This window comes from Nyctereutes procyonoides, unplaced genomic scaffold (genome assembly GCF_905146905.1).
Source record: "Nyctereutes procyonoides isolate TBG_1078 unplaced genomic scaffold, NYPRO_anot_genome, whole genome shotgun sequence".
Taxonomy (NCBI): domain Eukaryota; kingdom Metazoa; phylum Chordata; class Mammalia; order Carnivora; family Canidae; genus Nyctereutes; species Nyctereutes procyonoides.
In genome coordinates, this window is record NW_026575132.1 from 23876135 (window position 1) to 23948223 (window position 72089).

Here is a 72089-nt window from a genome sequence, read left to right on the forward strand (position 1 = left end):
CTTTTATTGTTATGAGGTGTCTCCACTTGTTTCTTACGATGTCCAGGTTAATGGAGAGACGGAGCCTGGTCCCTGGCACATGTGCAGATGAAACTAAGCCATCTGTTCTCTCTCAGGGCCCTGGAACACTCTAGTGCGGGAAGGGGCTTGCCTGAACGTGGCTTGGTCCACCCACCTCACATTATAAACGGGGAAGATGAGGCCTGCAGGTCATTTATAGTAACACCCTGGATTGTGGGGAGAGAGATGGCTGTCCTTCCTCTTGCTGGGGGCTTTCTTGTGTGCAGGGTCTCCTGTGATCTGTGTCTCCTAGGAGTAGTGTGGGAGGTGGTGAAGGGAGATGGACCTGAGGCTGTACGTTTCAACCACGGTTCTTGAAGTGTGGTTCTTGGCCCTGTGGCATCAGTCACCTGTGAACTTGGACATTCAAGTTCTCGGTCCCTCCCCAGCCTAGGGAATTAGGAACTCCCCAGTCATCTGTGTTTTAACAAGCCCTCTAGGTGACTCTGATGTTCCCCAGAGATGGAGAACCGCTGGCCTCAGGTCTTCAGGTGGCGCATGGAGGGAAGACCAGCATCTCCATCTTGACTGGAAAGTGCTGGGGACCCACAGAGGGGCCGCAGAGGAGGAACCTGCAAGCACTCTCTCTGCTCTTCCCTGCCCTCCCCATTGGCTACAGCGATCCTTAGATCTCCTTCCCACTGGGCACATCCCATAGTCACTCCTCTGGGCTCAAAGCCTTATCTACTGGTCCCAGATAAAGAGTGAATTGGCCTAATCAGTCTGACTCGACTGACTGGCTCCAGGGAGGTCTACTGGTGGTGCCACCGCCAGAAATGGAGCAGCTCACGTGGCTGACCCCCCCTCCCCATACACCATGGCCCCCTCGCCACCGCCATCTCTCCTCCAGGAAACGCCAGTCCTGGGCTGGGCTCTCCCTCCTTCCCAAACAGTCCTCAGCAACTTTATTCCCCAGAGAGATAAGGGTGCCTATCTAGAATTTCTGTGAAAATCATAGTGGCGAAAGCCTCTCTGTCAAGGTCAGGCTGTCTTATGGGTGGCTGCTGGGGGGAGAGAGAGGAACCCGGCTGAAATTATCTCAGCCTGCCACAGAGCAAAACAATGTGTCTTTGTAGCTCTCACCAGTATTGCAAGATAACTGACATTTTGAATTACTGCTAATTCTCTGCCTTTATTGAGGAAATGGACCATCTTTGAGGCCACTGCTTTGCTTATTATTATAATGCATACTTAAGTAAATTGATAGGGCAGGGTCTCCCCACATTGCAAAGAGGTGGGAACGGGGCTTGGAGACATTTGTTGACTCTCCTCGGGCACTGAGTAAGTCCTTGGCTCAAGCTGGGACCCAAAGCCCCATTCCTGGTATTGTGGCAGGAACCAGGGCTAATGCCCAGGAAGGCCCCATCTGCGAGGGAGGTCGGCTGATGGACCAGATGTCTTCCCAGATGTTCCTCCCAGGCTCAGCCTGTGTGGCATGATGGCTCAACTAAAGGGATTTTTAATCCTGGGGAAAATGGTTGTCATTCAGGGCTGGCTCAAAATTTGGCCAAGTCAGCTGTGAGTGAAACCAAGAAGTAGGGCCAAAAAGCAGAGAGGGGTTTCCATGAGATCATGGGCAGTAGCCCCGGGATGAGGTGGGGCTGTGGCTGGGAGCAAGGGAGTAGTGGGCAGGGGCTGTCAGATTGCAGAGAGACTGATGGTGCTCTTCTGGGGCATCCTCACTCTGCTGCTTCTTCCTGGACCTGAGTTTTCTCCACTTTCTGCCTTCCTGTTCCAGAACCTGCAGGTAGATGGATCCGAGTGTGGGAGGAGGGACATCTGGTCAACCACCTAATTTGTGCCAAAGGCTGTTGAATACCATTATTATTTAATTATTAAATTGTTATTTACTCATTAGTACTGAGCAAGATGAGTTTAGGAGGTGGCTGGCTGGCTAGTTGTAGGGATCAGCGGCAAACCCTGGAAATATGTCTTTCTTTCTAGCTTTTAGATCAGTTTTCTGCAGAGCCTCAGTGGAGCAGAAAGGTCTTCTGTGGTTGAGACAGGGAGGGGCTTGGAACCCCATCCCCTCAGCTTCTCCACTGAGTCACCCAGTGACTTCTAAGACACCTTGGAGAATCCTGAGGTTCCATGGAACACAGTTTACAAACCCCTGGGGAAGCCTAATTAATGCCACATTATTATGAGGTGAATTGAAGGCCTGTGTCTCAGTGGGAGCACTCAGGTGGCTCCAACCACTCCCTCAAGAGTCTGGCCAAGAACAAGTTGTTGAGAAGCCTGTTTATTTGCCATGCCAGGCCTGCTGCTCCATAGCCCAGGAGTGGGGCCCGCTACTAGAAGGACAGAGGTGGGAGCTCCTCCCTAAGGCAGGCCCCACCGGTGGCTGTGGATTCATTTCCAGTGGGGATGGGGAAGGGGAGGTGACAGTTGACGGGGCAAAGAAACAGGAGCTAAGCCAAGAAGAGCAGCTACTTTTCTGGATCAGCCTTTCCATGCCTCTGATTTTTTCTCCTTCTATCTCAATAATGCAGACTTAAATCTTATAAATAATAAATAATGCAGACTTATATCTCAATAATGCAGTCCACAGTTACAAAATGTCAGAACCTTTGGATCTTCACCCCAGGACTCCCATCTACTTTTTTACCCTTCCATCCATGAAGCCAAACTGGCAAATGCTGCAACTTGTAACCCCGAAGGGTGGCTCATAGCCCCAGGAGCACAGCCAAGGTTCTGAGAAGTCCCGCATGAAAGAGACCTCTTCTGCTTTGCATAACCATCCCTTACATTTCACGGGGAAACACCTGTGCAGTATTCCTAGGGATTAGCTTCTGTGTCAAGTTCTTACACCAAAGTCAAGTTTATTTACTCATAGCATCCTCCACCCCTAGGGTTCTATTTTGCTGTGTATTGAGTCTCTCCCTTAGTGAAATTCAATCTTCACAAGAGCAGGGACTCTAACAGAGGACAGTGCTTCGCACACAGCAGACAATTAATGATTGTCAAATGGAAGGGTCAGTGAGTGGTCTGGTACTGGGGGAAGGCAGCTGTTGATAGCATGCCTTTACCTGTGCTGTCCCTCCCCCCGGAGACACCCTCCCTGACCTCTGCTCTCCCCATTCCATGCCTATCACTTCTCTCTGGTCTCTGACTCACCCTGTCTATGGAGTCTTCTTGGCTACCCACCACCTGCCACCATCCGTCTTTGGCCACACTCCCCCAGGACACCTGTTCCTACTTTATCAGACTCTGCTTATTTGGCTTTCCTCTTTGGGTAAACTAAGGAGAGCAGGTTCAATTCAGGAAGCAGGCCGGTGGTTGCACCGTGATGACTGCTGGGCTAGGCTGGGGTCGCTGCGGTAGACAGAGGTGATCGCAGGCTCTACTCTCCGGGGCCTGCTGTGTGGCGTGGAGTCAGCTCCTACCGGATCTTGAGAGCCAAGTGTTAAATTGTCAGGGATTTTCCAAACATGGCTCTTTACGAAACCATGGTTGAACAGCCACCCCGGGCTTGCCGCAGATACAGGAGTCTGGCCACAATCTGCTAAAGAGTTCTATGAGACTCAATTAGCTGTGTGGAATTCACAATAAAGAGTATTGTATGCTTTTATTATTTGCAAATTGTCTGCTTCACATCAGCAAACTGTATTTCATGTGTATTTTCATTCCTGGAGAGCCGGTTGTGCACCCTTTACCCTGACCCTGAGTCAGGCAGGCTCCACAGCTCTGTACCCTGCGGGTCAGAACTCTGCATTGGGGCTGTTCTGTGTTCAGGTGCTTTCCTAGGGAAGAGCAGGTGCCTGTGATGAAGGGGAAGAGAGAGATTTGCTTGGTCCTGTGGGATCTGTAAACTCTTCCCAGCGTTGGCAAACTGAGTCTCCGACCTAGAAATGATCTTAGAGGATGGGCGCTGGGAGGCCCACAGATGTGCTCACAACCACAGACTTTGCTCGTGGCAAAGTAAAGTCTGGATCCCCATGCCTTGGCACATGTCACACTAGCACGCTGGCCTCCTTCGTGCGCTCCTAGTCCCCGGGATACCCTGCTCCCTTTCCCGGTTCTCATGAGCTGTGCAGATGTTCTTAGCTTCTTTGAGAGCCTTTCCCAGGAGGGGGAAGGGAGAGCGGAAGGGAAGGGGCCAGCGAAATCTGCGTGAGCCTCACTCAGAGGGCATCCTGAGGCGCCATCTGCCACAGCTGGGCTCCCGGCTGTCCAGACACACTTCACTCCCGCCCTGACAGATGCCTCCAAATAAATCAGCTCCCAGCAGGAAAGAGGTTGGAGAGTTCTAGGCCTAGTGAAACCGGATCTGGTCTGAAGGGACAGATAGAAACTATGTCTGAGCCAGGAGGTGCAGGCCCCAGGCCAGACCTGGGTGCTGGAGCTCCTCAGGGAGCCCGAGAGGCAGCTAGCTCCCCAATGGATGGCTTTCTGTATCTTCCCCCGGGGACTCCTCCCTTCCTCTCCTCTACCAACTGGACTTGAGTTGAAGGCTCCCTGTGTGTGAGCGCACAGCTGGCCGCTGACTGCCGGCTTCCTAGACCCACAGCCCTCAAGTCAGCACGGCTGCCACCCAAGGGCTACAGGGCAGGGTGAGTCCCTGGGTCAGCCTGGCTGAGGTGGACAGGCCTCGGTAAGTCTCACCTGTTGATGGGATGGACCAGTTGGAAGCCCACTGTCTTCCCATCAGTGAAGTCGGCCATAAGAAGATCTGCTTTGTTTGAAGGCGTCCCGGATGCTGTGGGTCCCAGCAGACACTGAGACGAGCTGCGGCTTATTTTCATGATGCAAAAAAAAAAAAAAAAAATCACACAGATTCCCTTCTCAGGAACTTTCCTTTTGGATCATTGCATCACTTTTCCTTCTAGGTCATGAAGTACAAGGGCACTTTGGACCTCCTCTAGTGACATGTCCCAGTATCTGCAGCCCACGTCCCCATACCATGAGGGCAGTGTGTGGGGTTCTTCCTGTGGTCACAGTCAAACTTCTTTGATGGTGACTCTACTATATACACTCTTATTGTGGACCAAAGAGACCTCGAGCCTGGGGTAGCTTGCTCTTGTTCATGCAAGTGCTCTTGGGTTCAGAGGAAAACCTAAGCCTCATTTCCCCTTTGTCTGGGATTTGCCACTTGCGTTGGTGGGGAGTGACAGCGGAGGACATTTGGGTCATTCAGACTCAGGGGGCATCTAAGATGGGGCAGCTGAGCCTTGGATTGAAAGGCAGGGCCCAGGGTCCAGGAGTCCAGGAGTTCAGAGACCTGACTAGAACAGCACTGGTTAGCCAGGTGGAGAGCACTCGCTCAGGGCCGGAGCCAGGTCTGTGTCTGCCCTCTCACTGATGTATGGAATCCAGGCCACTGCTTGGTAGCCAGGAGCTACATGAAACAAACCTGTCTTGCTACTCATGCCCTCGCCAGCCTGCTGGGAGATGATTGCCGCCAGAGAGAGGCCAGAAGCCAGCAGGTGAATGGTGCCCCCAATGGAGGCTTACCTCACCCTGCTGGCATCAGGGCTGACTCAGAGGACAGGGTCTCGTATCACTGCTGCCTCTCGTGCTCCCCTTGGCAGTTACCTCTCCAAGGATAGACCAGGCCAAGCTCTGTCGCACTTACATAACGAGGCCTGATTACGCCTGGTATGTGCGCGCTGGCAAAGGCCAAAAATAAATGCTATTGACCGATAAGGATTTGAAATGCAGTTTGTGTGGGTGGAAAATGGGTAGGTCTGATGGCAGCAGGTATTGCTAATGCCAGAGAGGGGCAAAAACTGTGCAAAGGCCATCTGAGGCCATTTCTTCCCTGACCCAGTGTGCCCTCACGGCAGCTTCCTCCCATCTCTTCCCATAAAGTAACAATAAATCCACTGCCCGGGGCCATATATTCTCTTGGGGGGATATGGGGGGGCCATGGTTCCAGCATATTGTCCCACAGAGGGATGTGCTGAGAAGGATCGTCCGAGAGGGTGAGAGGTGGCTGGGTGGGGATTGTCACTGACATTTTACGCACTGGGAAGCTAAGGCATGGAAGTTTAATGATGGGCCCTGCTTGTAAGAGGCAGATCTGCTTCTAGATCATGGTATTCTGATTCCAAATCTACAGCATCTTCTGTTGCATGTTTCCTCCTTCCACTCCTCTGACTTATCTCCTGTGCTTCATAAGCACCCACTGCTTGGGCTAATGCCTGGTAGACCCGATAAACCAATCTCTGACAAGGACTTCTTAGATATAAGTAATGTACATGGTCATAAAGAAGACACTTTGAGTGAGTTACATGGTGGCTGTAACTTTAATGCAGAGTTGCCAGATTTAGCAAATAAGAATATGGATGCCCGATTCATTTTGAATTTTGGATAAACAATGATGGTTTTAGTTTAAGTACATCCCAAATATTGCACAAGACACGTATCTCTTCACATTGGACAAAGGTCCTGTGTCTACAGGTACTAGGGTCACAGCAGAATTTGACCTCAGATCTCTCTAAGCTAAAGAGGTACCTCTAAATTCAAATTGAACTGGGTGCTCTGTATTTTATCTGGCAACCCTATTTTACTAGTCCCTGAGCCATGAGAACATGATTTTCTTTACTATAAAGACCAGCTCTATATTAGAATATTATAGCTTGTTAGCTAAGGAAAATGTGTTAGAAAAAGGTTGAGAGCTGATTTTCTGGGCAAATTTGAAGTTAATTCTGCAGAACTAGCTCAGAGATAGGTGGAGAGGGATTGAACCAAAAATCCAAGGATCTGCCAAGTTTATGTAACCACCGTATTTCCAGCCATTGGCATTATGGTCTCACAGCTCTTGGATACTCTACTCTGGTTTTGTTTCATTTTATTTCATTTTCCATCTTCTTTTTGCCTTTGTGTTTCAGTTTGTTTAATTTCCATTGAGCTATCTTCAAGTTCACTGATTCTTTCCTTGACTGTGTCAAGTCTATGAATCTGTCATTGGCTTTCAGCACCAAGAACTGGTTCTCCAGAAATGGACCGAGGATCTAGCTGGGAGGGACTGGCCAGGAGACAGACTCTCTAGTAGTGGTGGATGCAGCATCCTGGAAGAGAAGGTTGGAGGAATTTCATCTCCGAACACAGCTTATGTGAAGTCCTGGGGGAGGGGGAGGCAAGACTCTAAATGGGTTGAGTCTTTTCTATCCCAAACATTTCACCTACTGTGGCTTAGAAGTGAAGAAGGAGTGCTCCTGCTTTTTTCCTGAGATGCCAAGGCAAATCCTACATGGAAAACAGGGAAAGAAAGCCTTGAGTTCAATGAGATGTAAGTGAAAATGAATAACTTTAGAAAGAGAGTTCCACCCTGAGGGAAGAGTTAGACATGAAGAAGCACTAGACCTGCTGGATTGAGACCTCTAAGGACCTGGTTCTGTTGTGATTGCAGGGCTGGTTCAGGTAGCCTGGCAAAGTGAGAAGATGCTAGTTAGGTCCTGGAGATAATTGTTCATATTCTTTTTTTTTTTTTAAAGATTTTATTTATTTATTCATGAGAGACACAGAGACATACAGAGAGAGACACAGACACAGGCAGAAGGAGAAGCAGGCTCCACGCAGGGAGCCTGACGTGAGATCCGATCCCGGGTCTTCAGGATCACGCCCTGGGCCGAAGGCGGCGCTAAACCGTGAGCCACCCGGGCTGCCCCCTAATTGTTCATATTCTAAAGACCACAAGCAGTTTGTTTGGAACCATAGCTGATACATTTTGCTCCACATTTATCACCAGCCCTCATTTATTGCGGTAAGGCCCTGTGGTGGTCATTCTGGGGACTCTAATGGTAAATGGGACTCGGTTCTGGCTTTGTGGAGCTTTTAGTCAAGAAATACCCAGAATATGTATCCAGATTTGCATGAATAGTTTTTGGGTTTTGTTTCTGTCATTCAAGTTTCAGCTTAAGTGTTAACTATGATGACAGGCCTTTCTTCAATGTCTAACCTAACATAACCACTCCCTCATTTCACATAGTCTTATTGCAATCCCCGAGACCTAGTATTTTCTTGTTTATTTATTTGCTCACTGACCATCTTTTCCCTTTAGAATGTAAGCTCCTGCAAGGACTTGTAGTAGATTTCCTCCTCCTATTCCTGGCTGTATTTTCCTTGTCTGGCAGATAATAGATATTCAATAAAATGTATTTAATGAATAGAGAAAAATTCTTTGGTCATAGTTTTTCTGCTAGTCAATAACTTAACTTTTGACCTAAAATGGATTCCAGTACTCTTTTTAACATGCTGCTGTGTTTTTGTCCAATTTCTTGTTTAACAATCCAACAAACGCCACACAAAGACAGGAGGGCACAATAGCCTCAGGCTATGAGCTTTTATAGGACTGTATCTGTGGAATTTTTTTTTTTTTTACAGTGACTAATACAGCAAAGCTTAATGGATGCTTTTCAGACTGACTGATGAATTAAGGCTTGAGCTTGAAGAGGTTCTGACACAGTGGCACATTCCTTTGGGAGCCCCTATGCCTTCCCTCCTCCAGTTGTTCTGAACACCAGTTCTGTGTGGTAGACGAGTGTTTAGTTTCTGGAAACCTTAACGAAAAAAGAACATAAATTTACAAAATAAATATACACAGAAATGTAATTTATCTGATTGAAAAAGCTACAACTTGCTATTTAAGCAAATCATTTTATGGCGATGCTTTGTGGAGCGTATGCCTTACAGGAAATAACTATGATTTTAGACACCCAAACAAATAATAAAATCCAGCAATGGTTGTCAGTTCTGTTAAGTTTCTCTCTTGAGTGCCTAGCTGAGCTGCCGGAGAAAGTAGAGTCCTTTGCGGCTTTAGGGTCAAAGGTCCTGTGTCTACAGGTGTTAGGGTCACAGCAGAATTTGACCTCAGATCTCTCTAAGCTAAATAGACCTGACTTTGCCCCAAAGTAACAGGACAAAGGAGTGGGGTGGGGGGAGAAGGAGAGAAAGACTGTGTGTGTGCATGTGTGTGTATGATGTGTGTGTGTGTGTATGAGAGAGAGAGAGAGAAAGAGAGGGAGAAACAGAGAGAGGTGATTGATTAATTTATTCAGTGATTACGTCTACCACATTTATTAATCTCTTACAAGGGCCAGACATGTTTCTAAGCCTTGTAGGTCCTAACAAGGTGAATCAGATAAGGTCTCTGACCCCGAACAGTAGTGTTCACTAGGAAGGGACAGGAAGGGACACAGATGTTGGGTTGGGCTGGAGGAGCTATGGGCTTGGACTGAGCTATGTTGGATTTGAGAATGCAGCAGGACATTAAATTGGAGGCATCCGGATGTCAGTTTACCTATACACAAGGTTTTTTCTCTGGGCTCTAGGCTTACAAATCCAACTGCCTAGTGATATCACATCCTGGATATTTTTTTTTAAGATTTTATTTATTCGTGAGAGAGAAAGAGAGAGAGAGAGAGGCAGAGACGTAGGCAGAGGGAGAAACAGGCTCCATGCAAGGAGCCCGACACAGGACTTGATCCCGGGTCTCCAGGATACACCCTGGACCGAAGGCAGGCGCTAAACTGTTGAGCTACCCAGCTGCCCTCCTGGATATTTTACATTCAATGCATGTGAAGCTGATTTGCACCGCCCCCCCTCACCACTCCTCCTCCAGTGTCCCCATTCTCTGTGAATGGCACTGCCACTGACCTAGGCTTGGAACCCCAAAGCTTCTTCCTCATTCTCCATTTCAAATTCATCCAACCCCAAGTTGACTGCATCTCCAAAATGTTTCTCAAATCTTCATCTCCTTCCTCTGCCTCTCTAAGCCCCAGTCTGGATTTCTGTCACTTCCCACCTGCCTCCTGCAGGGCCTCCTCTCACTGGGCTACCTAACCCCACTTCGCCTCCATCCCATGCTCTCCCTGTCACACAGCAGCCAGAGTGGCCTTCCCAAATACCCATTCAGGGGCGCCCTGGTAGCTCAGTCAGTAAGGCATCTGCCTTCAGCTCAGGTCATGATCTCGGGGGCCTGTTCCTCCTTCTCCCTCTGTCCCTCTCCACTGCTTGTGCTCTCTCTCTCTCTCAAATAAATAAACTCTTAAAAAAAAATGTCCATCTGATCACTGCCGTGTACTCTGATGCCCCAGTGAGCATGCTTCAGTGACTTCCCCTTGCTCTCAGAAGATGACACAATTTCTGAAACAGTTTCCAAGGCACCCCAGGTGTGACGGAGCCAGCCTGGGTTCCTGTATGCTTCTTCATTTTTTCCGTTTTGACCATACAGGCTTTCTTTAGCCCCATACTTGCCTTTTTCTGAAGGGCTTTTGCACATGCTATCTGTAATAGGCAGAATAAGGACTCCCCAGAGATGTCCGTATCTAAGTCCCCAGAACCTGTGAATATACTACTTTACATGGCAAAGGAGAAGTAAGGTTGCAGATGGAATAAAGATTGTTAACGAGCTGACCTTAACTTGAGAGATTGTTGTGGATTATCTATACAGGCCGGATAGAGTCATAAAGGTCCTGAAAGGTGGAAGAGGGAGACAAAAAAGAAAGTTGGAGTGACTGGATGTGAGAAGAACTCAACCTATCACTGCAGCTTTGAAGATGGAAGGAAGCCACAAGCTAGAGAATGCAGGAAGCTTCTAGAAGCTAGAAAAGACAAGGAGCCTTCAGAAAGGAATGCAGCCCTGCCAATACTTTGTTTGAGCTCAGTAAGACCCGTGTCACTCTTCTAACCTATGGAAGTGTATGACAACGTATGTGTGTTGCTTTAAGCCACTGAATTTGTTTGATTTGTTACAACAGCCATAGGAAACTGATACACATACTGTTCTTTGCCTGGAATGCCCTTCTTTTCCTTTGCTGTCTAGTTAATTCTTTAGATTTTAGCCTGTCGTTTCTCCAAGATCCCCCTGACTAGGTTATAGCCACCTTTTATAATTGACACAAAAACAGTCCTTGTTGTTTTAAAACATGATCTGTTGTAATTCTAATTGTGTGTGTTTATATGAGGTGCGGCATAGTGTGCTGGTTAAAAGCACAGATGGACCCTGGAGCCTAGTGGTCTGGGTTTGAATCCTGCCTCCACACTTGCTATCTCTGTGACCTTGTGCAAGTCACTCAACTTCTCTATGTATGCCTTGGTTATCTCACTGATAAAACAGGAATCATAGTATCTACCTCATAGGACTGTTGTAAGAACTAAGTGAGTTCATAAAGTGCTTAGATTAGCATCTGCCCTGTAGTAAGACACTTTGAGTACAGTTGACCCTTGAACAACATGGAGGTTGGGGTGTCAACTTCCTGCAGAGTCAAAAATCCATAAATGGTTTCTGACTTCCCTAAAACTGAGCTGATAGCCTAGTGTTGACTAAAAAGCCTTATTGATAACAAGAGTCTATTAACACATATTTTGTATGTTATATGAATTATATATTATATATATATACAATATAATTCCAACAATGTAAGCTAAGGAAAAGAAAATATTATTAAGAAAATCATAAGGAAATGACAATACATTCACAGTACTGCATGTGTATTTACTGAAAAAGTCTGCATACGTAATGAACTGCACAGTTCAAACCCATGTTTTTCAAGAGACAACTATATACACTCTTAAGGTTGATCCCTCCCTGCGACACTGCATTCTCTTTGAGGGCCAGGACCTAAACTATTTCTGCTTGCCCTTTTATGTGGCACCTTCATAGAGGTTGGCATATTATAGTAGGTGCTTGCTATTTGCATCTAGAATGAATGAATAAATTAATGAGAGGATGAGTTCAGAATTGAAGCTTGGGAGAGCATGGGTCTGAAAATATATATCAGAAATGACTCTTTTCCCAAATGATGCTAATTTGGCATCACTTGATAACTTGAGCTGGATAATTCTTTGGTGTGGGGGCTGCCCCCTGTGTCAAAGGTTACTTAACAGCATTCCCAGCCAGTATCAGCTCACTAGATGCTGATAGCACTCCCCCCACCCATACCACTTGTGATAAACAAAAATGTATCTAGACATTGACACATGCAAAATCGGCCCCAGTTGAAAGCCTGCGCTCTAAGGGCAGACAACCACCACACCAGATAGCAAATGCAAGGGGTGAGTGCCATGCTGTCCTTTGCCATGACAACTCCTGGGGCACCTGCTGCATAGAACCCCCAGCAGCTTATCTGCAGCTGCTCAGCTGTACAAGGTCTCTGAAGGAGAGAGTGTGATTTGATGGGAGGAGGGTGGGATGCCCTTCTTAAAGCCACAACATCATCATTCGCTGAAAACAGGAAGGCTTTATCTCCAAGCAGATAGTTCTTGCACTTTTCAGAGGACAGATTTCCCTGCTAATCTAAATGCCAGAAAGATTGGAGCAAATGGGATCAAATTTTGGCTAAACAGCTGACCTTCCCCTTTGGCTTCCTCCATCATCAGCTTGAAAATTAAAGGAATACATGACACCCTCCCCTGCTTGCCCTGAATCATGATTCTCTTTACATTCTGTTTATGCTCTGGAAGGGGTTACTTGAGTAAAACCCAGCAGGTGAATATGAATTTCTTTTGCAGAGGGCAGAAGTGGGTGGCTGAAGGAGGTGGTGAGAATCTCCTGCCCAGAGAGTTTTATGGAAAGACTGCAGTATTGTCCCAATGGCCTGGGCTTGATAGAGTAGGAGACAGAGAGGAGGTAGCAACTGCAGGCGTGGAAAATCTTTTCCCAGCAGGAATAAGGTAAACAATTTCTCTTTTTATTGATTTTTATTCATTTTATTTCTTGAGTAAAGAAATACTCATGACAAAGAAAGAAAGAAAGAAAGAAAGAAAGAAAGAAAGAAAGAAAGAAAGAGAAAGAAAGAAGAAAGAAAGAAAGAAGAGAAGAAAGAAAGAAAGAAAGAAAGAAAGAAAGAAAGAAAGAAAAGAAAGAAAAGAAAGAAACTCCAGGCGTCCTTCAAACTGAGGAATCTGTGTTCTGTCTGTGAACTCCTGCCCACAGCACCCTAGCTGATCTTTAGGGGCTGAGGGCCCACATTCCTCTCCAAAACAGTTCTGATGCTGTGACCTGCAGGCTCTCACTGAACAGAAAAGACACCTGAAAACAGGACAGTTTAAGTGGGAAGTGAGAGAATTCTGACCTCCCTTCTACAAGAGGCCCTTGAGGAGGGCAATGAAGCAAGAGCAAAGTCAAAAGTGCCCCAAAGAATATCTGGAAAAACCTGTCTCTCCACTTTCGGAGGCAGCTGGAAGGATGGGAAAGATAAGCTGAGGTTGCCCAGGCAGCTTGGAAGAAAAGAAGGCCCTAAATAGGACTGAGTCTATTTTTCAAGTGGAGGCGGGGCCCCCTTAGCCCTCCAGGTCCTGTGCCCCTAAGAGAGGTCCAGTGACTGGCTGCTGTCCTCTGAGATGGCCTTTAACTGTCCCCGGAACTCCAGTGGAACTCAGCAGTACAGGAACTAATCTTATCCACGACTACAGATCAATGCTTTACATGTACTTTCATGGGACGAACCCCAGTTCTGGTCTGTTAGTGCAGTTTCTTTGTCCTTGCAAACTGGTGCATTGTAGGAGGCAAGGCTTCTGTGTGAGCCACAGGCCTGGTGCCAAGAAGAAAATTAAATGAAATAGCTGGATGCAGAGAGGGGGACCCCAGCAGGAGGGTGAATGTAATATCAAAGGTAGGACCAATGAGACAAAAGTGGCCAGGGGGTGCTTTGGGCAGAGAATTGGGAATGTGGCCTGGCTGAGGAACCCAGATATGGTAGTACTTGAGATCCTGGGGTCCAATAGGTGCCTTTACAGATGAGGAGAGGAGACCAGGGAGGGAGACGCCAAACATCCAAGTCAGTACAGAGATGGATGTCACAGAAGCCAATTGCTTTACTACAGCTGCCACATGCTGCCCTCTCCAGCTGCCTTGATATTTCACCCACTTCACAATGTCTGAGTAAACTATACAAGATACATACAGAGGAAATTATGGTAATGTTAGCTTTTACTCCTTGGGTACAACAATCAATCAAAAGAAGTCAACAAAAAAGTTAGGGAATTCTTTGCAATCAATAATTCACACATGATTTTCCCACATGGTTAGTTTTCTTTTCAAAGACAGAGAACGCCCTGTCTAAAACAATAGAGATATATTGATCTCTATAATTATATTATATTAATAAGATAATAAGATAATGTATTATTATTAGTAAGATCCTGCAGTTAGTTTGGTTTGGCTTGTGGAAAGGGGGCTTGGTTCAATCTGTGTGAAGAATTTTCTGTATGCAGTGTGCTGGGTCTAAGGCTCATTATTTCAGAATCTGCACTGTAATAAGGTCCCCAGGTGATTCCTATTCACATTACAATTCCAGGAGTGCTTCTGCTCGAGATCTGTAGCTTCCAAATGTTTTGGATTACTCACCCCTATCTGTAAAAAACAATTTGAGTATGTATCTTTACTATGTTTATGCAGTGTGTATGAATGCTTTTCTATCAATATTTAATATCAGTAAAGCTTCTTCTACACCACATGTAGTTGGGGTTTGTATTTCAATCCATTCTGACAGCTTCTGTCTTCTAAGTGGTAGATTTAAGCCATTTACATTTAAAGTGATTACTGACACAGTTGGGTTCATATTTACCTTGTTATAAATGTTTTCCATTCATTATCCTTACTTTATGTTCCTTTTTTGTCTCCTACTTTTTTCTGCCTTTTCTAGTTTTAATTGAGCATTTTATATGATTCTATTTTCTTGTTTCACCATATCGATTCTACTTTTAAAAGCCTTCTTTTGTAGTGGTTGCCTTAGAATTTGTGATCTACGTTTCTAACAAATTCAAATCCACTTTCAAGTGACACTAAACCATTTCATGGGTAGTGTAAATGCCTTATAATAACAGAATATTCCCAATTCCTCCTCCCATCCCTTATAACATCACTGTCATTTATTTTGCTTATTCAGAAACCATGATTACTGAATACATTGTGGGTACTATAATTTTGAACAAACGGCTACCTGGTGGATCAATTAAGAATAATAAAAATAAAAGATTTACTTTGCTTTCATTTACTCCTTCTCTAATGCTCTAATGCTTCTTTTCTTTATTATTATTAAAAATTTTTTAATTTCTTTTCTTTATGTAGCTCTGAGTTTCTGACCAAATAGTTTTCCTTCTCTCTGAAGAACTTTTAATGTTTCTTGCAAGACAGGCCACCTGGTGACAAACTCCTTAAACTCCTTTCATTCTTGTGTGCCTAGGAATGTCTAGTTTTTACTTCTTCCTTTTGAAGGATAATTTTGTTGGATACAGAATTCTAGATTGGTGATGTTTTCTTTCAACACATAAAGTATTTAATTCCATTCTCTCCTTGCTTGTATGGTTTCTCTAATGTAATTCTTTTTAAAAAGATTTTATTTATTTATTTGACACACATAGAGCATGTGTGCACACAGCAGGAGGAGGAGCAGAGGGAGAGGGAGAAGCAGGCTCCCCACTGAGCAGGGAACCTGATGTGGAGCTTGAACCCAGGACCTTGGGACCATGACCTGAGTCGAAGGTAGACGCTTAACTGACTGAGCCACACAGGCACCCCTCCAATGTAATTCTTATTCTTGTTTCTCTGTAGATAAGGCCTTGGCTTATTGCTTGCTTGTTTCTGTCTCTGACTTCTTTCCAGATTTCTGCTTTCCACAGTTTTCTATATGATGTGCCTACAAGTTTTTTGTTGTTGTTGTTTGTTTCTTTTTTCCTGTTTTTGTTTTGTTTTGTTTTGTTTTGTGTGTGTGTGTGTGTGTGTGTCTTTTTTGTTTGGTTTGGTTTGGTTTGGTTTGGTATTTTTCCTGCTTGATAGTACCAGCAGCAAGCTTCTATTTCTGGGCTTCTGCTCTCTTTAAGCTATGATTCTCCGTGTCTACCTGTCTCTCCAGAGTCAGGGCTGCAGCCACCCCGTGGTCTCAATTCTCTGATGGATCTGAGAAGAGTTGCTGATTTTCAATTTATTCTGTTTTTTCTTCTTGTGACAATGATTTCCAAGCTCTTTACATGTCAGACTGGAAATCTGAAGTCCAAAGTTTCTTTTCTCTTTTGTTTTTAAACTTAAAAAATATATTTTTATAGAAGTTTTAAGGTTTTCTTCTCATATCCCAGTGGATTTTCTTTCACACAGCCCTGGAGTGAGCACAGCACACTTTGTAGATGACTGCTCCTGGCCAGGCAGTCTTACCTTGACTGCACACTAGAGCATTTTGGAAATTAAAAGCAAAGGTAAAAATAAAAACAAAACAGATGACTATGTCCCACCCTAGACCAATTAAATCAGAATCTCTGGGAGCACATTTTAGATATCAAAATCTCCCTAGGTGATTGAACCATGCAGACAAGGATAAGAACCTCTGTTTTTCTAAACTGAACTTTTAGACTATCCACTGGGGACAAATTTCAGCTTCCTAGCATTCTAGTATTGGGCTACCTATGATGCCATAGGGAACTATTAAGGCAGAGCAGAGCCAGTGATTCTTTCTCTGGTCTAGGCTTGTGCTTTTTGTGACTGCATCTCCTATGGCCACAACCCAAGGGAGATAGTGTGGTAGACTAATTAATTCTAAGATGATGCCCATGATCCCTGACTCCAGATGTTCATATCTTATATAATTTCTTCCTCTAAAGTACAGATGAGACCTGTGAATTACTTCTAACAAATAGAATACAGCAGATGTAATTAAGGTCCTATTCTGTTGATTTTGAGTTAATTAAAAGGAAGATTATTTTAGGTGGGCATGACTTAGGCAAAATCTTTAATAGAGGGACTGGACCCTATCTAATGTGAGAGATGCTCTTTGCTGGTTTGACAAAGTTCTCCAGTCAAGCCCCTGGATAAGAACACAGCCCAGCTGATACCTTGCTTGCAGGTTGGTGAGGCCCTGAATAGAGGATCCAGCTAAGTTGTGCTCAGGTTCCTGACCCACAGAAACCAGGAGATAGTAAATATGTATTGTTTTAAGATGCCCAGTTTGTGGTCATTGGGTTCATAGGAATAGAAAACCAAGACAAGTCGTTGAGCATAATACAGAACAAACATCGTAGTTAGATATACTTGGGCCCAACTCCTACCTCTGCTGCTAGCTATGTGACTTCTGATGAATTGTGTAGGATCACTGAGCTTTGGCTTTCCCTTGTGTGTGGAGGAAAAAAAAATCCTGTCTTGCACCAGTAGGAAGGCATTGTGAAGAATTCAGATATATGCATAAAAGCTGGCTACTGATATGCTCAGTGTAGTAAGTTCTCAAGAGCTGGAAGCAATCACTCTTAAGGTCAGCATAGTTATTAGTGTAAAACGAGTAAGACCAGTGGAATTTTGAAGGTGCCTAGATCTGAAAATTTCCATTCTGCCTATCTCCTTTCCAAAGAGAAGGACCAGTTTTGCTTTACTACCTTAGAAGTGAGATGATCTCATGCAAAGGAAGTGCTCCTGCATGGCAGTTTTGATAACCTTCCTCCAACTAGTATTCTACTTTTCAGCAGCCTTATGGGGAGTAGGCAGGTGGGGGGTGGTGGTTCTGATGGCCTATTTGAATCTCTCTTGCTTACAGTAGACACTCATCCATTCATATTTGTTTTCTAATATAAATAGAAAGTCATTATCACTTTTCAGATTCCACACTGACAGAGGTTTGGGTTATAACCATTAGAATAATAACTGCTATGCAATTTATAGCTCACAAGCCACTTTCCATAAATATCATTTCGTTTAATCCTCACCACAGTGCCGTGAATTAAGCAGTATTTTCTTAACTTTGTAAGTGAAGGAATGAAAGCATAGAGAGTATAAAAAACTTATCCAAAGTTCCAAAGCTATGAAGGGCTAGATAGAAAATTGTTTTCAGACGTGAAGCTCCAGTATGCTGTGTTTTCAACAGTACCACACTGCCTGTTTTTCTAATCTCGTGAACTAATTTCCTTTCTTTTCTCCCTGAGATAACCAGTCCATTTGGGACTGAGGGGCTTAACACGCATCACTCCTACATCTTACAAACTGAAGAGCTAGTTAAAACTATTACCAGCCCATTAAACCAGCCACCTGGACACCATGTTGCTTGGATTTTTGCATCTTACTTCAGAACTGGGCATATGTGAGCCACCAGCATGAGGCCTTCACCATTCTTTAATTATACAGGTTTGTTACTGGTCCATCATATTCTTGATTTATCTTAGTGGTAGGTACGTATGTGTGTCTGAATGAACATGTCTATGTGTGCTTGTCTCCCATAAAAGGAAGGCAAGTTTTCTGAGGAAATAAACACAAAAAACAGAGTAATAAAATTTACTAATTTATGATCAAGGAGCTTAAGCACTTGAATGAAAATAAAGTGTGGGCTCTGAGGTTACACGACAATCCACAAAGGATTGGCTAATAACTAAGCATATTCTTTGAAATAAAACATGGCGCCCTGTCTTAATGTTCTTTCTTTGTTGAAGACATTTTACACATCTTCCTGGGACAGTATATCCACTTAATTTCCATTTCTTTTTGTCACTTGCTAGAACTTTTCAGGATTTCGCTCCCCTGCTGTTTTAATGACAGGCTTGACAATCATTTTGCTTTGCTGCTGATAATGAGCGTGCTAAAAGGCACATTTTCTGCATCTGCTCTCCACACAAATGGCCAATGTGATCTTACAACTGGGGATGCAAGCTCAATCTCTGGAAGCACAGAAGGCCCAGGCAGGCCTGGCAAATTGGAATGTGGGAGTGCTTCCGTTAACTTTTACTGAACTGGCTTAGAAAAACCAAGCAGATCTTTCTCAGTTTTCCTCAATACATGGAATTTCAAAGGCTTAGCTCTGTCCTCCCTCCACCCATCATCTCCCTTCCTCCTAACACTCACTACATGAGGGTTTGAGGAGAAGATTTAAAACTTCAATGGGCATAATGTTTCTGCTAAGCCAGAGAAGTGATTCCTAGAGATCTGTTTTACAACATTGTGCCTTATAGTTAATAGAACTGCATCCTACGCTAAAAAATCTGTGAAGAAAGATCTCATGTTAAGTGTTCTCACCATGATAAGATAAAAATGAAATGGAATCAGATAAACTCTGCCCTTAGCTTCTCTCTTCTATGATTTCAGTGCAAAATCCTCAATGTTCTCTAACAATTTTATTTCTTTATCTATTTCTCACAAAAAGTAAGCACTTTTCTTGATTATCCCCAACAGAGAAACTTATAATTCATGATCCCTAGAACTCTGAGATCTCATGAATGAGGAAAACATAGATCCTAAAACAGATCCACGTACCATGTATTCAAATGCTGCGTTAAAGGGAATTGGAGGTTTAGAAATAATTAGATGTTTTGAGCACTTATAAAGAAAATTCAGCATTTGGTAAAATATTATAATTTCCTTAGGCTTTTTTTCCCTCTAGATTTCTATACCTCTATAACTATTTTAAGTAGCATTGTGGCTGGAATATACCACATTACAAAATTTGGTATAGTTACTGGCAAAAATACAATATTTGAGATTTCTAAACGATCTAATGGTCTTTTTTTTTTTTTTAAGTGTGATACTTTGAATAGAGATGAAATGAATAAGCCCGTGGTTGACCTCATTCTGACATTTGTACATCTCAACGGTAAAAAGTAGAGAGGAGATCACAGTGCAGAACACTGGGCTGGGCGACTCAGGCCCTGCCAGCCAAACCGCTTGGGTCAGGTCCTTGGAACATCTCCGACGTCAGGTGGCTCGTTTATAGAATGAAAGTTGGGCACTCTGATCCCTTGAAACTGTAAGACTCCAAGATCTGGGTGTTTTTTTTTTTTTTTTTTTTTTTTTTTTTTTGTGAAGTTTAACAAAGCTTAACAATAGTTTCTGAACTCCTGTGCCCTTCCTGCTTCTCTCTCTCTCTCTCTCTCTCTCTCTCTCTCTCTCTCTCTCTCTCCACACCTGAGAGGCAGCATCATTAGGCAGCAGGATGGGGACTGGCTAAAGAGGCCAGGTGTTGTAGTTAGAATCTTTTCCACCTTTCTCTGCTTCTCTGCTGCTCATCTGTTTTCAGACCTGGGGTCCAGGCCTCCCTCTGTCCAGCCTCTGAGCCTCGAGCTGGGCCTGCTCTCCGGAACCAGCTCACACACCCCCTTGCGTCAGCACCGCTTTGGCTGAGGGCCGCTGGAGCAGCTGCCGTTCGGGCGGTCTCTGCTCATGCCCTAAGCTGACACATGACAACTTCTATTAGGCTGAGGTCCTCCATGGGAAGCCAATGGGCCCTACCAGCCATCTCCCTTCTGTTTCCCCATCTGCTGGCTCCCAGGGAGGCGGTGGCAGGGCTTAGGTGAAGAGTGCATCTGAAGTGAGGACAGGACCAAGAGCTGGGGTGCTCACACTCTCCTCTTTGTCACATGCCTCCTGGCAGGGGTGGAAACTGTCCCCTAGGAGAAGATGGGGTGACTCAGGCTCGCCTGACCCTTGCCAAGTGTGTCCCGTCTGCCTCCCATCCTCCTTGCCAGGAGTCTCACGAGGAAATCATCTTTTCGGCTAGGGTTAAACATGACCAGGTGTTTCACTGAAGGCAACGCCAGAGGATTCTTGGCATGTCCTTTGCACTTGTTTGAATGCTGCGGCCTTTAATATTTGTTCTGATTCTGGAGCATGTGTGTGTGTGTGTGTGTGTGTGTGTGTACGTGTGTGCTGCCGGCTTCCTCCCAGGTCTCCCAGCATGTTCCAGTACCCCATAGGAAGAGCCACAGCACGTGTCAGGTGGGGCTGGGGCAGCCTGGGTAAGGGCGGCCCGGGGTCCTGACAGGGCCAGGCCATGTGTTCTGCTGGTTAGTGCATTTGGCTGGCAAGGTGGGAGGCTGCTGTGCTGGGACCCCCTTTCTCACCAGAGGCCCCACAGACTCCTAGACGCTACAGCTTGAAGGGAGGGGTCTGAGAGGTGGCATCCTGCAAGTCTTTCATTTTCTGAAGATGAAAATGAGGCCCAGAGGGAGACCGTGGCCTGTGACAGCACACCTAGTTGGTAGTAGGAGCTGAACCATCAAATTCTAGGCTCTGTGTTAGTCCTTACCTATTTGTCACAGGTTTGGTGTCCAGTAGTGTCTACTGCTGGAATGAGCATGCCAGCTCAGGCCTTCTGCATCCTAGCTCCAGGCTTGCAGGATTATTCTTCTTCCAACAAGAAAGACCTGGAAATTTCTTACAGTCACCATGACCTTATGTCCCTATTTCTCCTGGCTTGTCCTTATGCCCCAAAAGTACTAGTTTGACCTATATCATAAGGTCTTTTTATTTAGAATCTTCTCATCTTTCTAGAGTGTCTTTTCTTTTTAAGATTTTATTTATTTATTCATGAGAGATACAGAGTGAGAGAGAGAGAGAGAGAGGCAGAGACACAGGCAGAGGGAGAAGCAGTCTCCATGCAGGGAGCCCGATGTGGGACTCGATCCCAGGTCTCCAGGATCATGCCCTGGACTGAAGGAGGCACTAAACCGTTGAGCCACCCTGGCTGCCCAAGAGTGTCTCTTCTTCAGACATGAACATTCCTGATTCAGAGATGCCGCTGGGGCTGCCAGCACAGAGCTTCACAGAAGGTTCCGATGAGTCTCTGGTTGCAGGTCATGGGAGACCTCGTGCACACAGGCATGAACCAGGTTAACCAGGACTGCTTTCAGCCTAAGAAAGGGTTTCTAAAGTAATTCTCTATAATTCCCTTTTCTTATCTGTAAAATGAAGGAACTCTACTGGCTGATTCCAAAGGCTACTAGTAGCTTAAAAATCTGCACCTCTAAGTGAATTTCCCTGGGTACCCTCCTCTCTGTGCTTGCCCCTTCTTCACTAGCTTCCACACTGATGTGAGTAGGGCCACATCTGATGGCACCTTTAAGCTTGTGCAGTCCGGATGGCCCATTAGGGAGACAGTAGCTTTACAGCCGGGAGTGCAGATGCCTGGCCCTCCCCTTTCTTTCGGGTTCCCGAAACTCACACTGAGTTTGAGGAGAGCCCACAGACCCATGGAGAGCCTGGAATCCCACTTCCCAGTAGGGAACTTCTTTCTTAGGCTTTGTCCCCATCACTCTGCCTGGCAAGAAAAACTGGAGGGTCCTTGGAAGGAAGGGTATAGGTTGTCCTGGAGAGTGGTTGACTTCCCAGTAGAAAGTTGTTCTCTAAATGGTGCTATCCCAGAAAGAAGGGTGCTGAAGGGGTCCCCATCTTTTATGCTCTTAGACTGATGTGATGTCTGATCTTGAGAGATCATGCTCTCCCTGGAGGAACTTGTTCTTAAAGACATCTGAGGGGTAAGTCGTGGCTTTGTCTTTCCAGACAGGGAGAAGCTGACTCCAGCTGCACTTAGGAGCTGAGTAACACCACCGGCCTCACGCATGGCCTTCGGGAGAGTTAGACCTCCTGAGTCCAAATCCTGGTTCAATCACTCCAGGGTGTCACTTTCAGCAAATTTCTTTCCTTACCTCCTTGACTCTTTGTGTTTTCATTTTTGAGGAGGAGAGGGTCAAAAACAGCAATCCTCGCAGGGCTATTTCAGGGATTAAATGAGGTAATCCCTACCACAAGCAGAATACAGTGCCCACAGTGATAGATGCTTTGTAATCATAGTGAAAACATTGGACTTTTGGTACTTAAAGGTCTTTGATCCATGGAAAGGAGCCCATGGCTTGATAGATGAGGTGTAAACCCATTCTATGCCCTTGAACAGGCAAGGTTTGGGCATCAAGTCAATGTGGCAGGATGAGAAAGAATTCTGCAGTTAGCTCTGAGATGGCTGCTCTCATCCCTGCATCACCACTAATGGGCTCTGGCATTCCTGGGCTGAGAAAGGGGAGTAGGTGCCTGAGTCTCTAGCAAACTTGGCCCTGGTGGGTGGTTCTTGGGCTCCCTTCTCAGTGCCAAAGGAGCGAGGCTGGGGGGACTATCAAGTTCTTATTATTGTAATGTGTTTATGGCAGTGTTAACCTTAAAAATAAATACTACCAGTTATTTTATCAGCAAATGATGGGTTTATTGGGGAAATAAAAAAGGATTGCAATCCAGGACAAATAAGCTGTGCAGCAAAACCATAGGTAAGTCCCAGGAACAAGAGACATACTTTTTTTAAGGAGAAAAAGGGGAAGGAATTTCGGAAGACTTGAAGAAACTAAATGTCCACTGCAGTAAACTAAGAGTTTGAAGCATGGTGGCTTTTCAGTGGTGAAGCTGCTGCTGGGAGATTAGGAAAGTCCCTCTCCCACTGGAACAGTAGAGTAGCATCCACCTTCAAGTCAAGTCTTTGTAAGGTCAAGTCCATCTCCTCCTGTTGGGTCTGCAATGGACTGCAAGTGGTAGATAGAGTGTGAGAGCATCCCCTGCCCAAACCTCATAACTCCATTTTAACGAGGCTTCCTGTTATTAATTTTCACACGAGTAAGTAAAACCTGTAGATCACTTAGGAGCTTTGCTTCCATTCCCACATAGCTGGTTCTCTTTGGCCAGGCTGTACGTAGTCCAGAAGGAATTTGGTCCAAGCAGAGGCTCTTCTCCTCTAGATCTAGGAGGCTCTGAGAGGAAGGCCAGAGAAGAAGCAGCAGGTGAGGATAATGGTCTACTGTCTCGGTGCCTGGCCGACCTTGATGAACTGACTACATTCTCCTTCAGGCCTCAGTCATGGGAGAGGAGGCCCAGGGTCAGAATTGAACTACTCAACTGGATGAGGTCCTGAGTCCAAGACCTCTGGGGTCTAAATGTTCTTACTTCTGGTGCATCCACAGTCCTGATGAAGTTGGTCTCCATCATGGAATTTTCAGTCCACTGAAGGCAGGGGGAGGATAACTGTCCACATGGGGTAGAGGAAGTCACCTCCAGTGGCCCTTGTCCATTCAACCCTTATAGGATTCTGACAGTGATTTCTTTTATTGGTGGAAGAAAGGATTTGTTTTACCCCAAACCAACCTGAGGAACCTGTGAAGCAAGGCTTAAGAATGGTTCAAGTTTCAATGTAAAACCTACCTAAGCCTGACCCTGACTCTGACACATAGCAGCTGTGGACACTGTGCCTGAGTCCTCTCTGCCACACAAGGAGGATAATGACCTTCGTGATTGTCGGCTAGGAAGAGTTGGTGAGTTCATGTGTTGTGTGCTCAGCACAGTGTCAAGTTCAATTTCAGATAACCTCCTCCTCTTCCTCTCTTCTTTTAATTCATTGTGGTTTTCTTTGTCTCTTTCAGGACCTTCAGCACTGATGATCCATGGTCACAAAGGGGTCAAAGGGCACGTCAGTACAAGAATGAGTGACCTGAGAGGGGGCCACCAAGCACAACCTCCTCACATCGGAAGTAGACACCACTGGTTTCCTGAGTAAAAGAAATTCATCTTCCCAGCTACTCAAGGGGCCAGGTCCTCCATGTCAAGCTACTTAAGGGTATTAGAGAAAGAAGCCTGAAAAAAAATTGTTCTCTGGTACCAGAGAGACCAGGCACAGATAAGAAGGGACAAGGATTTAATGGAAGAGAGGAAGGCTAGATTCCAGGAAGTTTTCCTGGCAGAGGAAAGGATGAAGTATTGCTGTGGATATGATTGGAGGAAGTGGTGTCCTCCTCAGGAGGGTTACAACGTATGGCTCACTTACATGGGCTGAGGACGGTTTTCCATAAGGAGATAGGGGCTGACTTTCCAAGGAACTTAGCCACCTGAGCAGTCTGTCAGCAACTCTTCAAAGACACAAAGTCGTGGCTCTTATCAACTAGGGAACCATCTTTAATTTAATCCCTTTGCAGATAGAATAAAGGTCCCAGAGGCCCTATGCCCTGAAAGAAGCACATTCCCTGATGTCTGGCTCCCAGTGCACCCTACCTCCGGGTATGCAAGCCTTGTGTAATCCACTCATCTCCAGCATGGATTTACCAACTCACTTCTGGTGAATAGAATACAGTAGAAGCAGTGCTGGGATGGGATGTCACTTCTAAGATTAGGTTGCAAAAAACACTGAGACTACAGTTTTAGAGCCCCGCCCCGCGCCCCCCCCCCCCCCCCCCCCCCCGTCTGTCTGTCTCTCTCTCTCAGCATTCAATAAAGATGTGGTGATTGACACGGGAATTGTTCTATCCATAAACTGACACTTGGGTATGAGAAGGAAAAATGATGCAGGGCTAGATGTCACCTTGCAGTGGGGGTAGATGAGATCCTCAGAAAGCAAGGGAACTTTCTGGATCTGGGACTTTGTAGGCAGCATTCACATACATGACTTCAGTTTCTCCACCCCCACCCAAGTACATAAAGTCATCTAGCGTCTAAACTCTTGTCCTCAAAAGTGGTATCTCAACTGTTTGCTCTGTCGCCAGAATAATCAAAGCAGCTCAGTCTCCGCCTTAGCTGGATGAGGAAGAAAGGCTGGGGGCTAGATTCACCAGCTGGGAGAGCCATGTTAGTCTTTTGGCTTTGTGCTCACCCTGAATGACAAAGCACCAGCAACTGCAGGCTGCCCCTGAGGCATCTGACCTTTTCATCCCTGAGAGTCTGTGGTCTTAAGGGAAGAATGACATAATGGCCCTCTGTTCTTAGTTGGGCTAAGCTGGGCTAATGGGGGAATTGTGAAAGCCCTGGGGTGAGCAAGGGTCCTCTGGAGGTCAGCTTGTCCATTCTCCTACCTCCAGGAAGGCCAGCTAATTATCAATTTACTAGGTCAGAGATACAATGGCGAGAAGGTGAGGCTGACTCTCATGTCAGATGTAGGATGTAGAGGAAGCAAGATTCCAGTTTGCTTGGTCAATAATCTGGTACTTCATGTCCCCAGTGGTCTGCTCTCCTTGCCTCTGTTTTCATCAGTGGGTCCCCGTTTCATCCTGCGTCTCCTTACTCTGTCTGAGGTTCAGTTGATTCTGGAGACAAAAGCCTCAATGCCCATTAAATAATTGATTTTGGCCTCTGTCACACTCACGCTTTTTCAGATTTCTCTTTATCTTGAAGATTTTCATTAAGAACAGAGTTTACCTTCCTGACATTTGGGCAAGGCATAGATGGTGGGAAGGTGATGGCAAATACAGAAATTAAGAATTCAGGAACTTCAATGCTGAGAGGTTCTCCGGTTTTAAGCATCTCTCTCTGCCACATGAAGAGTTTGGGTGACTGAAAAAGCTCTGAGATGAGTCATGTGGAGAAGATGACCCACGTCAGGGTAGATCAGAGTCTAACGCCTTGACTTTTGCCTTCTTATCTCGTGGTCTTTCCAAAACTTTGGGATTATAGACAAGACACGACTGCTTGTTTTTCTAGAGAGAAAAAAGAAATCCTATCCCTAAAAAATAAGGAAGAGTGAAGAAGCTCTTTGGGCTCATTAAACAGGCTGTTATAAGGCTTCTTAGACTTCAAATAATTCTTACCAAATAACATTTTGATGAGTTAAGTGTAAATGAATCAGAAACATACGGAGAAAATTTCTTTGGAAATACGCAAGGGTTTCAGAAGCAAGGAGAGTCACCCTCACCCCCAGCCCATCCCCTTCCCCTTTGGCTCTGGGTTTGGGAGTTGGGAACTTCCTCCCTCCATGGACTCACTGATGGGACTGCCCACCCACTGGCCACCCAGCATGCTCCCGGCTTCTCCACTGGAATTCCGCTTCATCTCCTGTGGCTTAGTGGCCAAGTGGCGGGATGGGCTAAGAGAGAAAGGGCCAACTGGTGAGAGAGACAGATGAGAAAAAGAAGGGAGACACAGGGAGTAGACAACCCAAGTGCTCAGAAAATCAGCCATGTGCTGTGTGCAGGGAAAGATGCATTTGTGGCTTGATGCTGACTTCAGATTTGGGGCTCTTTGGAAAGAAGTTAAAAATATTTTCTTTCTTTCTAAGCAGCAGGAAACTCTCTTGACCTGTGCTCAGTTTTTTTTTTTTTTTTTCCCCCGGTTGCTACGGTTTTCTGGAGCTTGCTTCTAAGTATCTGTAGGGTCTGGGACAGGCAATGCTGAATTCTCCAAGATGAGGCGTTTATGAATGCAAACCATGCCTCGGGACTGCCTCAGATCCTAGGAGCACCTTTTGCTTGTCTCCTACAAATTCATCCTGCCTTCCTGGACCAAGCACGAGTGGCCCACAGTAGATGGGATGACCCCTCTGTGTACCTGGGCATTCTGCAGCCCAACACAGCTTCCTGGGGCGCAGTCCTGGAGCTGAGCAGTGTCTGCAGGGTGGTCTGGTCCCCTCTCTCTTCCTGCTTTCCTCATCTTTGCTGGTTGGCTGCTGTCCTGGCAAAGCCAGTAGGAGTGTTCTAGTCACAGACTCCATGCAGAAGATGTGAATAGTCCTCAGATTTTACTCTTTGTGTCATATGCTTAGTTTCTGTTTCCCCAAAGCATACCTTGAATCCAGGATCTGGGGGCAAGAGTTGATTTGTGAGGTGATTCCAGGAAGCAGGGGTAAAGAAGAGGAAAAGTATGATGGGGAAAGGAGGAAAGTCAATAAAAGGTATGTGTGTTAATAAGCAGGTAGCCTATGTAGGCAGCTAGGTTCAGTCGTGATGGGGCCCCCCTGAGAGAAACCCACCTCGTGAGGAGGCCAGGGTGTCCTTTTACCAACTACCACCCCTCACTGGTTGTTTTCAAGGCATTAATTTCCTAGAGCTTTTGGCCGACTCTATGTGTGGGTAAATCAAGTTCCTGAAGCTGCAGAAAGCCCTGGGGCAGAGACATGATGGTGACAGAGGTAAGAAGCTATTGAAGTACTGGCCTTTGAGGGGCAGGAGGGAATATGGTCAGGGCTTGGTTGCTTCCTCCTACAAATACCTGGATATGCCTCTACTCCTCTTTCTCTGCTCCTTCATACTTGACCCACCTCCAGCTCAAATTTTGGATGTAGGAGGGAAGAGGGAGTAAGATAAAGCAGGCACCCCTCCCAGAGCATCTGTCGTGGGTACCAGAGAGTCAGAGGGCTAGATGCATTTTTGCACTGCCTGCCAGGCTGTTGGGCAGAGCGTCTGGCCCAAGGGTGGTCATGCTCACAGGCACCTTGTATCTGCTGAACAATAGAGCAGGGGCTGAGCTCTCCCGCCTGCCGTGGGCTGGAGCATGTCAAGGTTGGCACAGTCATCTCAAACCTTACTTTGGGGATCTTTCTATTTTCCCTCCCACCCTTCCTGGGATCACTGGTCAGCCTCCGAGCCTGGCTGTTGCTCTGAGAGGCCCAGGAAACAGGAAGAAAGGAAAGTGGCCTAGTGCAATCAAATTGAGACCATCTGACGCACAAACAGCGTTATGCCAGGAGCCATAGTTAGATGTGCTATGTGTTCAGAGAGGACAAGAAAGGGGAGAAGGGGGACAGCCAGATCGAAAGCTCTGAGGTGGAAAGTTTTATCTTCAAGAGGCTTTTGTCCAGATGCAATGGCTTCCTGTCCTATAAGCCTGTAAGGGTCTCTATCACGCAACTCTGAAGTCCTGCTTTAAGGCCATCATGTCCACCCATTCTTTATTCCTTCAATATCGTATCATGCCTCTTAGCCCTAAAAAAAAAAAAAAAAAAAAAAAAACAACTGAAAAGCTTTCAAAGGCCAGAGACGACCTCACCCTTCTTCTTGAAAGTGACCAAACTGAATGGGTGATTGGCAACGGGTCCTAAGGAGGATTTCCGTCAGGTGAGCCTCCCTTGGCTCTGGGTCATTAGGACAGAGTAGAAAAAGGAACAAGAGAGGAGATCACCAGGAGTCGGGTGGGAAAAGAAAGCATGGTGCCGTGGTCATCTCCTTTCCAGATGATTCACGCCGTCATCACTTCCCATCTATGACCCTTGGGCTCACAGCCATCCCGAGGCCTTTCCTGCCCAGCTCAGCTGGAAACACGTGGACTGACAGATGTCTCCTTCAGGAACTGTAGCCTCTTCACACCCGTCCCAGGGTGGCCACTCCCTTCCAGGCTGGTGGAAAGAACAACACTTCATAGATCTTCTTTGAACCGCCTGGCCTGGGGCCCTGTGGCCACTCCAGCCCTGGGCATCGTCTTCCTGGCTCTCACCTCCCACCTCTCACACTCCACCATCTACCTCTGGGGTGGGTGTTCTCCCTTCCCGTGCAAGCCCCTTGCCCTTGCTTCCTTCAGTCCTGTCGGGTCCCAACATCTCAGCATAACTTCCTGCTACCAGGTGCTCTCTTGACCTCCTCTTGCTGTGACGATTTGGGCAAGCAAGTAGCACACCCTCTCTTCAGCCATCCAGAGCCCACACCGTCTCTGCCTGCCTTTATTCCGCTAGCAATGTCCCTTTCCACATCTCAGGGTGGCCATCAGAAGTCAACAAGACCATCTGGATGAAAGTGCATCAGAAACCACAGAATCTCCAGAAATAAAAGGAATTACACCATCTGTTTTGACAGAGAAGGACATGCAGGTTCGAAGAAGTTCGCCCATTCTGTGATGGATGGAAGACGAGGCTCCTTCTGGTCCATGGTGCTCACACTTCATTGTGCTTGGAATGCCCGGGGGCGCTGGGGGGAGCGCGCAGATTCTCAGGACCTCCTAAGAAACTCCATCTGGTGGGTGTGAGGAATCTAGACTTAAAACACATATCCCAGGTTCCAGGGGGCTCCTGGCCCGTTGCTCTGACCATTGTCCATCTGCACCTAGGTCAGTCTTTGCTGCTGGATCCCCACCTGGACATTTGTCAGTCCGTTTTCTATTTTCCAAAAGACTTGGCTTGGGGCTCAGGCCTATGAACTAATAGTGAAGACGTATTTGGTAGCTGGCTCCTCAAACACTAGCCTTTGAGACTCTGGAGGGTGAAGTCAGAGTTCTCAAGGTAGGTGCAGGAGGAGCAGTGAGGAGAATGTGTCCTGCCCCACAAGGGGATGAGGAAGCCCCTCTGAGCACAGGCCATTGAGAGTCATGAACACCATCCACTAGATCAGCCAAGAGGGGCTGGGGACACTGACAGCTGCTCCCTCCCTGTTCACACCCGCCCTTCTCACCTAACACACATATGCAGGCTCTTCCCCAGGGCCTTGTGGCTCTGTTCCTTGCTCACCTGTGGGATCTTCCCCCCAAATCCCCAGAGCTCCCCAGGGCAGTGTGGGGCCTGGAATGTCTCCCAGTGTTGGAGGGGAGTCAGTTCTGAGACATGTGCAGGGAAGCAGCTGGATGAAGGTGCTGTGAGCTGATACTGACCACGTGATAGGAGATTGCCAGTTCTCCAAAGCAGGCGGGGCCCAGGGTCAGGGGTCACGGGGCCTACCATGGAGGCCAGAGGGAGCCGACCAGCTGAGAGGATCAGCCATGGGAAGGAGGAGACACTGCAGTGGACAGTGATAAGGGAGATGGGAAGAAGGGGGACCCAAAGCTGGGGTTCTTGTCCTGGTCCTGCAAGACCCGTATCTGTGTGTCTCCCAAATGATATCTCACCTCCAGGGGCCTCTGCCTGAGTAGAGCATGAGCACTCGCTGTCCAGGACAACACATCTTTAAAGAAAGCTGATGGGCCATGAGACACCTGGGTGGTTCAGTTGGTTAAGCAGGTGGCTCTTGATTTTGGCTCAGCTCTTTATCTCGGGATCATGGGATCGAGCCCTGTCAGGCCCCACACTCAGCGGGGAGTCTGCTTAAGATTCTCTCTCCCTCTGCCCCTCCCCGTGCTCGTGCGTGCTCTCTCACTAAGATAAATAAATAGATATTTTAAAGAAAGCTGATGGGCCCAAGTCAAGTCTTCTTAAACCATTTTTTATGGAGAGAGGTTTCTGCTGCTAGAGCATCCCTCTGAGGAGCTTGAGAGGAGTGGAGTCTTGACCAGTTATTGGCCTTACTGTTTTCATTCCTCCCAAGGGTTCCTTGGGGGGAATTTCTGGGTTTTTCCTGAGCTGAAGAGGACCTTTAATCTGGTCAGTGAGTAAGCACACCATGACTCTCCCCCTGGCTGTGGTAGGTCAGCCAGCCAGGGATGGGGCAGCCATTGGTGGTCCAAAGGCCTGAGGCATGGAGGGCTTCAGGGCGGGCCAGGCTCATGAGTCGGCTTGGAAAGAGGGTGTCTATTTAGTGTTTCCAGAGCACCAGAAAATGCCCCAATGGCGCACAGTGTCTGAGCTTCTGAGTCTTTCACTGCTGTGCACAGTACCATGACTCATAATTTCTTATTAGATGAGCTAATGAACACATTTATTTATTTACTGGGACTTGATGACTTCCCGTCTGTGAGTCCTCAAAGAAAAACCTTTGTGCTGTAAGTCGCTCCAGCCCACATCTTTGCTGGGCTTAGCTTTCCTGGTCACTTTCTCACCCTTCTTTCTAGGCAGCTGCTTTGGTAAGAGATTCTAGGGGAAGCCCGGGGGATGCACAGTGGGCCAGGAACTGGGGCAGAAGAGAGGCAGACTGGTGGGAGGGGCACGCTCTTCAGGAAGGCATTTCCCTTTAAGGACGACCTAGATGTACCGCCCAGATGCCCCTTTTGGGACAGGTTTGCCGCCCAGCTGCAGGTTTCCAGCTGTCAGCTCCACCAGGGCCAGCGTCAGCTGCAGAGAATGATTTCCCCGAAGGTCACCCACTTGTTCCCGACTCTGATGACTGAGCAGGATAGGGTACCCAGGCTTGGCCAGTCCTGCTTGACCAAGGCCACAGGTGGGCAGCAGTGCTTACTCAGAGCTCCACACCAGTGTGTCCAAGGACTTGTCGGGCTACATCTTAGCTCAAGTTCTTCCTCTGCCCAGCCCAGTCCCAGCCCTCAGGTGGCTCCATGCCCTGAGTGTGGATAAGGTGGGGGCGCAGCTCTCCAAAATACAACCTGACAAATCAAATCAATAGCTACCAGTATGTGCTGATGGGTGGGACATTATTAGAGTTGGCTGTCTATAGGCATTCAGCTGTCCAAAACAATCACAGCAATCCCATTCCTGCCTCCGGGCCTTTGCACTTTCTGTTCTCTCTGCCAGGAATGTTGGAATTTGTGTCCAAATGTCACCTTCTCAGAGAGAGCTTCCTGGTCTCTTAACTGAATTGGTCCTCTATCTAACCCTCAGGTGTTCCATCATGTACCGTGTTGTTATTTTCTGTTAAAATCAATAGCAAATTAATTTGGTTATCTTCTTTTGGCATGTATCTTTGGATACTTATTTTTCAGTATCTATCCATTCCCACTAGAGCATAAACCCCATGAAAGCAGGGACCTCTCTATCCTGTTTGCCTCTGTGTCCCCCAGGACCTTGCAGGGTGTCTTGAGCAAGTACTCAATAGATAATGAATGAATAAATGAGATGAACAAGCAGTTATTGAGTGAAAACAACAGAATCTAGCTAGAATATAGCAATATTTTGTTTCCAGTATATTAATTACTGCTTTTTCCTTCTAGTTAAGTGATGTAGGTTTTCACCCAGAACATGGTAGATAAACTTTTTCTTCAATGAGCCAGTTTTTGTAAGTATTTTTGCCTTTGCACGCCATGAGATCTCTATTGCCACTACTTAGCTCTGCTGCTGAAGTGCAAAAGCAGCCATAGAAAATATGTAAACAAACAGGCTGTGTTACAATCAAATTGTATTTGAAAAAGTAAGTGGCTGGCCAGATTTGGCTGCCAGGCCATTGTTTGCTGTCCCTGACTGAGAATAGTAATAATGTAAAATTGCCTATAAAATAAGATTTATTGATGTGAAAAAAAAAAAAAAGAGGAAGTCTAGTGAAATAATAATATTACCTAAACAGCTTTACGGAAACCATATGCAAATTCCCGAAGTTGGAGAGAATTCAGTTCTAATTTTTCTTGCATCATTTGTGGCCACAGCCATGGAGGTGAAGGAGGCTGGAAGGGAGAAATCCTTTTAATTGAATGTGGCCAAACCGTGGGAGGCTCACACTTAGATATTTCCAAGAGCCTGGCAGACTGGAGTTTTTTTTTTTTTTTTTTTTTTCCTCTTGCTGTTTTCCTATACCCTTTCTGCCCCCCAACCTCTGGTCCCAGAACTAGGGGCTGTCCTAAAATGTTCTTGCTTGGGTAAATTGTCCTTCTTTGGGCTTTAACCTCAGGGCCAGGGGTGGTCATGGCCACACTTACCCATCTCATAAATATACCCTGAGCTTAAGCCTAAACATAGCTGGGCGCTGGGGAGGTGGGGCCAGCAGAAGGTGACAAGGTCAGTCTGAAATTCCTGAGCCTCTGGGAACAAGGAAGGCTCAGATCTACTGAGTACTTAACCATAAATCAAGGCTGCTCTAAGGACTTCATATATATTAACTGATTTGATCAGTAGCCATTGCCTAATAATAATGATATTATCTCCATTTTACAGATCAGAAAATTGAGGCATTGGAGCCTAAGTAAGTTGCCCAAGGTTACTCAGCTGGCAGGAGGCAGGGTCAAGATTGTAACCTGGATGGTCAGCTCCTGAGTCCATGCTGCTAATGGATTCTCTGTGACGCTACAGAGTCTTGGGACAGCACTGCTGGGGGCTCCACACTTGGTGAATGTTCTGTCGCTGTGTTGAAATTCTTAATTTCTGAGCACAGTTTTGTGTTGCACTGGACCCAGGTAATCAGATAATCATCGTCCTCTTCTTTCCATGGGTATAAGTCTTTCAAGGTTCAACTCAAGTCCTACCTCCTCCAGGAAGCCCATCGTGATTCTTTCCCAATTTCTGGATAGTCTCCCCTCCTCAACCGCCATAGGAGTTATGGCCCATACATGCCACTCAGTTCTTAGTCACATTGATCATTCTCTGCCTTTGCTAGACTCTTCTCTTTCTGTGAGTGGAAGTTTTGTTTCTCCCATCTGGTTATGAACTCAGTGGGGCATGGGGAGATGAGATGCCATTTCAGCTGAGCACTATGATATAGGGGAGACGATTATTTATATTCTTCCCAACTGCAAGTTCCTGTATTTATCTTGGTACCCTACAGCACACTAAGCCCAGACAGCCCAGTTCAATAAAATATGGCTGGTCTTTTTCTGCTCTTCCAACCTTTCTGTCTCTGACCAAGCAGGGTTAGAGTAGGGCTCTGCTCTACTCAAGGTTTCTAGAATGATAAGGCAAGAAAGGATCTCAGAACTCATCTTGTCAAATCCATTTTTGGATAAAGAGGTCTCAGAAAGGTCTAGTGTCTTACTCAAGGGCACACAGTTCATGGGGGTCCAGCAGGGAGTGCAGGACACTTTCCTATGCAGATGTTTCCATCCTTTCATGCCTTCCTCTTTGGACAGATGTAGACTCTTCCTGGGAGTGCAGGTGGGAAGCAACCCTTCCTGTCTGAAGCAGTTGACTGGATTCTCGCTGAGACCAGCAGTCCATCAACCCAACTGGCTTGTGGCTTCCTCTGTGGAATGGCTCCCTGGAGCTCCCACTGAGAAGCTCCAGGAACCAGCTGCCTGTCAGCCACCTTATTAAATTGGTTTCCAGATGTCTCCATCTCAAATTGAGGAAGCAGGAGGAGGGTGAGGGGCTGAGAGTTTGTTTGTTAAATGAAGTCTTCAGAGTCTGTAATAAATAATGTCATGCACTAATGGAGCAGGTAATCTCCTGAGACATGGTGATGCAGAGGATGTCCTCAGTGAGGCCTGCGTAAAGATGAGAGAGGCCAAGAGACAGACAGACCACACCATTTGGGAGCAAGGACAAGAGAGGAGAGATATATGGACAGAAGTTTAGAGACTGAGAGGAGATGGGGGAGCCCACGCAACTGTGAGTGTATCAGAGAGAAACCGGACAGAGAAAGAAAAGGAAGCAGAAAAAGAGAGACGAGGACAGAGGGCCAAAATCTGTCCTCATGTTGACCTGCTAGTATCTGTTTGTCTCCTTCAGAACAGCTGGTAAATCCACAGCCAGTCCTGGAGAACACTCTCTCTGTGCAAGATTTGAGCTGGTGCTTTGCAGATATCAGCTTTTTGACTTTTTGCAATAACCTCACAAGGTAGCTGCTCTGATTATGCCCATTTTATAGAAAAGGTAAGTAAAGCTCAGAGGACTGAAGGAACTTACTCAAAGTCACACAGTGGTAGAGAAGTCTGCTTCCCACGCTGTGCCATTAACCATCCCAATTGGTGGTCGCATTTGGGAGAACAAACTTTCCAGGCTTGGCTCATTCCACTGATGAGCGCAGAAACTGTAGCAGGTGGGTATTACCTAAACCTAGTATCCTTACAGAGAATTCCGCATCTATCAGAATGTGGGCACGGGAGAGGGTGCAGAGCAGGAAATACAAACACATCCTCCCTCTAACCAGTTGTCTTGAAACCCATTGCATACCCCTAGTCGGACAGACTTTGCTCCCTCCAATCTATGACTACATCCACCAGCTTGGGCGCCTCTTTTCTGCCTTAACCACTATGAGGGAGCATTTATACACACAAAAATCTTGGGTATATTGGCTTCCTGGGGCTGTTGTCACAAATTATCGCAAAAAAAAAAAAAAAAACCCACAAAAAATGAGTTAAATAATTATCGAATTTGTGGCTTAAAAAAGAAAAACGTGAATTTATTCTTTCATGGTTCTGGAGGCCAGGAGTCTGAAAACAAAGTACAGGCAGGACCATACTCCCTCTGAAGGCCCTAGAGAAGAATTCTTTCTTGCCCGATCCTAGTTTTGTTGGCTTCTGTTGAGCCTCAGTGTCCCTTGACTTGCATTTGAATCTCTCCAGTCTCTGTCCTCATCACTTGCCCTCCTCCCTTGGGTTTCTGCCTCTGTATCTAAATCCCCCTCTTACACAGACACCCATCTTTGGACCAAAGCCTCACCCTAATCCAGAATGACTTTACCTTTGATGGCATCTGCAAAGACCCTATTTCCAAATAAGGTCACATTCACAGGCACTATGGGTTAAGACTTGACATATCTTTTTGGGGGACACAATTTGACCCCACTACAATGAAGATCTATGGAATGTATAGGGGGTAAAAACATAAGAACAAAAGCAAAAGGAACAAGTTTGTGACAGACGAGTGTGACAAAAAGTGTGAGGGCTCAGGTGTTTCCCACAAAAAGTGGAAGTTTAACTTAAGGTTTATGCCTCTTGCCTAATTCTTGTTTCCTTCTCCTCAGGCCTCACGTGTTGCTACCTGTCCTCCATTGCCTCTTGGACACTATCCCTTTGCTTTGACAATACCATTGTACTTTAGAGCTGGGAACTTCTAAAATTGTTTGAAATTTACAAAGGGACACCATATTTGAGATAAATATTCTGTTTTACCCAGAGAGACAGAGCTGACTCTTGTCTCTTACCTTTGGTTCATTTCTTAGATCAGAGCTACTTGCCTAGCTAGTGTGTAAGGAATGTAGTGAAATGATCTTAAAATAAAATACAAGATCCTGCTGAATTATCAGCAGGGCTCTGTGTAAGCAGATGCTCTGGGTGTCTGATTCGCCATGGACACTGGGCTCAGGATGCCCTGCTCTCCACAGACTCTTCTTAAATCTGGGGTGATCTTCCAGTGTTAGTTGGGACTCTTGGTGGCAAGGCATAGAGATATATCACCAATTATTATCTTTTCTTTCCCGAAGGGCATCTGCTGGCTCCTGTTACTGGGTATTCCAAGGAGTGGTCTAGCTTCAGGTATAGCTAAACCCAGGAGTCACTTATGTCATCAAAATGCTCTCTCTCTCTCTCTCTCTCTCTCTCAGCAAAATGCCCCCATGGGTTCCAGAGAAAGAGAGTGCCTAGCACATTTCAGGAACTGACTCTGTTAGTCCATCCTGAGTTCTACATATATCGCTGGCAAGATCTCATGGCCAGAAGGAAGAGATTCTCTGATTGGGCAGGCTGGAGTCCCTACCACAATGGAATAAAAAGGATGCTCTAGCCACTGTCACAACAAACCCTGCCAGTCCCAGGGGCCTGACACAATAGAAGTTTATCTTTACATCATGTAAACTGAATCAAGAGAACATTCTCAAGTGCACAGGCTGAGGGAGGTTTGGCCATCTTCAATATGTGGCTTCCAAGGTCACCAAGAATTTCAACTTTCAACCGACAAGCAGGAGAAGAGAAACTGGACGAGGCTGCAGGAGTTTCTTTTATGGGCCAGGCCTGCACCTCATTGGCTGGTGCTTGGCCATATGTATAGACTATAACACTGTCTGAGAAATACAAACTAGCTGTGAGCTCAGCAGGAAAAGAAATTGGTTTGTTGAATGGCTCACCATTTCTGCCACCAATTGTCATGCTTATATTATGCTGGCAGCATTATTAGAGAACGAGAGGAGTGGTTTCCCAAAGGAAGGGATTCAGAATAGGTTTGTAAAAAAAATCCTCTCATCTAACTCATGGGATGATTCAGACATGTCTGATTTTGCTGCTCTTGGCTATGCTGGTATCTGATACAGACACTATTGTCTATTGCTGTGTGACAAACTATCCCCAAACTTAATTGTTTGCAACAAGAATTTTGTTACAGCTTTCTTGTGTTTCATGATTTTGTGGGTGAGGAATATGGGCAGGGCTCAGCTGGGTGGTTCTTTTGCTCCAGAGAGTGGCAAGTAAGATGGCTCAATGGTATTCAGCTGGAGCATCCATCCGGGTCACGTTGTGTCTGGTGCCTTGGGTGTATTGCTGGAAGTCTGGGCTCAGTGGGGCCCTCTTCCTCTCCATGTGATTTCAAGTTCCTCCTCGAGGCCTCTGCAGCAGGATAATCAGGCTTCTTCTGTGGTGGCTCAAAGCCACTACAAGAGCATTCCAAGAAACCCAAGACAAAGCTACGAGGCTTCTCAAGACCTAGCCCCCAAAGCCCTAGGATGTCCCTCTGCCATGTTCTATTGTCAAGCAGGTCAGGAGGCCAGTCCAGATTCAAGCAAGGGAAATGAGACCTTCCTCCTTGGTCCTGGCCAGCTCAACGAGCCACAGATCTTTTCCAGGCACGTGATGTTTCCATGTGGGGTCTATGAGCTTGGGAGCCTTTCCTTCTCTGTGAGAGGCTATAGGATATGAGCCCTTGCTGCCCTGCCCACTGCCAGCTGTCCTGGATATTTTGCTCTGGCTGTTGCAGTTCCCCTAGAGGCAGGAATCTAGACTCTGAAGAGTGAAACAGTGTTCTGGACTTCCATGGATGGACAGGACAGGACAGGACAGGACAAGGGAATCCCACATGACAGAGGTGGGGGGGATGGTAAGAAAAAGGGTGGGACCCATTTCTGGAAGTGGTATCTAGCTAAAGTCAGCAGCAAAGATGATAGCTGATATCTATACCAGGCCTCATTCTAAAAGGTTTTCATTGCAAAACAAACAAATAAACAAACAAACAAAACAACAACAACAAAAACAAAAAGAACAAACCAAAACAAACCAAAACAAACAAAAAAAAAAAAAAGAAAAAGAAAAGGTTTTCATTGCATTAACTTGCAAAACATTTTCAACAACCCTGCAATACAAGTACTCTAATGACACCCAGCAAGCAGAGACACAAAGTGGTTAAGTAATCGACTTGGGCTCACACTTCTGGAAAGGGAGGGACCAGTGCTCAGAGCCAGGCAGCCAGGCTCCAGAAGCCGTGGCACCCTAGCAACGTGCTCAGACTAGCAGTAGTTGCCTTTGTGGCACAATAAGCCTGTGGCTCCTGCTCACCTACAGGGGTGCAGCAGCCTGTCACCAGCATCACCAAGCTGGCTTACTCTCTTTGGGAAACCAAATGCACCCTTTTTGGATACATGGATCCTCCAGAATTCTGTGCTGGCAAAGAGGTCTCACCTTCAGGTACCTCTGTAAGTTCTGGTCACACCATTCATTTCCCATAGTGCCCTAGGACTCCTACAAAAATGAAGCCAAATAAGTCTGGGTTACCTTATAACTATCTTATTACAAACTGGGGTTGTTGATGTCAAGTCAAATGAATAGTTATACAGGAGATCCAGTGGGCGTGTGAGGCCATGCTGAGCACCTTGGTGTGGAAATCCGAGGTCCAAGTTCTCTGAGTCAGCAGGAACTAGAAACCATGCAAAACCCAGACTTTCCCAAGGAAAGAGCTGCTATGGGATTCCTGTCAAGGCCTCTCGTCTCTCCTAATCCCACATCCTGACCTCTTGCTCCTCGCTGCGTGCACTTTGCATCTACCCTTTGAAACCAATCTTCTGAGCAGAAACAGAAAGTCCCCAGGGAAGAAATAGCTGGAATCTTCTGGGCATTTTCTAGGACTGGATGGTTGAGGCTGTTTGGCAGAGGTCAGTGTGATGGTCCTGGAGTCACGTAGGATCTGTTTGTGGCCCTCTGGCCACCTCCTTCCTCCTACGGGGATGGCAGATGGCCTGTATTTTTAATAATTAAAAAAAAAAGTCGGAGAGAAATCAGGCTCAGCAGGAGGAATTTGGCACCATCCAGGCAGCACAATTGAGCTGTGAATTTGTTTGGAGATTGGAAATGGTGTCTTCCCACTAAGCATGCCTGCAGCCTCAGCCCTTCCAGGAATCTGAGAGGGCCCCATGTAATGATTTTCATCAGCAGGTCCTAGCCGGCGGGGTTGGGGGATGCGGTGGATGGAGGGGGAGCCATTAGCAGCCCCCCTGCCTCCTGGCACTCAGAGGACTGTACCTCCCAGGGGTCATGGCAGACAGTTTGTGAGACCTTCCTCCTGCCCCCACCCACCCTCGCCTCTTAGCCTCTCAACAGCCCTGGGAGGCAGAGATTCCAAACGATTACACAAATCAGCCAACAAGACCAGCAAAAAAAGAGGCAGTGTCTGGCTCAAAGGGGAAAGACATAGACCCCTAAGAAGCCGTGGTGGGGGTCCTGAAGTCTGTGATTATGCACTCTGCACCCATAGACTATGCTATGGGGATGTGGAAGGGACTGTCACTTTCTTTGCCCTGGAGGAACAGGGGAAGATGGGCTGCACCCAGAATCCCGAGCCCCAACTTCCAACCTTGGCCTGATACCACCGGCCAAGCGGGCCTCACCTGGTCCTCTTCCCTTTCAGGTCTCAGTTCCTCTATTTGTAAAAGAGCAGAAATGAATCCTCCAGCCGGGAGACGCTGGACAAGTACTGTGGCCCACGTGTGACCTGATGCCCTGCGGAGACACAGAAAGGTCCTCTAGGCACAGGTGGCTGTGGACCATGGGGAGGTGACCGAAGAGCCTGGGCCCGTTTGCTTCGGGTAGACTGCTCACCTGCAGATGACCACGGGCAGCTTGCAATGGGCTGAGCACGCATGGACATGGGATGCCCTAAGGTCATCCTCTCACCCTAGACAGACTGCGGAAGAGCTGGGGCCTCAGAACGTTTTCTGGACTCCTCGACCCCCATCAGCAGCCTGTCGCCCTGACTCGAGTCGGGCCTCTCTGGAGAGCGAGTGGACGAGGAGCTGGCTGCGCAGAGGGGTGGTCTACACTGCGCCCGCTCCACCCAGCTGAGCTCAGTGAGGCTCGGCCCCTGGGGTCTGACAGGAAGGCCTGGGACAGAGCATTCCATTCTAGGGGCTGAGGAAGGAAAGCGAGCTCCGCCCTGTCCCCTCCCCTCCATTCTGGCCTGGTCAACGCTGGGTCCCACTGACCAGCTGCCACCAGGGGCGAGTCAGCCCAGCAGATGGTGTGAGGCGGGAGGAGCCCACGTCTGCCAGCAGCACAGACATAGCATCGACTGTGAACTTGGGGCATTTCTGCTCCCCAGTCTCCCGCTCTCTCCATCTCTTCATTGTTCATCCACCTTCTGGGCTCTTTCTTCTTTCCTTCCTACCCCTGCTACTCCTATCCCCTCCCCATTTCTTTCATCTTTCACCACTGCTCCCTCTTTTTTTTTTTTTTTTCCATATCACTCAGCCTTTGCAGTGCAAAGTTAGAGGCAGGACCCTTCAGGGAGCCGGTGCTAATGAGAGTCGGGCCTGAGGCACCTGCTTGGCATCAGGTCTTCCTGGCTGGAGAGTCCTGGGATGAGGGAGGAGCTCCCCACTCTTGGTGGCAGCTGCAGCTGGACACCACTTGGAGCCCGAGAACAGTGCTGTCAGCTCTGAGCAGTGGGGCCAAGGGCCACGAGGCCCCACATAGGTCATCTACTCAGAGAAGGCCGAGGTGAAAGCTCAGGTGCTCTGGGCCATCACGCCAGATCACAGACAGCTCCTTGCCCTACCTGCTCCATCCCTGCTACCATTCAGGAGGGACGTGGCCAGGCCCAGGTTCATCCTTCCCCATCCTCTCCTTCTGTCAGGATTCTGGCTGGGGACAGGAGCCAAGTCTTAGGCCTGGGGCGTTATCCGTCTCCTCATCAGGAGCCGTGGGTCTTTGGGAGACCGGCCAGCGCGAGGGCGATGCTAGGAGTGGTCTCTCCTGGCTCTGCCTGGGTCCCCTCCCTCCCAGATCATGCACCCCGTGGATGCAGGCTGCAGTCAGAACAGTTCCAGACATCTCCCCTGGGAATTTACCCTGTTCTTGGTCCAGATCAAGAATCCAGAGCTGCCCTTGAAGGGAAGGAAAGGGAAAGGATTGTTCAAAGGAGCCTAGAACTCAGCTGCCCCTACTTTTCAGGGTTGTGCTGGACTCCAAAGTTCCATTCTAGATTCTTAAAAACTGTAACCTGGGACGTCTGGGTGGCTCAGCGGTTGAAGCATCTGCCTTCAGCTCAGGGTGTGATCCTGGAGTCCCGGGATCGAGTCCCACATCGGGCACCCTGCATGGAGCCTGCTCCTCCCTCTGCCTATGTCTCTGTGTCTCTCATGAATAAATAAATAAAATCTTTTTTAAAAAAAACTATAACCTGTCCACAGAGTGTTTTACAAAGTGCAAATGGTCCGTACATGCACCCTCTGATACAGTGGCCACTAGCCACACTAGCTATCGCACCCTGAAAATGCGGCTAGTGTGACCAAAGAACTGATTTTTAAGTTTTATTTAATTCCAAGTCATTTAAGTCTAAAGAGCCATATGTGGCTGGTGGGTGCCATCCTGAGCAGTTCTGAAACATGAGGGGAACCTGGTGGACAGTACCAACCCCTTAAGTGAATAGGGCATTTGACAAACCACTTCTACAAATACCACTTCCTTTAGGCCTCTTAATAAATAGCTCAGCAGCTGGCACTGGTAAGGAGCTCCATAAATGGATTCTTTCTTTTAATCCGCAAAGCACCAGTTGGATGGAGGTGCTGTCATTACTCACGTTCTACAGACGAGGAAGGCAGACATGGGGGAGATCCAGGTATTTGCCCAAAGTCACACAGCCAGTTGGTGCCAGGACAGGATTCAAAGACGGTCCACCCAACCCCAGACTGTGCTTTAGCAAGTACGTCTGATTTTACCAAAATGTCTAAGACTTGGATTCTAATTCTGGCCCGGCCACCGGACAGCTCTGTGGCCCTGGACAAGTCGTTGCTCCTTCTTCGGTGCTAACTGGCTCGCCTGTGGCTAAGAGGGCCTGGAGGTGTCCATCCCAAGATCCTCTTCGGCTCTGGACATCTGTGCTTCTACTGGCTCGGTCCAGGTTGGCCATCAGGGCTGTGTCTCAGCACACTCTGAGAAAGACATTTCACAGCTTGGGGCACCGTGGCCTCCTGCAAGGACCCTGCGAGGGAAGGAGCTGGCCCTAAGGAAGCCTCAGGGGGCGGGAGGGGGCCCTCACCCTGGGTCTGGAGGAGACAGTGGGGCCTGGAGAACAGGAAGGCAGAGGGCACAGATGCAGGATCTCGGGCAACAGTAGGAAGAAAGGCCTCGTGGAGGAGGAAGGGGGCTCTTTATGTTCAGGGGACCCTTCTGAAACCCACTTATGCAGGAGCAACGGGACAGCAGGAAACCCCAGAATAACAAAGATGAGGATGGAGGATGCCTGATGCTTGTTTTGTTTCTGCCAAGTATTCACTGCTTCTTCTGAGCTGGTCTAATATTTCCAGCTCCTTCCCTTCCCCTGGCCTGGGGCGGGGGAGGGGGCTTGGGGGTGTTGGTCCCTCAGGGCTGACAGCACCCGAGGCATTTTCTGCTTAGCTTTTGTTATTTATTTATTTATTTATTTATTTATTTATTTATTTATTTATTTTTGTGTGTATATATATATATTTTAAAGATTTTATTTATTTTTTCATGAGACAGACATACACACACAGAGGCAGAGACACAGGCAGAGGGAGAAGCAGGCTCCATGCAGGGACCCCGACGTGGGACTCGATCCCGGGACTCCAGGATCACACCCTGGGCTGAAGGTGGCACTAAGCCGCTGAGCCACCCGGGCTACCCTATTTTTTTGTATATTTTTTTATTGGGGTTCGATGTGCCGATATCTAGCACACTAACAGAACATGAGAGACTCCCGACTCTGGGAAACGAACAAGGGGTGATGGAAAGGGAGGTGGGCAGGGGGTTAGGGTGACTGAGGGAGGCACTCGTGGGATGAGCACTGGGTGTTATGCCTTTGTCACTTTATTTTTTATTTTTATTTTTTAATGCTATGAACACATGTAATTATATATTTTAAAAAGCTATTTGATAATGGAAAGTGTACAGCATCTAAAGTGCTCATAAAGTTTTTTTAATATTTCCAATTGCTTTTATTTTTATTTTTATTAAAAAAATTTTTTATTGGAGTTCAATTTGCCAACATTTAGCATAACACCCAGTGCTCATCCTGCCAAGTGCCCCCCTCAGCCACTTTAAACGCGTCCCAGCGCACGGAGAGTCACCCTGCCGGGTCAGCAGGTGCGCCCAAACTCTTGTCTCTAATTGCTGGGGAGCACTCTTGGCCCTGACACCCTGTCGGGCTCTCCTTCTGGGGCTGGATTAGTCCCTTGGAGCTGCCTCCCCCCTGCTTCTCTCCAGCAGCTGCCTGCCGCTATGAGGTCAAGCTGTGACTTGGGCTAGATCTTGTGAAGTGGAGCCTGTGCTTTAACCACGGGGAACGACAGACCTGGAGAATCCCGTGTGTGCAGAGCCCTGCGGGGCACCCCAGATGAGTAAGTAAGGGCCTCTTTCAAGAAGCCCGTGGCCCGGGCCGGGGTAGCTAAGGTGCCCTACACCTCAAATGTCTACATGTCCAGGGGGTGATCCAAATGGACCTGATGCGAAGAAACTAGGGAACAGAGGAGGTTCGTTGAATTTTAAGGATTGCCCCGTCGAATTGGCTCCTGCCTCACAGAACTGGGGGCTGAATGCTCCCTATGCTCCTCTTTGTAAAGAGAAACTGGAATCTGGATTTGAATGTGAAATTTCCCAATTTTTACAAATGGCAAAACGCCAAATAAAACCTGACTGTGGGTTAGAGACATTCACGCCTCTTTCTCATGCACCTGCCTGATTCCTGAAGACTTGTTTGCTGAGTGGTTCAGAAGGAAGGAGTGAGATGAGCTGGCTCCTGGAAGTTGCCTTATTTGTGCGTACGCTGGTTGTTCCACTGTTTTTCCCCGTCTTCAGGGTGGGCCCAGGCCTTATTTGTTCCCCAGCAATTAGCTGAATAATTATCCCCTTGGAACTTTCATCACAAAGACCAAGTCAACACAGGAGCGGTGGACACGTGCATTTGTGCATTTGTGTGCTGGGGCTTTCAATGGGGTGGACTCCCTCTGCCCTCTCCCCTTTGCACCCAGGGGCAGAAAGAGATATGGGGAAATATTTTCTGTAGTAAATGAGGTTTCTGGGCCAACACAAAGTTTAGAATAGGGCTTCGGAGTCCCCCAGAACCCTTCACCTCACAAATTGCAGACACATCAGCATCTACTCCATAGATGAAATGCTTATGTTTATCCTACGGCTGTGCATTCAGTGCCCCTGTGAGAGTGTAGGGACATGAGTGTATTGCATTGTGCTCTTGACTGCTGTATTAGTCAATGTTCTCCAGAGAAACAGAACCAATAGGATGTGTACAAATGTGTATACACACACACACACACACACACACACACACATAAATACATATGTGGGGAGGAACAGATTGAAAGAGAAAGAGAGATTTTAAAGAATTGACCATGCAATTGGAACTGACAAGTCTGACATCTTCAGGGAAGGCCAGCAGCCTGGAGGCTCGGGGAAGAGTTAATTGTGCAGTCTTGAGTGTGAGGGCAAGCTGGACGCAGAATTCCTTTCGCCTCCGAGGACCTCAGTCTTTTATGCTGTGGTCTTCAACTGGTTAGATGAGGCTCACCCACAGGTGGAAGGTAATAGACTTTACTCAAAGTCTCCTGATCTAAATGTTACATCACGTCTTCAAAGCATCATCTAGACTGGCACCTGACCAAAAACCTGGGCACCACAGCCCAGCTGAGTTGACACGTAAAATTAATCATCGTAGCAGAGTTACTATCTCAGAGCGAATTCTTGTCAAAGTGTCCTAAACAACGCAACAAGTGATCTGATGCCTGAGAAAGGCTGTTGGATGGCCCTGGCCAGTGGCCAACAAGAGACTTGTCTGGATAATGGTCTCTTCAGTGTTATTTCATTTTGTTTATTATTATTTTTTTTCTTTTTGCCGACTGAGTTCTCAATCACAAATTGATCTGATGAGTAGCTCAAACCAAGGTAGCAAAAAGTTTTCGTTTTCTGTGACAGTTTTGATCGGTTCTTGGTGCCTGCTTGGTATGATAAATTGTAAAGGAGTCCAAAGCTGACCTCAGCTCCGTGGGAAAGAATGCTGTTTAAGCTCCCGTGTCTGCAGTGGGAATGGGCACAGGGGATGGTGGTGTATGTGCTTCCTACCGGTCCTGCACAAGCAAGGCCAAGTCTTCATTGGAGAAGAAGGAAAGGATCAGAGAGGATGTCTTTTGTGAAGCTCACAATCCAGCAAATGTCAGCTTGAGGTTGAGAGACTAAGAGGTAGGTCTCCTGACTCATGGGGTAGAAATATCTGATGTAAACCTATCAAATCTACATCTAAATTATGTTCTCATTTCCTCTATGGCTTCTTTTACTTTTTTATTAGAAAAAGTTTTCTCTTTCCTAAAGGAAGCCCATGTGTCATAGAACTATTGAACTACATCCTGAATTTGGACCTCCGAATTTCCCTTCTATGTGTTTTATTGTACAAAGAAGCCTCAACGGGAATGTTCTAGTCCAGAACTGTGCTGTCCAATATGGTAGCCCCGAGCCCCATACTTGAGTACTTGAAATGTAGCAAGTGTAACTGAAGAACTGAATTTTAAATGTTATTTAAATAAAAAAATTTAAACTGAAATAGCTATACTTGACTAGTGGCTATTATATTGGATAACAGAGATCTAGAACATTTTAATCATTCCAGAGAGTTCTAGTGAACAGCCTAAAAAAGTCTGACTTATTATTTTCTTCTTCTTCCTTTTTTTTTTTTTTTTTTGTCTTTTCTGTTCCTACTGACTTAGCTTCGTAAAGGCTTGGTACCCATAGGATTCATTTAGTGGCTCTAATTCCCAATTTCTTTTGCTCATCTCCTGTTTTATTTTAATTTATTTAATGTTTTAAAAAGGCTTCACTTAGTTTGGGTTTAAATCAGTGCTGGGCTTGAAGGAGGATCTGAAGAGATGACACAGGCAGCCCTTTCTGTTTGGGGCAGGGGCTGGAAATGTAGGGATGCTGAGGTTGGTGGGGAGGGAGCCTTTGTGAAGAAGGCCAAAGCCAGTGCATATGGCCCTGTCAAGCTGAATTTTTGTATCTTTCTAGTTTAAAAATGCCAAATCTTAATTTCTGTTCCTTTCTGTATTTCCTAGTTTAAATGTCCTGATTCTTTTTCTAAGTCAGTTCATGTTTTAATGGTCTTCTCTGGGTATTTGTCCACTATTTTCCAGAACTCATCTTTGATATAATGAAAGGGCTTCTGAGCTTCCTTCTCTGAAATCTTACTGTCCTCTCCTACCTTTTTCTTGTGAACTTGACTGCCATGGTAATACTGGCACTCAATACAATATTATTATTATTATTATTATTGCTGTTGTTTTTAGAAAGGGAGGGAAGGAGAGAGAGGGTGGGGAGGGGCAGAGGGAGAGAGAGAATCTAAATTTAAATCTAAACAGAGAATCTAAATCTAAATCTAAACATGCTGGGCATGGAACTGGATGTGGGGCCTGATCTCACAACCCTGAGATTGTGACCTGAGCCAAAATCAAGAATTGGACATTTAACTGATGGAGCCACCCAGGGGCACCACCCAGCACAATATTGTAAGAATGCAGATTTTCAACTCCAGCTCTACCACTCATACATGGATGATACAGATCATGTTACTTAATTTACTGGTGCCTTAGGTTCCTCATTTGTAAAATGAGGGTGCTGCTAATAACAGGACTTGCCTCCCAAGTTGTTGTGGGGATTAAATGCACAGTGGTTAGAAGCCTGCCTGGCATCAGCAGGCCTTTACGTGACCAGTAGATGGAACTGCTCCTGCAGGCTCTTGTTTCTCTCACCTAATAGACTGTAAGCTCCTGGAGGGCAGGGGCTCAGCGTAATGGCTGGCAGGTAGGAGGACTGCTCTAAATATTTTCTTAATGATAATCACTTCCCATTTCTTTCAAATATCCCTGCAAGAACTTCAGATCCACATTCACCTCCACTCCTGCTTCTGCCACTCACTGCCTCCTGTAACTTTTGCCTCTTTTGTCTCTGTTCAGTCTCCTTTTCTGAGTTCCTCTGCTAACTTCATCCTTTAGGGGTCATGAAATCCAGTCCCCTATTTTCAGCAAGTTCTGACACCCATTTAATTTCTGCTTTAACTTGGAAGCGGTGCCTGGGGAAGACATCCAACACAAAGACTTAAAAAAAATCCCCAAACACAAATTCTCTCTCCCTTTAGGAAAGTCCCGGGGCTGCAGACATGAGGGCATTTCTCTGTCTTCCATGACACATCCCTGGGCACTGGGGCAAGGAAATGGGTGGGTAAGAGGTGACAGTGTCCCTGGCCCCTACTTGAGGGATTTTGGTGGGGGATGCTCTTTCCTGCCATCTTGGCTGTCAGTGAGTGAAACTAAAGACTGCCTCCCCATCTGGGTTTTCTCATGTGGCCCACTTCCCTCTCCTACCATCTCCTTTCCTGGCCAAGAGGTGGTTTTGTCCCGTCTTTGGCCCTTTCTGAAATATCAAACCCCATTGCATCACGGTGCACCAACCAACGGCTCATCCAAGCCAGGAACTGAGAGACCATGGCAGCTTCTGAAATTCTCCAGAGGCTCCTGTTCCAGAGACACACTCATAACTCTCTTGCGTCAATGTGGCCTTTAAGATACAGTGTGAAGGAGGAAGCTCATCGACTCACAGTCTTCTGGGCTCACTGTCTAAACCATCCCCTGGCCTTCCTGGTAGCTCCACAGAGCACGGCTCTAATAAACTACAGCTTCCCGTCAGACCCCTCCCATTAGTCCCTCCCCCATCCAGCTGTCTACTGTCTCTGTTTCCCTTCTGGAAGGCACAGTCTCTAAAATGAGCAGTGAGAGGGAAGTCATGCCTGATATCTGATAAGATGGCAAGTCAAGTATGGGCTTGACTTGGCTCTTGATGCTGCCTTCTTGGCCAGAACGAGATCATCTGGCTCAGGTGCCCATGCTAAAGGGCTCTTTCACTTCTAAGAATTAAAGCCAGAAATACTAGATATTAGAGAGATTTGTGTCCGTGGCAAACTCCAGTTCTTTGTTCTTCCTGCCTTCCTTCCTGTCTTCCTGACTTCCGTCCTTTTCCCGTCCTTCCACAATTATTTCTTGTCTGGTTCTCTTGTACAGGCAAGTGCCAAAGAAATAAAGTCAAACATTGAAGTAGTTTCAATTCTTGTTTTCTGGAACTTACGCTAGAGTAGGACAAATATACATATAAGCAGGTAACTATAAATGAATATAAAAAAGACAACCATTGAGATAGGCACAGGGTGCTATGGGGGTCCCCGGGGAGACCTCAAGCCAGGCTGTGCAAATGGCCTTTTGCTTAAAGGAGAAGTGGCTCCCAAACCCTAATCTTCAGATCTGTGCCATCCCATGAAAATCTTTTCATAGGCTAGAAGAGACATGATAAAAGTGTGGACAATGTAATATGAGTTCATGAATCCTTATTTATTGGAAAATATGGCCTTTATTCTGAGGTGCCATATCTTTTTGGGGTCCTAAAAAAGGATGGTGATACTAGGTGGTAAGTACAGCAGTCATGGTAGTAATGATTATTTTTGTGTCTATATATTTATCTGATAAAATGAAAGAGGGCAATTATATATCTTTCCTCAAAAATTTTTGGAAATGTTGCTGATCCGTGAAAGCTTCAAGTTTAGGAGGTAGACTGGCATCATATAAAGCATTTCTGGTTGAAGGCACCGGAACTGGGTGACTAGTGTGATGTCCTGGCTTAATACACTGTTCTATGTGCAGTGAACACACAACGTTGCTTCCCTTGTACAAAGATGGTGTCAGAGAACCAACACGTGAACGTGTTTCTATTATCTCCCCAGTAGAAGTGATGAGATTTTCACTACATCTTCTCAACTTTTACACCTGTTCTTCCTATTGGCAAAGAATGTATTTATGAGATGGCTTACTGGGGGTAGGGGTATCATTTGTGGTCATAGAAGGGAAAGTGATTCCAATTGGAGATCAAATCCTTAACCTTGGCTGGTAGCTACCCTCACTAATGAACTGCCACAACTGGTTATACACAAGCTGGTTGTTCTAAGAACATGGTGGAAGGTGAAAATGTATCTGTAGGGATCAGTAGACAGAAGAAAAAGCCATAAAATAGAAACTGCTCTGCATAAAATTGTGCTTTGCTTCTGAGACCTGTTGTTTCCTGGCTGTGTAGCTTTGACTGTCTTACTTCGCTTTTCTGCCCTCAGCTTGCTCATCTACCAAAAAGGGAGCCAGATGACCTTAGATCAGTGGTTCTCAAGCTTCAGCAGGTATTAGAGCCACTTGGAGGCCTTGTTAAAACCCAGATTACTGGGTTCTACCCTCAGAGTTTCTGAAGCAGTTAGTCTGGGTGGGGCCTGAGATTCTATATTCCCAAACCTCTCCACATGATGCTAATGCCACTGGCCCAGGCACTATACTTTGAGAACCACTGTATTAGGCCCTCCTTCAATCCTTCATTCCTAAAATGCTATTAATCATTCTTATGTTAAAGAGTTTATAATTTGATTAACACTCCTCCTGTGGAAAGGAAAGAGATTAATGACTTCAATTTCTCAATTTCTAATTGGAATATTTAAGTATTTGCTTGGCAGCTTCTGTGTACACATGACTACAAGACAGAGAGATGATGGCTACCACAGTCTTCCCATCAATGCTTCCCTGACCTCTGTATTGTGCAAGAGCTTTGATTCCTATAAGGTACTTTGTACAGAAATATCTACTACTTGTGGTCCTAGGGACAGAGAGAGTCTAGAAAACTGAGATCAACAGATAGTGGTAAGTCTACCACCAGTGGAAAATGATGGTGCAGAGAGAGGCCTATTTATATGTACACATTAGATTGGATAAGCTGTGTTGGAGAGAATTGCCTTCAGATTACCGTGCCTCAGTGTGGGTCACCATCACCTCCTCCATGTTTCCAGCACAAAGCTTTTGTTGAATAGTCTAGTCTCACAGAGTCATGGTGGGTGCCAGACCAGAGGGCGAAGGCAAATGTGGCTCTTGCCACCTGCAATACAGTCCTGATGTGCAATGGGGATAAGCAGGCATGGCATGGAAAGACAAAGCTTAACCAGCAAAGGTAGAAGAGGAAAGTGTGTATTGTATGTTCACCAAGGGGTTTTTGGATTTGGGAATTTGAGAGATGTTTTCAACTCAACCAACAATAGATTTGTATTTAGAGCTTCTGCACAGTGAGGGAAAGAGTCAACAAAACTAAAAGACAACCTACAGAATGGGAGAAAATATTTGCAAATGACATACCAGATAAAGGGCTAGCATCCAAGATCTATAAAGAACTTATCAAACTCAACACCCAAGAAACAGACAATCCAGTCATGAAATGGGCAAAAGACAGGAACAGACATTTCTCCAAAAGAGACCTCCACATGGCCAACAAGCACATGAGAAAATGCTCCACCTCATTGGCCATCAGGGAAATACAAATCAAAGCCACAATGAGATACCACCTCACACCAGTGAGAATGGTGAAGATTAGCAAGATAGGAAACCACAAATGTTGGAGAGGATGTGGAGAAAGGGGAACCCTCTTGCACTGTTGGTGGAAATGCAAACTGGTGCAGCCACTCTGGAAAACTGTGTGGAGGTTCCTCAAAGAGTTAAAAATAGAGCTACCCTACAACCCAGCAATTGCACTACTGGGGATCTACCCCAAAGATGCAGATCCAATGAAACGGTAGGACACTTGCACCCCAGTGTTTCTAGCAGCAATGTCCACAATAGCCAAACTGTGGAAGGAGCCTCGGTGTCCATCGACAGGTGAATGGATAGAGAAGATGTGGTCTATGTATACAATGGAATATTCCTCAGCCATTAGAAAAGATGAATATCTACTGTCTACTCTGACATGCATGGAACTGGAGGGTATTATGCTGAGTGAAATAAGTCAATCAGAGAAGGACAATCATTATATAGTTTCACTCATATGTGGAATATAACAGTGAAAGGGACTATAAGGGAAAGGAAGGGAACTGAGTGGGGGAAAATTAGAGAGGGAGACAAACATGAGAGATTCCTAACTCTGGGAAACAAACAAAGGGTTGCAGAAGGGGAGGAGGGTGAGGGGATGGGGAAACTGGAGAATGGGCACTGATGGGCACTTGATGGGATGAGCACTGGGTATTATACTATATGTTGGCAAATTTAATTTAAATAAAAGAAAAAAATTAAAAAACTGATTTAGTATATTTAAAGAACTTTAAGAAAATGACTAGCAATGCACTTTTTTAAGATGGGCAAATAAATGAATGAGCAGAGGTACCTAGTTAGCTCAGTTGGTGGAACGTGTGACTCTTGGTCTTGGAGTCACGAGTTTGAGCCCCGCGTGGGGGATAGAGCTTACTTAAACCAAACAAAATAAAGTCTCTTCCTTTAAAAAAATAAAAACAAAATGAGTGGTAATTTCACAAAAGAGGATGTATGTATGACTTATAAATATTTGAAATAGTGTGCAACCTCATTAGTGGTCAGAGAAATGTGGATTAGTGTGGAAATAACATTATTTTGCATCCTCTAGATTGGCAGAAATGAAACTGGCAATACCAAATATCGGTGAGAATGTGGAGCTCAGGAAATTCTCATGCAGCTGGTGGAGTGTTAGTTGGTCAGACTCAGCAGGGGATTTATTTTACATTATCCAGTAAGTTGAACATGAATAAAATTTATGTCCCATCAAGCTCATCTCTACATATATACTTCAAGGAATCCGCGGCACGGATGTAGTTAGCAGGAGCTTTGTACAAAATCGGCCAGGGTGTCACTGCTCTCACAATAACCCGAGCTGAGAAAGAACCAGAAATCCACCCAAAAGAGAATGGATACAAAATTACAGGATTTTCTTATAATGTAATTCTATACATCAATGAAAAGATAAATTTTCATACACATTTCAGTGTGGATCGACCTCAAAAGCATAACAGCGGGCAAACAAAGCAAGGCCTAGAATAAATGCAGTGTGACACCGCTTATGTGAAGTTCAAAACCAGGCAAAGCTAAACAGAACATTGTTTAGAGATACATACATGTGTGGCAAAATTACAAAGGAAAGCAAAGAAGATGATTAAAACAAAATCTGGCGTGGTGGTTGCTTTGAGACTGAGGACACAGTAGGGCAGGGATACACATGGGGTTCAAAGCTGGGCGGTGGGGGGCTCTACTTCCTAAGGTGAGTGGGACATGCAGGTGTTTTTAATACGATGATTTTAACTGCATACGTGCATCATATGTGCTCTTTTCATGTACCTTATACTTTACAACGTAAGAAAAACTGGTTGGAATTGTGTTTTATGGCAGGGCTTTTGGATCGCTGGACTTTACTTCCCTGCGTCCTAGAGTCTGCGGTGGTTGGGCTGTGAGTTGCAGTTTCCATTGGGGTACACCCTCCCCCCACCAAATGCCAACAGGCACACACCTCTTCTCTGGATTCCTTCAGTTTTCCAGATAATTCTCCAACCTCTGGCATGGGATGTGACTCCCTGGCTCGCAGCAATCCAGAGCTCCTGGCGGGGAAGGGACTGGTGGCGTTGGGAGCTGGGTGGGGGGCGGTGTATGTGGAATTCTACTCCAACCCAACCCTGCACCTCTGCCTTGCGCTCCTTGGACAGAGAGTTGCCTTCTGCGTGGGCTGGAGGAGGGAACCTGGAGTCTGTCGGGGGCTCATGGATTTCCAGTAACTGCTGTTCCCAGATCCAGGCTTCGCCCTTCCCTTCCACAGTACCTGGGCCCCAAATCTCAGAGCCTTTCTGGTTTCCCCAGGGCTGCAGGGATCTGGCTCCCATTGGCTTCCCTCCTTGGCGCATCCTGTGCCCTTCCTGCAGGTAGGCCTCCCCCTCCGCTGGTCTTCCACCATGAGCATGTGCGTGGGCCTTTCAGCCTCTGTGTTGCCTCTTGCACCCCTCGGCTCCTTCACTCTCGCTTTGGGGAGGCTCAGAGAGGAAGCCCAGGCACGTAGCCTGCTGTACTCCACCACAATCACCGCTATCCACACCTTCCCACGTCGGCTGATTCTGCCCCATTATACAGTTAAGGAAACTGAGGACAAAGCAGGGGCATGCCACTTGCTGAGCCGGGACTCCGGCAGGTGTGAATGGCTCGGCAGTGTAGACTTTTCCTCCGTCACTGCCTCACTCCCAGCCAGAGGGCTCAGGGGCCCGTAACCCCTCTGGCTTGAGCTGTGTCCTGGGGTCCAACCCTCGCTCTCCTGCTGAGGTTCCCACGACCAAGTCGCCGCAGGAGGCTGGGCGCGGGGTGCCGCCGGCCAGGGGTGTGAGAAGCAGCTGAGCCTCCCTCGGCCCCAGCAGAGTGACCTGCTCACAGCGTTGACGGCTTCACACGGGCAGGGAGGGTTTCCTGTGGAAGCAGCAGATACCCATCGGGGCCATGCGCCTGGTCCATCCTGAGAAGCCCTTGGAAGGAAACTTTACCCCGGGCTGGGGGAGAGCCGGAGGAGAGAGAGCGATGGGAAAGTTGCTTTTTTTTTTTTTTTTTTCTTTGACAACCACAAGTTTCCTGCACTCCCTTGGAACCGAATTTCTGTTTTGACTAAATGGAAAGTCTCCAAGGAAGGAGGGCTGATGGGGGAGCTTTCCCTCACAAGCCCCCGCTGTGGCCTTCCATCGATCTCTCTCTTCCCCTCTACTCCGCCCGCCTTGTACCTCTCTTCTTCTGTGCTCTCTGCAGAGGCCCTGGACCCTTATCCCAGTCGCCGGGGCTGGGGCCCCAAGATGCCGGGACCCCCCAGATGCATGGGACTGCTCCCAGGGGGCAGCCTGATGATGGCCCACAGTCATGGGACAGGCTGAAGGGGCACGAGCCCCCCAGTCCCAGGATGGCCAGGGCAGTTGCACAGAAGCCTTCACAGCCTTGAGCCTCCTGTTACCTCCCAGTGCTCCTGCGGCATATAGGCAGGCATAGTGCAGACCGGGGCCTTTTTAGAGTCCGGGTCTACTAAACTTTTGACCAGGAGAGAGAGGAGGGAAAGGGGGGAACATTGTCACAGGAAACTTACAAATAAGAGCAGAACTTACTTTTCCCTTAAAATGAAGACCACTTGCTCTGGACCAAGATCTCAGCAATCCCCCGGCCACAGGCCATTGTCACAGCCTCCTGCTCCTCCCCCATGGTCAGACACATCCCTTTCCCCTTTGCCCATTGTCCTGGTTCCCAGCTGCCTCTGCCAGCCTCATGGGAAACAACCAGCCCTGCAACCTTCTTATATTTTGCTTCTAGACTACCTCTTCAGAGAACGATAGGAAACGCAAGCAAACAGAGAAATAGACTCTACATTCTCCCAGGGCGAAGGCCTGGTTCATTTTTTAATTTTTAATAAAGAGCCTAGGGTTGAGGGAATAACATATATTAGCATAATATGAATTACGACTATTATTGCTTTTATTATATTTATTGAGAGGTTCCATGCATGAGCCCTTTATGTGCTCGTTTGCCCACTCTAACGAAGAGGTACTAGTATTTTCCCTTAGAATCTGAAGCCCAGAGAAGTAACATGCCCGAGGACCTATAGCTAGTTAAGTTGCAGGTTTATACACACACACATATACACTCAGAGACTCATGACACACACACACACACCACACCACACACACACACTTATATTTAGAGACTCCATGACGGAAAAAAAATTCCCTTAGCAAATATTTATGACGCCCCTGTATTTCAGGCACTATACGGATTCCTGGGGGTCCAGTGTTTAATCCAATATGGTCTGTGCCCTCTGGGAGTTTATGGTAGGAGGGCAGGTACATAAGCACAGCTACCTCGAGTGCCGGGGGCCTGGGTGGAACCAGGTACAGAAGACGTCCATGGATTTTCACCATGGGAACCTGGGAAGGACAAATTCAAGTCCTTGTGTGCTGAAAGGGGGGGAGGAAATTCCAGGTAGACAGAAGGACATGAATGGAGCCAGGAGGTCTGAAAGGACATGATGGCATTTGTGTCTTTGACCCTCATGGGCTCATTGTCTCCTCACTGGTATTGGGGGTGTGTATGCACGTGGTGAATGGTTACTTCAGATGATGGCTGCGTTGTAGGTCCGCCATGCTGCGCGTTTGCTGAATGAATGGAAGCATGAGTGAATAAGTGGTGGCGGAACAGTGGAGTACACAGCACTGTAAGGATGGGGTCTCCTTGGTGACCAGATCGTCTTCATTAGCACGTGCATATTAATTGCCTAGGAGAAAAATATGAAAAGTCGCTGGTTAAAAGGAACTTGGGTCAACAGAAATAACCAGAAGGGATGTGTTGCTGTAGGTAGGTGTGGAGCACCTTTCAAGGCTCCGTCATTCCATCCGGGTGTGGCTTGGCAGTGAACATGGCTTTGGGTCAGACCAAAGACAGCGAGATTGTGGGGAAGGGTGCTAAGGGGAGGAGAGAAGGCTGAGTGACAGTGGGAACATACGAGGGTGCTAGCTACCGGGAAGACAAGTGATGGTAGAAAGAATGGTGTCACCTGCTGTGGCAGCTGGAGACAAGGTTGCCCCCCAGGAGTGTCCCTCTGTTGGGGACACTGCCCTGGAGCTCTCTTGTTTTATTGGGGTGAAGTGTGCACCCAAAATTTGAAAGAAGGGAACTGACAAGAATCTACAGACTCAAAATAGCCAGAGAGTCGAGAATCATTTGCTTTGGAGTAAAGATAACAGCTGAAGAGAGCGAGGAAAAGCTTTCTTGACTGGCCAGGCATGAACCCTGAGAGATTTAGAATGTGGGGATTAGGTGGGGAGGATTAACATACAGAGTGATTTCTGAAGAGACTCCTCTGTTATGCCGGGACGTTTTGTGTGCCTGGGGCTGTGACTTGGGCACCGTCTACACCCCTGTAAATCTCTCTGTCTTGCAGTGCAGTTATTTGTAGCGTTCATGATAATGGTGGGGATTTGAGTGGGAGCCAGGAGGAGTTGGAGGCCATGGACTCAGGGCTGAACCCTCAAGAAGGACTCTTCCAAGTTTTCGGGCAGTGAGAGTAGCCTTGAGATTCATCCTACAAGCTGTTCCAGCAGGTTCTTGAGGCGCCCTGCCCTTGCCACCAGTCCCACATCACACTCACCCATGTGACATCCCTCGTATTGGTGCAGGAGGTGAGCAGGATGGCTCCTTTAGGTGGGGGGGTTGTATGTCTTGCTGCTGACACAGATCCCCGGGCATGTGGACTAACGTGCCGTATTTGACCATTAACTTTCCATCTGAGCCTTCACAAGCACCACCCAATTGGGTAAGACCACAGGGCTACTGTCTCTGCAGTTCTCTACATGACCTTGACACCTGTGGGCGTAAGTAAACTCCCAGAGACTGTATTTCAACCTATACTTCTTGGGTAGGGGGGTGGGTAATGCCGTCCCCTTGGTGTTTACTAAGCAGCGTTGGTGCACACTCATCCTGTCATGCTGGCCAGGTGTTCTAAAATAATATGAAATGTTAATACGTGCTATGATAATGATTTTTCCTTTCCATTTCCTCTAATTCTTGTATTTTAATATTTTCCTCTGTGAAACTCAATAACCTCACAATTTTCTGTTTCTTGTTTTGCTACCATATTAATTTCCTATTTCTGCTGTAACAAATGAGCATACATTTAGTGGCTTAAAATGACACAGTTTTTTTGTTCCCTCACATTTCTCTGGAGGGGGGGGGAGTCAGAAGTCCTAAAATTAAGGTGTCAGCAGAGCCATGCTCCTTCTGGGGGCTCTAAGGAAGAATTCGTTTCTTTGCTTTTTCTAGCTTCCAATGGCTTTGACTCAGGGCATCATCTTCCTTCTTGAAAGTCAACCACCCAGCATCTCCAGATCTTTTTCTATTTCTATCATCACATCACTTTCTGACTCTGATCATCCTGCCCCCCTCTCTTGTAAGACCTTTGTGACTACCTTGGGCTCACTTGACTAATCCAGGATATCTCAATCTGAAATCTGTAACTTAATTACACTTCACAAATCCCTTTTGTTGTGTAAAATAGCATATTCATGAGTTCCAGAATTAGGATGTGGACATCCTTGCAGGGCTATTTATTCAGCATGTCACAACTATTACAACTGTGCACTTAATTGTGTTGTGATTGCTGTTGAAAAATCACAAGATCTTGTGCAAGATTAAGTGCCAGTGGATTCTAATTCACCTTCCACTGGAGTTCTGGATACTCGATAAAAAACAAGCAAAGAATCAGTGATGCTCATGCCTATTTTTCCACAGTTCCAACCTATTGTTGGGCCATGGCAGGTAACAAGTGTTTACTGAAAACACAGAAGGAAAATCAATCTACAGTTAATTAAAATTTTGACACTTTTGGGGGCACCTGGGTGGCTCAGTGGTTGGGCATCTGCCTTTGGCTGAGGTCGTGATCCTGGGGTCCTGGGGTCGAGTCCTGAATCAGGCTCCCACAGGCCTATGTCTCTGCCTCTCTCTCTCTCTATTATGAATAAATAAATAAAATCTTAAAAAAATTTTTTTGGACACTTTTTGTATTCACAAATTGAATATTACTTCTGCTTAAGAATCAATGACCCATATGCTGTATGTTGGCAAATTGAAGTCCAATAAAAAAATATATATTAAAAAAAAAAAGAAAATGAATGATCCTAGATGGATTCGTTGTTGCTTCTAGTGACAATTGGGAAAAAAAAAATCCAACCAAAGAGTTCTAGTTAGCACATGCCAAAGCATGTCAGAACCTGGTTCCCAAGAGCCCAGTGCTATGTTGATATATCACATTATCTCACTTAATCATCACCACAACCTCAGGTTGTGAGCTGGGTACACTAATGCTTCCTATTTTATAAGTGAAAAGACAGAAGGTCAAAGAAGTTTGTAGTTGTCTCATTGGGGAGCTTAGCTGTGGGCCGTACTGAGTCCTTGTGCGGTCGGTCAGTCTGGGTCCATTGCTTGTTCTCTACGTGTCAGCTTCTATGGGTACCTCTGGCTCCTGCTCTTTACTCCTATCGATGCAGAGTGTGGGAGCCCCATATATCATTCACCCCAGCTTTTCCCTTAGCCTTGCAGTCAGGAGTGAGATAGGACCATGACCGCCTCAGAATGGGCAGCTCCCCTGGAAAGCTGGAATCGAGACAGCTGCCAAAGGGATTCTGGTTTCTATACCTTTTGAATTGTCCTTCTACAAGGAGCTCCTACACCAAGGCTTTTAAAAGCACCGAGAGTGAGTGAATGAGTGGAGTTTGCCAGCGGATGGGAGCAGGGGTAGGCAGTAAGAGTTTCTTACTCTACCTATTTATGTTCATATTTATTTAGATACATTTAGAAATATGTTCCACGCATTGTTGTTTATCTGCAATACAAATTTAACTCTGAATGCTGCATTTTGTCTAGCAGCTCTGTGGGGAGTGGGGAAAGGAAAGGGAAGTTAAAATGAAATCTCTATACGTAAGGGAACATTTTTCATGCATTGACAGCAGTATTCCATCCAACCCCTCGTCATGTTATGTTTCCGGTGGATTGAAGTCCTGACCAGGAAACCTCTCTGTGCAGCGGCGTCCTGGCTCCAGTAGCTGAGACCGAGCAGCCACTTCACTGCATTAATCCCCTCCAGGAAACCGGAGCCTGTGCTTGTGGGTTATGAAGCTACCCTGCCCTCCATCCCACCTCCCTTCCCCAAACACACAGGCACACAAGCACACAAAGGCCTTGGCTAGAGGTGGAGAGGTTAAGGGGGAGAAGGGGGGGGAGGATTAGGGTTTTATCAAAAAAGCATCTGCAGAAATCTTTCCAGGAGAGACATCACTCCTGAGCAAGTCTGTGGCCTGGGGCCAGGCCTGGGGCGGATGGGAAAACACCAGCTGGCCAGGGAAGGAGTGGTCCCTTGAGGGCAAAGGCTTCGCCAGGTGCATGGGGAGGGTGTGGGAGGACTCCTCCCTCCCTTTTGGGGGGTGGTGGTCCTGCCCCACCCAACTTTTTTCTAGACCTCTATTTTTTTTTTTCCTTTTAAGCCAAACTGTTAGTTTTCCTGCATCAGACAACAAGAACTCCAGTTAGCTAGAATATGGACATTGCTGGGACTTGAACATATCACATGGGGCTCACCCAGGTCTCAGAGAGGAGAAGCCCCACTCGAGGTAGGCAAGCTTGCATGTCCCTCCTCCCCAGCCAGGGCCCTGCTGCTCTGGGGAGCCATCCCCCTTGGAAGCCAACTTATCCTATTCCTACCTTCACCCCAGGCAGGTGAAGACTAAGTTTCAATTCAAATAGAAGAAAGAAGTGAATCTTTTACTCCTCAGCATCCTAAGTTCTGGCTTTTTTTTTTTTTTTTTTTTTTTTAGTTCTGGCTTTAAATCCTGACAGCAAAGTATCTCAAGTTCACCCGCATCTTCTGGCTGCTTTGAGAGTTCTCTACTCCCTTCCCTCCTTTTTTAGTTCTTATTCTCACAGTTTAATCTTTGTTCTTTCTGCTTCTCCAGGCTACTTCTTAGTAAAGGAAGAAAAAAATCCGAGTAGCTCATTTAAGGACAGCCTATCTTGAGGTGCAGAAGGACTTCATCCAAACACCACATCAAGGGAAGAAATTCAAGAATCACATTGATATGATGTGATTCTGTAACTCGTGAGACTTTTGTGTGTCTCACAATCGCACAAAAAAGCACACATGCCGGAAATATGTGTTCCATATATCTTTTACATAAAGAGCTCTTACAAGGCAGTAACAGAGAAACATAATTAATGAAGGAATTTAAATGGCCAATAAAAATAGAAAAAAGATCAAGTTGAAAGGTAACAAAAGAAAATTGTTTTACAAATTGAAATCACAATGAGTTGTGACTTTTCTGCGTCTAAAACAGTGACAAAAATATTTTTTAAAACGGTGCTACTCAGTGTGGGCAGAATGTAGAGAGACTGGGACTTTCAAGCACCGTAAATTGCAGTGTTAAAATGTACGGTATTTTGAAAGGGAAATGAGGCAACGCACATCAAGAAACAAAAATGTCCTGAAACAATAGAGTCATTATTCTACTTATAGTAATATTTTTAAGCAAATAGTTAATGTTCTGTGCCTAGATTTGGCTGTGAAGATGTTAATCACAACACTGCTTATAACAAAAAACTTGAAACTTAGAAATTTATGTCTCATGCTTATCTTGGTGAATGGTGGCACAAGAATCAGTGGGCTCTGCAGACATTTAAACTCATGTTGTAAAAGAGTGGTTTTTAAGCCATTCTCCATGAAGTTCTCGGGGATGGGGTTTTGGGTTCTGGGTCTCCCATTTTTGAGCGGTACTTTTCTGTGTTATAAACTAGCCTTCCACGTATGATTTAATTTGAACCAAAGATTCATAGTTAAAAATAGTTTAAAAACCACTCTGGGAGAAGAGCATTTAGGGAGTTGCCAGATATGTCCTGTTCGCCCTCCGGATCCACTCTCCCACTTTAGACAAGGCATGTTTTGACAGCTACAGCTTCTATTTGAATTGTAGACTTTTTAAAAATAATTAAGAATTATGTGTGTACTCTAACCAATTCTAAGTATATTTTTGCTACGTGAGTTTTTTCATTTGAAGAGACACTATTTTTTACTGTGATGTTATTCTTTGCCAAAATTTGTATTCATGTTACTGTTACCTGAACAATTTTATCTTCAATGTGGGACTTCTTCACTGAACTTTAAGTATCTACAATCATGTCAGATAAAATTTCCAAAAGTTTTAGTTTGATGGTATGAATTGAATTTCAAAATTGAGTCTTTAAAAAAAATTCAGATAATTGATTTCCTATTTGGATTATCTAAAAATACTGATGTAAACTTGGAATTATTTATTGTTTGCCATTTTCTTTTCCAGCTAATGGAGTCACTAGATTAAAAGATGTCACTGCACTTTTTGTTTATATGCAAGAAAATCTGAAATTAAAAAAGCGCAAAATTATGTTAGGAGAACATTCATTTGATCTAAGTGCAAAGTCATAAAAAATCATTGTTTACAGATATGTAAATGGACTTTCTACACCTATAACTTGTAAAATTGTTGTTTCAGGTCATGGTCCTTAAAGAAATATCTCTTAATATCTCAAATAGATGGCAGTGCTTCCTCACCATATTTGTGTCTTTCGTATTTCATGTGAATGGTAGTAGGACTATTCCTTGTGGTAGACAATAATGTCAGTAAATATTGTGTGCAAATTCCATGCCCATCATAACCATATTGCCAGTTGATTGCTATCCGTTAGTGTCAGCATTTCTCAATTTTGGGACATTCTATTGCCAAACGGCTGTAGACTCCAGTGACTAAGTAGGAACAGCAACACCAAAAACCTCTAACACTACACCTGGGACTAGGAACTGCTGTCCCTATGTGCCTGTGTCCAGGTCTATTTTTTAAAAAATTATGATTAGTAGGTACATGGAATACTTTTCTTGGAAAGAGGCATTAATTACATTGGGTCTGAGAATTGTAGAGAAAAAAGAGATCATTATCACAGGTAGACTTCCAGATCTAACTACCTGTTCCATGCACACACATCTCACAGACTACTAGATGACATCATGGTAGATACTGAAAGTATAAAAAGGAGTTTTCCAAACCCATCCCACATGATTTCAGTCCAACCGTGAATAATAAGACTTATTAAAAAGTGGAGAATCTGGGAAATGTCACACTGGATACGGTACTCAAACGACAGATTTTTTTCCCAGGATTATCCCAGGCAAATGTGCATGCATGGTCACCTTATCTACACCCCCACCCACACTTTTGTAAACAGTCCTTTGTGAGCAAACCCTTCTGGACTCATCCCTATTTCGAGTGTGCCATCTGTTTCCTGTTGGGTTCCTAGCAGATACAGGGGGATAAAAGGCTGTTCACTAAATATTGTTGAATGACAAAAGAAGATTACAAAGTAGAGTGATAGTATGCTCCAAATTAAGTATGTTAGGTAGTTATATATATGGAATTGCATAGAAAAAAAATTCTGGGGATATACACATAAAAATGTCAATTACATTTGGGTGGTAGGATTAAAAATGACTTTTCTCTTTTCTTGTTTTCTTTATGTGGATTTAAAAAATTATCCCCAGTAAGTATGAATTACATTTGCAATAAGAAAAATAAAAGAGTTGTTTTTCACAGTCTGGGGTGAGTGGGGGTGGGGTCAAAAGGCACATTATTGTCTCTCTGCTGTGGTTCTCATGGATTATTGTATTCTGTAATGTGCATCTACCACATTAGGAATGGGCACCCACATTGCCTCCAATTTTATGCTACAAAACCCAACAATCTGGTGACATAATCTCACAAATTTTCACTAAAGGCCTGTACAGAATTTCTCTAGGATACTAGTCAGGAGTGCGAATGCTGGTCATAGAGAATATCTGAACATAAGCCTGATTTGATTGAGTACCAGCAGATCTTCTTTATATTGACTGCATTAGCCTACACTCTCATGGGAGAGTGCAGGGATACCATTGCTCCCATTCTTACCCAATTTTCTGATAATATCTCAATCTGATGGTGTAAAATGATATGCTATTGTTATGTTATTTGTGTATCTCAGTTACAAATGAATTTGTTTCATTTTATCCTGTTTACACCATTAAATTTCTTCTTCTGTGATCGCCTATTCACATCTTTGCCCATTTTTCTATTGGGTGTTCTCTCTTTTTCTTTGTGTTGCTTGCTATACATCCAGGAGTGCCTTGCATATACACAAAGAATTCAACCTAAGCTACAAATTCAAGAAAATTTTTGAATGAATATTGTTAGTCAGCTCTCAGTAGTCCATCGTAGGGAATATAGGTTTGACTGGTAATCTAAAACTCATTAAGTTTCAGAATGTGGCAGAGAACATATCCATCCAGGTGAAAACATCCAACCTTGATGGTACATTTGGAACCCCAATTTGGGAATGGGAACTATCCAAGGAGATTCACAGATGATGGAAGTAGACTTCATTTGCCAAACATACTAGCTCTTATGATCATGACCAAATTGGTTATCACAGAGGCATTTTTAGTTACACTTAATAAGGATCATAGAAGCAATGAAAATGAATGATAAATGCATAGATGATAACTGAAATTCATTGAGCACTTATAATGTGCCACTCCCCATGCTCAATGCTTTATATATATTATAACCTGAGTACTGTTATACTCATTTAAAAATTATGATAACTTAGATTTAAAGAGCTTAAGTACTTGCTCAATCCATGCAGGCAGGCAGACTCTAAGATCCAGGAGTTGGGAATACCTGGCTGACTCAGTTGGTAGAGCATGTGATGCTTGATCTTAGGGCTGTAAGTTCAAGCCTTATGTTGGGTGTAGAGATTACTTAGAGATAAAATCTTTTTAAAAACCCAGAATTTAACTTCTGTGTTCAGAGAAAAACCAAGATCTATCATAATTCTTCTTTTTGGGATTTTATTGATAAATAATTACTAAAAATATAATCAATACTCTTGAAGAAGTCAGAGACGGATAACAGAAAATTAGAGCTTATAAGGCCCTTTGATAACTATCTAATTCAGCCCCCTAAATGTAGGAATTAAAGCTCTAGGAGGTGATCCAGTTTATTCAATACTATACAGATGATTTATAATGTGGCTGGGACTAGAACTTGTACTTTCTGTCTCTAGGATATATATATATAAATATATATATATATATATATATATATATATATATTTATATATATAGAAAGTTGTAAACGTGGGCTAACTACTTTCAAAAGTGAAGGGAGAGCTAAATGAAGCCATTTTAGGAAGTCAAAAATGTTTTAGTTTCCTGTAAGGGAATGTTGTGTAAAGATGATTTTCATGATTCTTAGAAATGGGACTTTGGGAAATTAGGTTTAGTGCAGGTAGAATGAAGCACAACTTTCTCAAAAAGAATATGACAGGAGAATAGAGGCCATCTGAATACAGAAGGCCCAAGACCTAGCATTCCCAGGTTTGGAAAAAAAGGGCTCTTTCCTAAGCTACAGAGTCCTCCAAGGATAGAAACTGGTCAGTAGCCAGAGTGGCTAGTCCCTGTGAGGAATTTTAGTGTCAAGTCCTATGGATGAATGTTAACTATAATAATAGAAGTGAGGACTATGCTTTTTCTATCAGTGTATGAGCCAAGGGAGAAGATGGGAATGGAAAATCAGTGAAAGAATGGATGAGAAGGCTGTGGGTACAGGCTTCTGTCCAACAAAGAGAGGACTTCTCCCCCATTCTCCCTAGTGATAGTGGCATCACAGAGAGGATTTGAAGACCTCTTTCAGACACAAGAGGTACCATAAAGCCCTCATTTCACACAGCTCTATTTTCTGTGACCAGGCAGAGGAGGAAAGGGAGGAGGAATCCACTGCAGGGGAAAACAAGAACATAATTACTGACTGTAGTTCTACACCTGACATTGGAGGATTTTAGAGAGGCTCATTAGAGGCCAGGGAGATGTAAGGGAGATTGAAGAAGCAAGCCTCCCTGTCAAAGAGCGGGCAGTGGAAAGAATCCAGAAATAGAGCTGGAAGATCCAGTTCCAGCAGGAGGAGCATGAAGGAGACAGATGAAGTGGGGAGTGAAAACCCCTTGGGGCGGTGGGTTGGATGAGGGCCAGGCAGGGTGGTGGAAAATAGCTGTGGGTGCCAGGAGAAGAACGAATTGAGTGCGAGGCCACGGGAGGGTGGGAGGGAGAGGGCACAGGGCAGGCTCCGCAGGGATCGGAGACATCAAGTGAGGGATGATGATTATTCCAGCTGTCCAAAACCCGTTCTGTTGACTTCGTGCTGGCAAGATGAGGGTCTGGATAGAGCCGAGAGTGGCAGGCAGGGGAGGAAGGGGGCATGGGGGAGGGGCTGAGGGTCAGGGTATTGGCTGTCATGAGCCAGGGTGAGTGATACCACTGCCCCATGTGCTCCCCAAGAGTGGGATTCATTTTTATTTTTATAGTTTGTGGAGTGCTGATCCTAGACCAGACTGTTCTGAGACAGGCTGGGACCCTAAAACAGCATGCTAGCTTGGGTACTGTGGATACGAAGTCCTTCCGAAGGGCCTCCCTCAGGAGTGCTCCACCATTGTCAGGGCCTTGGAAACACCAGGCCACGGCCAGTGGAGGGGCAGCTCTTTGGCCAGAGCCCATTGGTGACCTAAAATCACCCTTGATTTCTGGAGGCCTCACTGCCCTCCTGACCTCTCTCCTGACTTGTTTCTCATGGCTGCCTCAGAGAAGGTTCTCTCTAGAACAAGACAGACCTAGGGAAGCAGGCAGGGGAAGTTGAGGCAAGCTGTGAGCTTGTCCTCCAACCTCTTTCTCCTCATTCTTCAGCATCACCAGGGTATGAAAAAGAGGCAAGGTGGGAGGAGAGTGTCTTTAAATATAAGACGAAGGTGGATTTACTGCCCCTCATCTCTGAGTTCCATAACCCAGTTGTAAGATTTGTAAGGCTTCCTCAACTGAATATCTTTTTAGGTCCCATTTTGGCAGCCTTTGCTAGAGACTATAACCTACTTTATAATGTTGTAGCTCAGATTCTAACCACCCCATTTTGTCTTGTCTATGTTTGCTGCTCACTTGATGCTAGTTCATTTCTTCTCTTGTTCCCTGCTTTTGGTGGAGGACTTTCTTCATGGGGCGCACCCAATACTAAAATAGTCCAAGTGCTGGAGATGGGACACAAGGCATATGGTTGATGGGACTTAGGAAATGACAAAGGGCAGCAGATCCCCAAGAAGAAAGAATAATGCAAACCCAGAAAAGAGATGAAAACTTTGGGGTCGTCTTTTTTTTTTAACAGCCTTATTAAGATATAATTCATATAGCATACAGTTCTCCCATTCCAAAGGTACAATTCAAAAACTTTTAGTATATTCAGAGTTGTGTACCACCACATTTTTAGGACATTTTCATTATTCCTCAAAGAAATCCTGCACTCCTTAGCTATCATTCCCCGACCTTTCCATTCCCACCAGCTCTAGGCAGGAACTAATGAACTTTGTGAGATTTCTTAAGCCAACAGCGAACTCAGCCCAGGATTCCATGAATTTATAGAATGCTTTAGTGCCTATGAAATGTTTTCCCATAGGCCCCCTCAATTTGATCTTTTCATCAACTCATTCAAGTAAGCAGGGCAGGTAGTTTTATCTTGCATTTTTCAGATCAGAAAACTGGGATGTCTCTGAATGACAACATTTCAGCTTCCCTAAAGGAATGAAGTGATGCATCCCTTCACGTCCATGAAAAAATAAAATAAAAAGGAGCTTGTGGGTCATATTTCCTTCACTACTCCTCAATATTTGGGAAAGTAAAGGCAGAAGACAAGGTGAAGAAGCAAGAAGGAAGGGCTGAAGCTGCATCTGGAGGAATTGAGGTGAAGCATCTGTTAGAATGCTTTAATTAAGATTTATGACCTGTTGGAATGCATTCCCAGAGGTAGCTACAAGAGCTCTTTTACTTGGTACAGAAGTAGAAGGAGGAGGAAGAGGAGGAAGAGGAGAAGGAGGAAGAGGAGGAGGAGGAGGAGGAGGAGGAGGTAGCTACAAGAGCTCTTTTACTTGGCACAGAAGTAGAAGGAGGAGGAAGAGGAGAAGGAGGAGGAGGAGGAGGAGGTAGCTACAAGAGCTCTTTTACTTGGCACAGAAGTAGGAGGAGGAGGAGGAAGAGGAGGAGGAGGAGGAGTACAAGGAGGAAGAGGAGGAGGAGAAAGAAATGCAAGCAGAATTTTTGAGTAGTATTTATTTTAGAGAGTAGTTGTATTAGGAGGCAGGGGGATGGATTAGGTGCTGTCCACAGTCTCTCCCAGTGCTAGGATACCATGAAGGCAGGTGGCAGATGCATGCCAACCATGCTGATATGGAGTTATTCGTAGTCCCTATGAGGAGGAGGTCCTATTTATTTTTGGTCCTTCTGTCTGTAAAATGAGATGCACTATCCTCCCTCAGCTGAAGACAAAGCCATCGAGGAGGCATTGTAGAAAAGGTGCAGAATTCCTGCCCTTTAGTTCCAATTCCATTTACATGGCAGTGTGTTGTGGTTATCTACTTCTGTATAACAAATGACCTTAAAATTTAGTGGCTTAAAACAGTAATTCATCATTATAATTCACAGTTCTTTGTGTTGACTGGGCCCTCCTGGGTAGTTCTTGCTTGCAATCTCTTATGGAGTGGTAGTCAGGTACTGGCTGGGTGGGGTTGCAATTCTCTGGAGGTTTTAGTGAGCCCAGCATCCAAAATGGTGCCCTCATATGGCTGGTGATTGATAGTGGCTGCTGTCTGGGAGCTCAGCTGGGACTATCAAATGGACTGTCCTCATGTGGCTCATGTTATGTGGGCTTTTTACAGCAGAGTGGCTGTGTTGTCTGGAGGATCCAGGTTGGCTTCACTCACATGCCCAGCACCTTGTTCGGGACAATTAGAAGGCTGGGGCATCTGGGCTCCTGGTCTCTTCAGTATGGTAGGCACGATTTCAGTGCAGAGCTCCAAGAGATGAAGGTAGAACCAATTAGTCTTTTTAAAGGTCAGGCCTGAACTGATATAGTGTCACTTTTGCTATACTCTGTGGATCAAAACAGTCACTGCTAATCCTGTATTCAAGGGGAGAGAAAAATACACTCTACCTTTTAATGGAAAGAGTGACAAAGAAGTCGTGACTATCCTTAATCTGCCATGCAGTGGAGGGGAGTTGGTCCTATGGGAAAAATGCATAGGGCTTCAAAACAAAAATATACAAGTGTTCACTTCAATAAAGCTATAGACATAAGAATCATCTAGAGTGGTATAGATTAAAGATAAAAAGGCCTGGGATGGTTAAAACAACTGGAATTAAGTGAACTACATCTTGAAATAATTCATGAGTTAATCCATTCATTTAATAGACATCTACTGAGCCCATAGCTTATATCAAGCACCCATACTACAAAAATAAATATGACATGGTGCTTGCCTTCTAGACTTCTATCCAAAGTCTGGTAGTCCATGCATTCGGTCACTTCCTAAATCCAAAAAGTAGTTTCTTGTATACACATCACTCTCAGCAAAAGGTATTATAGTTGATTTCCAAAGACTACATTGAAACAATGCTATGAAGACATAATGATGTTGCTTAAGCTTGACATAGTGATGTTGCTTAAGCCTTCTGATTTAGCATGCTATCAGGCAAGAAAGGAAATATTTATCATTACTAATAAAAATAGATGAAAGATATGAAGGAGAGTTGCCAAGTTAAATAGGTTTCTCTGGAAAGACTCCTTCTGGTGGGTAGATGTGCCTTCGTAGAACATAATTTGGGAGAAATGTATGTTCGGGACACTTGGGTTTGGTTAAAGTTGCTCAGAGGCCTTGAGAAAATGGAGGCTATAATTCAAGCTGCTGGACAGAATTGTTTGACAGATCTAAAAGGACTCCCAGTGGGAATGCAAGAAGAAATAATGCCTATTTAAAAACATTGCCTCGCTAGAGCTCAGGGTGCATATTATAGCCTTATTCTAAAGAGAAGGCACACTGCTGAGTAAGAGGGAAGAAACAGAGAGATAAACCATGACAGAAGCAACCAAAGTGGGGACAGAGCCAGGGCAAGGATGCCTGAGGCAGAGAAAATAAAGAGAGGGTTTCAGATTGCAGGTCAATTATAAGAGCTGATATGATAGGAGAGCATGTTCATCAAAAAAGTAGGATTTTTAGCTAATTTGGCCATTTTAAAAATTGAATTGACTGGTTTCAGTATGAAGATCTAGGTACTAAATCATACTGGGCCACATGGAAAACCTACAGAGAAAAGATGGCCCTTGGACAGGTGGCAGAAAAATGAGGACAAGAGAATAAGCCCTGATTTTCTTAGCTTGCCTTGGATCTTAGGCTAGAGTCATGTTGAAGGTCAGGGAGAAATGTTCTAGTGGAAGAACAGGATTTATAAGGAAAGGGATGCATCATCCCTTCCTGCTCTCATCCACCTTTCACGTCACCTCGAATGTACCTTCCTAAAACATTGCTTTCATTATACCTTCCTCTTGCTTAATGGCCTCTAGTAATTCTTTTTTTTAAGAAGACTTATTTATTTATTTGAGAGAGAGAGAGAGAGAGTGTGTGTGTGTGGAGGGGGAAGTGGGGGAGAGAATCTCAAGCAGACTCCCCCTAAGCATGAAGCCCAGCCTGAAGCTTGAGCTCACAACCCATAAGATCATGGACTGAGCTGAAACCAAGATTCAGATGCCCAACTGACTGAGCCACCCAGACACTCCTCCAGTAATTCTTGTTTGTAGGAGCAAGCATAATCCTTAGTTTTACATTCCAGCCTCTCAAGCCAGGCTGACTATCCAACTAACACCAGCAAAGTAGTTCTCTGGTTTCGTACCCAACTGTCTGGGTAATTTCTCACCACCTAAAACATGCTCTGTCTTCTTCTGATTCCAATCATTCTTCAAAGTCTTCCCAAACAATGAAGATTCCTGGATCACTCAAAATGACTCCCCTCTCTTCTTGTTTCTGTGTACATTTGTTTAGGAATTCACTTATTCATTTGTTCACTTGACTGCTGAACATATTTAATAAGCATCTACAATTTGCTAGGCACTAGGCATATTGATTTAAGACACATTCCCCACCCTCAAGGAGTCTGCATGTGAAAGGAAGAATTTTCAATTTCTATAATACCCACTCAGACGAAGTATTCTTGGCTAGTTGTATTTTTTTGTGAGTTTTTCTGGATTTTGTTTTTTAATCCATAAAATATTTTCCTTAAAGGCAGTGGTTTTTGTCCTCCAAACAGCCTTGCCTATATTAAACTCCCTAAAAAAATAATTTGGGAAAGCTTGAGAGCAGTGGCCTGGTAGCCACACACGTGTGAGTCTGGGATATAGGGGATAGATCAACATAGGAGATTTGATGATTCCCCAAAGGAAACAAATCACTTTGTGTGATTCCTGGGGCCTAAAGTCAGAAAAAGATCAGTGCTTTCCCTGTTTAAAATCAATACAGATCGATGACGAAAGCTTCTGATGATCTCTAATTTGTGTGTCCTCACCACATTCCAAAGTTCCAGGAACATGAGGACCTTCTGGAAACAAAAGGGACAGTCACTGGGACCAAGTGGTCAAGCCTGTTGGTAGCCTGTTGGTTGAGGGTCTAGTCAAGAGTGAGGGTGTCCAGGCTGCTCACCTCCCAGGAAGAGTCCTGGATAGGCAGCAAAGTTAAGTTTGAAAAGTCGTTATGATCAAGGCTCCATTCTGGGATTCCTGATCATCGCTGTTTGGGTCCTTCTCCTTCTGGTTTGGCTTTTTAATGTAGGGTCACCCAAACAGGGTTTATGGTTTGGAGCAAGCATGGCTCATTTGGAAAACACAGTGAACTAAGAATCAAGAAAAGGAGTTGTAAGCTTGACCTTGGCCTTAATGACTTGTGTTACTCAAGGCAATCATTTTTCCTCTGGGCCTTAGATTTCCCATCTGAAAAATAAAGGAGCTGAAATAGCTCATTTTGTCCAACCTTTTTTTTTTTTTTTAGTAAAATTCTTTTATCAAACAAATCAAAATGCAAAAGTTTAGAATGCTGAGCATATAGAAGCAGAGCTGAATTGCTTCATGAAGCCCAGAGAGGATTAAGTAGACTCCTCACTTGCTTAAGACACCCTCTCTTTTTATACTATGTCCTCACCCCCAGCACATATTTTTAAAACCTCTGGACCAGAAGGGTAGACTCTATATTCTTTACTGATCATGATGCATAACCAATTACAACTAATTGTAAGAGGCTCATACCCAATTTATACATATTGAAATTTTGTACACCTTCATTCCAGTCAATCCTTGTATTAGCCATTAATAAAGTTCTTTTTTTATTTTTGAAGAACAAAAAACACATTGCTGGGATGCTCAACATTTTCTTCCCACACCCTAACTGATTGTCTTGCTCAATTCCTCAAGTGCCCGCACTGCATTTGAGTGCACCAGTGGGTCTTCGGGGATCCTCAGGTTCTTTCCAGTCCCTGCTATTCTAGAAGTCTGTGCCTGGAGCACAGAAACTGTGCTAGTAATTCCCAGCCGTGTTTATTGCTCACAGAAGGACCAATTTTCTGGGTACTTGGGAGAATGAAAGCATAGTGGCCACAGTAGGGAGAGGAAACACACTTCACTAAAAACTCAAGGCCCAGTCCTATGTCTCCATTGGTCAGACCCACTCGGCTGGCTCAGGCCTCTGCCCAGGACTCTCTCCTGTTCTCACCTGCAGAGTCTCTACAGCTTCCTGGTCAAATTTCCCAGCACACATCTGGCATGTGCCTCTTCTCAAGTCATGAACCAGTAGCCCTGAGCCAGGTTGCGCCAGGAGATTTTCTCCATAATCTGCTTATGCACAAAGAACAGGGGCTCGAAACGCTCCACTGCTGTTGAAGAAGTGTTTTGTGAAGATCAGGGGAGCTTAGGGGGAATGTGTGTGATACCCTGTCTTTTCTCCCCATGCTGTGGCCCAGTGGCTGTTCTATTCCTGGAAAAGAAAGGGAGTTTGGGGGAATTGCTGGGTCACTTTCTTGGGAGGACGAAGGGGCTCAGGGGAGAGGCAGCCAGGCCTGGTTCCCGGTCCCCATCCACTCATAACTCATTTGAGAGATATGCAAAGTTGGCAGAACGGCCCTAGCCTCCTTGCCAAGGCAGGCTTCCATCCAAGTGGGCTTCTATATTTATGTGAAACAGAAATAAAATGCAGCACTAAAAGGCAACAGACACACTAGCCGGCAACCCCCCACGAGGGCCTGTTTAATGAAAGGCAAGACAGTGGAAAGGAGCGGTCAGGGGGTCACTCAGGGAAGGATGAGGGCTTGGTGGCCTCAGGGGCCTTGACCTAGGGGGCAGCCA